At 40.2% G+C, this 60,948-nt stretch overlaps 2 protein-coding genes and 1 non-coding gene across 3 annotated transcripts; 1 reads left to right on the top strand and 2 right to left on the bottom strand.

Moving 5' to 3' along the window:
* Positions 1–12,963: 12,963 nt before the first annotated feature.
* LOC131239144 (E3 ubiquitin-protein ligase EL5-like) lies at positions 12,964–13,551 on the bottom strand. Its single transcript, XM_058236701.1, has one exon. It carries the CDS (start codon positions 13,549–13,551, stop codon positions 12,964–12,966), a length of 588 nt encoding a protein of 195 aa, XP_058092684.1.
* A 9,649-nt stretch (positions 13,552–23,200) lies between these two features.
* LOC131238745 (E3 ubiquitin-protein ligase ATL41-like) lies at positions 23,201–24,107 on the bottom strand. The gene has a single exon (XM_058236352.1). It carries the CDS (start codon positions 24,032–24,034, stop codon positions 23,312–23,314), a length of 723 nt encoding a protein of 240 aa, XP_058092335.1. The 5' UTR covers positions 24,035–24,107; the 3' UTR covers positions 23,201–23,311.
* Positions 24,108–33,379: 9,272 nt separating this feature from the next.
* On the top strand, positions 33,380–33,453 carry TRNAI-UAU (transfer RNA isoleucine (anticodon UAU)). The gene has a single exon. It is a non-coding gene; the product is annotated as a tRNA-Ile (tRNA).
* Positions 33,454–60,948: the final 27,495 nt, after the last annotated feature.

Below are 60,948 nucleotides of genomic sequence, written 5' to 3'. Positions count from 1 at the left end.
TTTATGGTAAGGCATGACGCTTGATACTATTGATCATAGAAATTGTACAAGTGGCATCCATTAAGTCAATTTAAATGGACGAAATTTCGTACCCATTGTATGTGAGTCGCAGTACCTAAATCAGCTTGATTGAAAAATCCTCACCTTTGAACCGCGGATACTCATTTGCTGAAATAGGACCATTGGATATTTTCATTTTTAACCATCCAATAAATCTCTACCTATGCAATGGTCAGATAAGTAAATGAGAGTAATTTTTGGTCCATGATACATATAAACTTGGACCTAAAATTCGAATAGTTTAGTACCAACTTTTAAGGCACATGTGCACTTTTTAAGTGCCTGCGTACCATCCACCACGCTCTGCCAGACTATCAATATTTTCCCGAGGGGTTTATGAGACATGTGCTGAACCGCTGGCGTATACACAGATATGTAGGTGTGGGCCCACCATCTGCCAAAGAACATGCCTTGTTTGTTGTCATCCCTAGATTAATCACTACATACGTTTCCATTTCAAGAACGGATCACCTGCCTCATGAGGCACCGCATCTTTGTGCCTACGAATTGTTTACCACACATGTGGAACATTGCACGAATGTGTATGATGATCTAAGCCATACATCTTGTGACTTAGTTATTAAGCAAGCCTTGATAAGTCAAATTATGAAAGCGTAAATTAGATTTATTTATTTATTTTTTGTACTAATAGAATTAAGAAATAATTAGTCATCTTTTATAAAAGGGCTAATTAGTACTTTGACAACAACTATGTAAAATTCCTTCCTTTCTTCTCTTACTTTTTCAGTAAAGTAATTTGTATTTTAGAAGTTCTCTTTCTGTCCTTTCTCTCTGCACTTATTTTTTGGTCTTTCTCCATTAATACCAAGATCATGATCTTTGTAGCCTTGTGTATTTGATTTTTTACATAATATCAGAGCTTAAATTAAACATATTATAGTTTTTCCATTTCTAGTGTGTTGGATCTCTTCATTTGCCAGTTTTTTAGTATGCTCAGTATATTGATATGAGCACTATTGTTCCTAAAATTCTTATGACGAAGGACTATGAAAATTAAAAAGCATGGCCGCAAAGCTATTTGATGGGCTAAAGTCATTAGGATATTGTTGACGTTAGCAATTTCAAACAGGTAGGTACAGAGCTGGACTTGCAAATTGGAGAAAAAACAACAAGATCGATGAGAATGCTCTTTAGATTTCCGGTGGAGCAAATATTGTTTCCTATGTTAGGCATTTGGATCTAGTGAAAGAACTCTACCACTATGGAAGATAAAACAAGCAATGCCATGAAGACATTTCTCATGCTAGAATTAAGGGCGATTAAGGAACTGACTCCACATTGGAATTTTCTCAAAAAGTAAAGGATTTACCAATAAAAAATTTATAGATTAAGTTTGATGCCACCAGAGTATTAATTTGATAAAATAAGTCTCATATGAAGGATGCGGTTAGTATATTAGTACAGGAAGGAAGATGTATTCTAGAAAGACAATTAGAGGCCCAAAATGGTTTTTAAAAAATGAGAAAAACCAATTATGCTTCGTTTTTACAAATACCTGGTTAACATCCATAATAAGGAGTGTTAAAAATGGTTGCGATCAAGCAAAGTTTAGTTGGGTCGAATTAGAAAAAAATGATTAGTTTAGAATTATCCTCTTAAAGTTGTGGTGTTAACATGATTAAAAAAAATAAAGAGCCCTCCCTTATATAGAAACTAGGTAGTATGTACACAACAAGTACGTAAAAACTCTGATTCTCTTCCCATATAACTAATTTTCAAATAAAGTAGTTTTAGTTTTTTAAATTTTATATCTTCTTTCTCCTCACATTCTTTTCATTTATTATTTTTGGTTTTGGATCTTCCAAATCACTTCCGGTCATGGAATGGACGAAATAAATCCAAAAATGAATTTTTGTTCAAGAATGAAATTTTATTGGAACTGCCCATATCCGATTCATCCTTCGAAACCATATCACATCCTAGATCAATGAAATAGGATGAATTGAGACGGTATTTTTGTAAATACTTAATTATCTTGAAATATATCAATCATTTCTTTATTTTAATTAGATTTTTGGTGAAGTCAAAATCTGCAATATTTGTAAGTCCTATGTTGATGCATGTGTTTTATCCATGCATGTTGTCTATACACATGTGCCATTTACCTATGACCAGCATTAGTTGTGAAATCTGGTCCCTTGGTTACAATTTCATGGTCCATTAAATGCTAGTTTCACTTAATATAATGGTTTTTGTTTTTTTTTTTTTTTTTCAAAACAAGAATTTGATCCCAAATGTGGGATTGGATGGTCAAAATTTCATAGTATTTTCAGACAAATATTCATCTTGTATTAATGTTTTAAATGGGCCTAATGAAATTCAATACCATCTAAGCTCCGAATAAGCCCTTAGTGGGGAGACGTGATCTTACGTTCAACTCAACAATAGTCTACGTTCAACTAAAAAAATGTCTTCCCATTAGCGAGACATGAGCTTCCAATCTGGTACTTTTATAACATGGGTTCCATCCATCCACAGTGGGGGTATATGTCCGTCTTACAGGATAAAGGCCCTCGGTTGTCAAAACTGAAAACCCAGGATATGCCGACTATCATGGAAATACGGTGGAGCTTGAAGAACAATAATACGGTAGAGCGATCTCTCTCAAAGACACATAGGGGTAATGAGTGGATCATGTCCACCCATATACTGATACTTTAATAGACACAAATCAGACTGATAAACTGAAAATGATACTAATATTAGTGGCTGGGATCTTCCAACCGGTGCATTTTTTGAGGCATGATCATCCACGGTATGAGTCAACAGACCTCTGATTGGATTACTGAAATGTGGGCCCCACTTCCAAGAATTGAGAACGAGAGTGTAGTCTGCAAAGATAAAGCCACGTTTCATGTAATTTATCACTAATGAATTATCAGATTGTATCTGCAAAGACCAAGAGCTCACACCACGCTATAGCTTTGGAGGTGTGGATTCTCCGTGGGGTCGACCGTGATGTATCTGTTTTATCTACCGCCCATCTGTTTCTTCAGCTGATTTTAGGGCATGAGCCCAAAATTGAAGCATATCTAAAGCTGGAGTGATCCACACTACAGGAAACAGTGGGAGTTGAACGCCCACTGATCAATGAAAACATCCCGAAGCCACAGAAGTTTTGAAACTAGCTGGTGTTACACATCTCTGCTCATCCATCAACTCAAATATATATCTCCTCATCCATCAGATCCTCCAACTTAATTTTCACGTTATGCAAAATAAGTTATTTTATTTTTTAGTATTTGTGATACATTTTTCCAACAGCTATTATTTGTGTTTTCTTTCGTCCAAGTCTTTGTTATCTCATGCACAAGTTGGATGACAAATAAACATCACTGTGGGCTCATGAGTCGTGACCAATAACCTTGATTGAATGGACCGTGCATCGGATAAGGCATGACCCAAAAATCTCAGTGAATAGGGAGAGTTAGCACCGTCCATGCGTTGACCGTTCTCCGCGACCGTTATTTCACTTTTCCTTGCCGGACGCGGATTCCCAGCCAAATTCTTTCTGCACGAACTTCCTGTGACAAGAAAACGCTAGTGGGTAAATGACTACCCTTGAAACCTCCCTGGAGTCCACCGTGATGTTTATACGCCATCTATACCGTTCATAAGGCCATTCCTATGGACGAACTGAAACTATAAAAAATTAGCCTGATCCAAAACTTTTGTGGCCTCACGAATGTTTCAGCAGTGGAAATTCAATCCTCTGTCGTGAGGCCCACTTGAGTTTCGGGAATTGCGTAATTGTTGGGCATATGTCCTAACATGATCTGTAAAAACGGATGGACTGAGTGGATTTTTCACAAACATCATGGTGGGCCCCACCTAGCTTCTTGCCTTGGCATGCAATCCGCCTCCTTCCTTACCCAACAGCTTTTAGGCCATCAATCACAGGGGGATGATTTCCAGCGTATAATATTTTTGGGGCATCCCTAGTCCAACGTGGGACCCATCAGATGGACCGTCTGGATCACTGGAACATGTCCCTGCTTGCCTGGATCAACTCATTATTGTACTGTTGAGGTAGAAACTAGAAACAAAAAACCCAATGAGAGTTAATAAAACACTAGATGAGTTTAAATGCTCCTCATTTAATCCCATTTATGGAATGAAGCCACTCCACTGCAAATAGATACGGTTCCATTGATGGTCAGCTTTGAAAATGGGAAGCTAAAAGAACCCTTTCTCAACATGGAGGGACCAGGGACCCTTGATTCAAATCCCATTTCTTGCTATTTTCTCACTGCAAGGTTGGTTCCCATGGGCATCATTTCTATACTTGGAATCCCAAGTGGAGTGGTATATTTCTAGAAATTTCAATCAATCCTTGTTTTTCTAATGTGAGTGGTGTGACATGGCCACTCAATGCACATGCACCCAAGCTAAGTAAGGCATTCATGAGCCTAGCCATTTCATCAGCAGCTAAAACAAGATGGTGGCCTATCACCCAAATGTCATGATCCCACCTAGGACAGGGAACCTTCACATGCAATACTTGTGGGTCTATGTTGTAAAGATAGTAAGGATTGAATCCAATCTTTCAAAACTGTACAGAGTGGAACCCATCATCATCATCATCATCACCTAAACCTCATCCAACCAATTAAGGACACCAGCAACATGAATCCTCTTGCATCATTCAATTCTATCAAGGACAGATCTTACATATATAGGATAAGTTTAAGATAACTACTTGTATGGCTAAGATCAAAAGAAATTGGGCTGGAAAGTTCAATTTAAGAGTTTATCGAGTGCTATGGCTTTCTAAAAACTATAATTTTGTGACTACATATAATATATATGTTGTTCGAAAGCTATGGATGAGCTCTACATACTAGCCAGTCCTAAAGGCCATGGCCCCTATGTGGTTTTTCAAAAATATGTTATTGTAGGGTTAATTTAACATTTTAAATAAAATTTATTACTTTTAAAAAGTTCTATTTTTTTCTTCTTCTTATTTTTGGGTTAATTGAGGATTTGAAAAGTTATGAAATAATTTAAAGTCCTTATTTAAGTTGTGCTAAAAAGTTTAAGTTTATTTAAAAGTAGTTTATTAATTTACTAAATTTATTAATTGAAAAAGTTGCAAATTTAAAATTTAAAACTCATACAATTCATATGAAAAAACTTTGGAAATAGACTTTCATTTGATTATGCTAATTTCCTTTATTATTTTTAGAGATTTTCTTTCTTAATGGATTTTAAAAAAAAATAATAAAAAAATTTGATATAGGGATGAACGTGATGAGGATAACTACTCCGAATCCACGGAGCTTCTCTGGACTCCTCACAGAGACTTCTCGATTCCACGAGGAAAGAAAGCAGAAAAATAGAAATAAATTCTAAGAAATTCGAAATTGATTAATTGATGACTAAAAACGATTTCACAACCCTTTAAATAGGGGTACCAAGCAATGGAAAAGAAATCTGAATCAAACTACAACTAAAACTTTTAGAATCCGCGACTTACTAGAAATAGTAAACTTACTATTTATAGACGGTCGTGATGTCTACTAGTGCGCAAGGTTTTCGGCCAAAAATAGTAAGTGTCCTATTTGGCTTCACCAAACCGTTCCCCTAATTATTCTAAGCTCTTTTCACGTTGGACGCAACTCCTAAAGCCCGACAGATGAAGAGTTAGAATCAAACCAAAACTTACTATTTATAGTACAAATGAAATTAAAACAGGAAAATGACCGTCGATGTAGGGGTTTTTCACAATTCCAGGCTACGTAACCCAGTGCAGCGGGGTTGGTTGGCTAAAGTAGCTCGTTTTACCCCAAAATCATATATTTTACGTCAGATAACTCATCCTGGATTGCAAGATATGCCCGATCTAAGGTCCGACGGTCCGAATCACTTCTGTCGTCGACTGGGCCTTTTCTGATCCATCTTGGCCATGAAACTATCTGCGACCCGCTCTACATCAAAATTTAAAGAATAAGATTGTAATCTCCTCTTTTATCCATATTGTAAGACATGTGAAAAAAGAAAAATGATTTTGAGATAGAGAATTCATATCTCATCTATATCTCTTATTCAAACATAATTCTTATCTCCTATATTATCTTCATCTTATTTATATTTTATCTCATAGCTTATCTCTTATCTTATCTTTATTCCTTTTATATATCTTTAATTCTTTACGTATTTCTCAATCTCTCAAATGAGATTGACTTTTTTGTAAGGAAGGTGTCGGAAGAGGAGTTATAATCCAACTCAGATATTAACAAAAATGCACAATATGCCAAGACCTTAAGAATTTGGATGATCTAATCATCTGCTGGGCCACCCTAATCAATCATTTGTCATTCAATTTTAGAATCTAAATATAAATAAACATATAAATGATTCAGATTAGTAAATCAATGGGTCTTCTCTAATGTTTGACCAAAGAGTGGGTAATGTTAGGTGTAGATCTGTTTAAATTGGTTTAATTCCGTCTAAATATTTGTGTACTATGAAATGCATTTTCTTAATTTGATGGTTGTCTAATAGAGTTTTTAAAAAATATAAATTTTGATAATTGAATTTAATGAACATATTATTTTAATTATTTGGTCATTTAGAGTTTGACCACGTAGGATAAAAATCAAAGGTGGGCCCCATCACATAATATAACTAGACGAATAAAAATATTGTTAATATAATTGATATAATTTCTGAATTCAAATCAATCTGATCATCTTGTGGACTCTTCACTAGTAGATTCTGGTGAGTAATCCTATCGTGTCACATGGTTCATTGGAATTAAAATAAATTATTTATGATGGTTTGATTGATTAATGTAATGGTTGGAGTGTTTTATTACGATGTTGTTGATTTAACTATTGTGAATGTATGCTACGATAAATCACATAATAATTTGTCCTAAATTGTATAAATTATGATGATTGTATGTTAAATTCACATATGAATGTTCTGATTATGAAAAGTAACTATGTCAGTTATGAAAATGATGCATTAATACATCGTCCATCATACAAACACATTACATTGTCGATCATGAGGGCATTCCCTGGAAAGAATGTCGATCCCGGTAGATCATTATCTGATGCGGAATATTCCCAAGTCTACCGAAATTTGGAAGCTTAAACAATGGGTTCATGTGGGTTGACGATCTCCAACCAAAGCAAATGGATGATCATCTCATCTGATGCATTCATATCATTGTGCATACTTTGTTTCTAGTATATTTAAATTTCAATAAGCATGAATCATGTTGGGTTTTCTCACTAAGCTTGACTAACTTACATTTTTATTAATGAAAAAAATCATAAAAATGAGCAATTAGTTGATGAATTGATGCATGAATAAGAAGTTGTGGCTGAACTGGTGCACGACGCACGTGGGACATGATCGTATCTATTAGAAGAGGAAACAACCGCATTTAGACCGTTCCTAATTATTTAATTAGAATTTTACTTGCTATGATAATATGATTCACATATAATAAATGATGGTATTAGTTGTAGGATTTTAAGTATTTGATTGGTTTTATTTAATTGAATTGTTCTAGGTCTGTAGCAAGTACTCATTGGTAAATTGCATTAACTAATGAATGGTGCCTAATTTATGTTGATTGGATGTTTATGGATGTTGAGAATGGACGGATGTTGATGCTTAAATCATTTTATGTGAATGAACCTAATTGAAATGTAAAATGAATATTACTTTTGCATACATCTGAATAATCATATAATAGAATGAGTGAATACAATGTACGAGTTATGACTTGAAAGTCAAGTATGAGGGTGCACACTCTGTACTCGAATTTCGAGGCGTGACACATACACTTGATATATTAGCACCATTAGTTAAGTCACGGGTCATAAAATCATTTTTGACTACTTCCACTTATCTCCTTTGAAGACATCTACTTATTATTATAGAGTTTTAACAAGAGTTTTAACACAAGATCATGGGTTTGAGTACCCATCTTACTGTGGTGTAAGTGTATGAGTGTATGTGGGGTGTGAGTAGAGTTGGGCATGGGACAACTCGACTTGACAAACTCGACTTCTCCAACTCAATCCGAACTGAGTGGGTGAGTCGATCTAGACCGAGTAGACTTCGTCCAATCTGAACTCAAACCGAGTCAAGTTCGAGTCACTCGATAACTTGACTCGACTCGACCTAACCCAAAATCTAACTCAGTACTGACTCAACTGGATCCGAAACTCAACTCGTACACACACACACACACACACACACACACACACACACATATAACTCAGATTTGATGTTTCAGACATGAGATGTCGTGAAACTGATAGAGAGGTTGCAATTCTGGCAAGTGCACGTAGATTTTGAGTCGTGATTTCAACTTGTGAATACCCCACTACACCTGACTTGACTCAGTGTCAACTCGAACCAACTCGATACTTGTGATCATGTTGGACTTGGTCCAGATTACCCACTGCTGTGTAACTGATGGAGAGGTTACAATTTTGGTAAGTGGACCTAGGTTTTGAGTCGTGATTTCAGCCCATGAATATCCATTGCACTCGACCAAACTCAGTGTTGACTCGAACCAACTCGACACTTGTAATTAGGTTGGATTTGGTCCGGATTAGTCCAACCAGGCATGCTGGACTCGGTATCGAGTCAAGTCAAGTTCAGGTTAGGTATATTTCAAAACTGAATCAAGTTGGGTCGCCCCTAACTGGTCCAACTCGACTCGATGCCCAACCCTACGTGTAAGTGCATGTGGGTAAATAATTAAAAAAAAAAAAAAAAAACCCCTTCAAGTCAAACTAAGTCAATCCAACAGATGCTCAACAACATATTATTGATTAGATGACCCTAACCCTTGTTCAATGGACAATCCTTGAATTCAGGTTGTTTATAAATTTCCTTTAATTGAGATTTTTGTTAAATGAGAATCTTAAAGAGGGGTACACTATTTGGACCCTTTTAATTTGAGGTACACGTATGCCACATGGAGAGTAAAATTGGTAGGTGCGTGCATGCACATGGATCATCATTCTCAGTCCCACTATGATAGATTAGATTATTTTTTTTTTACTAATCTTAGGCATCCAAAATTCAGATCTCCGGTGGCATGGACATTGAGTCGTTCATCATGAGCATTGGTCTTTTTTATTGCATCATGACCTTGTCAATGACTATGTTCTTCCAAAACCGTGAAAGCATTTCTTTATTCCTCACTAAATGGAAAAGCAAAGATATGTGGGGACCCGCTTCTTATCTTAGGTACCTCTGCGATGCAATCGATGATGAAGAATCCTAAGTTTAAGTGTCCATAGCCAAACGCCAGACACAAGAGATCCGTGTCTGGCATTGTTGTGCAAGATCCAGGGTGTCCATCACCAAACGCCACACACAGGCGATCGGCGCGTGGCATAAGTATGCCAGATGGACGCGGATTAGGTGGTGTTTCCGACACCACTCCCAGCGGTGATGGGACGTGGATTTACTGCAAAAGGCTTCGGCAAGAGGTTACCGTACAAGGCCCCACCTAGATGTTTGTGAGAAATACACCCCGTCCGTCCGTTTTTTCTGAGTTCATTTTAGGACGTTCGACCGAGAGGTGTATCCAACACTCAAGTGGGTCATACAAGAGAAAGCACCGTTGAAGCATTCTCATGATCAAGAACTTTTTGTATAAGGCAATATTCACGGTGTTTCCACTACATCCCATTGGGAATGAACTTATCAACGGGTTGGCTACCATATAAACATCAAAGCCCAGGAAGGTTTTCAACTGTATGAATTTCTTTTCCTAATTTTTCCTCTCGTGTGACCTACTTGAGTTTTGTATCTACTCCATTTTTGGTCCCACAACCTAAAGGGAGCTCACAAAACGGATGGACGGAATGGATTTCTCACATACATTTTAGTGGGCCTCACCTAGCAACCTTGCGCAGGAACTTCCTGCGAAAGCCTTTAGCAGGAAATCCCCATCCGTGGTGATGCGTTGGCTGCAATGGGCCCTCTTTTGATGTATGTGATTTATATCCACGCCGTCCATCCGTTTTTTCGATATCATTTCAGGGCACGAAATAGAAAATGAAGCAGCTCCGAAGCTCAAGTGAGGTACATGCACCACAGGAAACAGAGGGGAAAATGACTCCCACCCGTTGAAACCTTCCCAGGGCCCACCAAGATGTTTATACGCCATCCAACCTATTCATATGGTCACACAGACTTGGATGAAGGGAAAACACAAATATCAGCTTGATCCAAAACTTTTGTGGTCCCAAAAACTTTTTAACGGCGGGCATTCAATCACCACTGTTTCTTACGGTGCGGTCCACTCGAGCTTCAGATATGCTTCATTTTTAGATTCGTGCAGTAAAATGATATTGGAAAACGGATCTATGGGATGGATATAAAACAAATATATCAAGGTGGCCCCCCCACAGCGCCCAACACATCAGACACCAACACGTGTGGTAGCGTGCGAATTAGCAGCTTTGTGGGCCATCTGGCCTGACATGGCCTGCCCACTTAAAAATCCATCAAGTCCAACCCAGTCCCGACCCATTTAATTATAATCAGATCAGACTCGGCCGACACAACCCAAGCCAAATAGTGGATGTATACACTAAATAAGCATGCCAAATCTACGTGTGTATGCTTATCTTATATTAATTTCATTTGGGTTTTGGACCAGGCCTGGAAGGGCCAGGCCCATTGATGACCTATATTTCAAGGTGGGGTGGGGTAGGGCTCAACCAAGCTTGACCCTCTACTCATTTTGCCCTCTACTCATTTTGCTTGGCCCGGACCAGCCTTAGAAGTGGGTCAGGATAGTTGACCCATAGGACAACTCGATCCATTGCCACCCACCACCACAACAGGATCACATTGGGCCAGAGCTTTAGCTGGGCCCACTGCAGGTGCTTCAGTCAAACCATCTGATCAATGGGCCTCATAAGTCCTTGTAGAACTGCCAGGGCGATCCATGAGAAGCTAGAAATTCAAGGCGATTCACCACACACTTACAAACCTGGATTGCATCCGTAAGATCTGGACACTAATCAGACAACGGCCATCATGAACAAGAGCCGCACGTGGGCCAAAGAACTTACCGTTGAGGAAAAAGTCGACAAACAGTTTCATTGTACAATTGTGTAACCCCGTGATGAGTGGATCTTCTTAGTTTTGGGATGAGGCAAGTTTAGGATGGCCCCCACCTGATGAATGGTTTTGATGCCTTACACGTGTGTGAGATTGGCACATGTGCTTTGTATATTCTCATTAACCACTTCTCACACGAATCCCCTCAGCACGACCTGCCTGGCCCGATGAGCCCAACCCAACTTTAGACCGGTCTTTTATCTATATTAGTCGCCTGTGGGTTGAGCTTGGGCTTGGTATGCATGGGCCAGCCATTTTTTGGGCCAGGCTTGGACACAACTTATTTTATCCTCGACCGGCCCGACAGACCTGACTTTATATGTACGTGTCTTAGGGTGTGTTGGGTAGCACCACCTGACAACTTCTCTTTATTAATAGTAGAGAATATGAAGTGTTCTATTTTAAAATAGAAGCTCAAACCAAACAAACCTTATCCTAAAAATATTTCATTCTAATCTTCGATTAGGCAACCCATGCATTTTTAATGCAGACCGTTGTTTTCTTCCCCAAAGTGTCTTTTTCTTGTGTATGTGTGGTCCACATGATCAATGAATGGATTAGGAACATTCCTAAAAGTGGCTTCTCCCAGCTACGAATGGTCCAAATCCATGGCCATTTGCAAAGGTTAGCGGAGCAGTTATTTGGTGAATCATGATGGCATGTTCGCAGTCTGCACTACTTAATTAGTGGCACAGATCGATCACACCCTTGTCATCCAACGGTTGGAAGAGGCTCCACGTGCTGGCTACCATAAGCGTCCACTTCCTATATATATATATATATAAAGAGTTATTTACTAAAACCCCTATCTCTTTTTGAAATTATGAAAACTCATCTACTTTTAAATTATTTAAAGTAATCCGTGTGGCCAACGGTAGTGCGTGCATGGCTGCCAAACTATCCAGTAGGGTTTTCCTGTACCCCACTATGAAAGTTGGACGGCTTAAATTAGGCGGGTTGTCTAACGTTTTCTGTGATGTGGCCCACTTAATAATCGGATAAGGCTAGTTATCAGGGAATCCAATCATCATGATGGGGATCACTTAATGCACGGTTTGGATGGTTTGTATATAATACACAACCCTCTACGCTGTGGGCTCACACAAGCAAGAGTGCATAGGAGAAGGTGAAGAAGAATGTGTATAGGTATGTGAATAAATTGTTACAAGGAGGTGAATAAGCTGTAGAATAAGCTTAATTCTTCAAACACTCGGCAGACCAACCAACGGTAAATTTTGATTAGGTAAATGGGCCTTTGCTAAGCGCACACGTGTGCATGGCAGCTCCTGTACACGCCAAACATGTGCCGTCATGGCACAGACGTGTGAGAGATCCAATCCATCCATCAGAGGGGAACCGCCACGTAAATACCCTTGCTCAAGAATCAGGTCTCAGTCTAGCTGTCAAGTGTCAGGTGGGTCCAAATTTTATGAAATAAATGTACAACTAAATAAATAAATAAAAACTTAGCCAAAGTTATCCATAAGTGTCCACTTGTATCTAATATTGTGGGCCAGTGGACCACCTTCATTTTTGGGCAGAAATTTTACATGGTCAGACCCACCTGATGAATGAATTGGATATTTCACTGGTCTGCCACACTGGCACGCGTAGTGGCGTGTACACGAGCTGCCATGTACAAGCGACTGCGCTTGACAAAGCTCAAGGAACGTGTTTACCAAAATTCACTGCCTCTTTCATCTCTTCTCCACCATCAGCTTAAGATTGCATTCTTCTCACCCATTTCTCTGATCGGCCCATCTTCGAAGACTAGCCCATGACGTCCGTCCTGCCATCAGATGCTATCGACGCCCTCCGGTCGGACAAATCCAGAGGTGGAGCTGGTTCACGTCCGACGGCCCCCGGTTCGGTGACCACATCTAGTAGGGGTTGAGGATCGGCCGCAGTCCGACAAATCGGGCAGTTTGAGTGCAAATGCAACCACACATCGATGCATTGCGCATGGAATGTGTGGTTACAGTTAGGAAGGAGGCGAGCCATCTCCCCTTCCTCTAATGCACTAAGGCAAACAGCGCATTCAACAGCCGCATCATCAAGGCGGTCGGCTTGTTTGTAGACGGATATTGGGAGTGCAGCGATGACTGATGGTTCGATACCGTTCGTGGGTGGTGGCTGCTGGTGGGCTTGGGTTTGTGTGGCTGGGATGGTCCTGCGGTGAAAGATCATGGCCCTACGCCTTTCCTGGTGACGGACGCAAGCGCAGAGGTAGAGAATAGGAGTGAGGACTAACGCGAAGAAGAATAAGCCAATGGCGCTCATCACGATCCAGCGCTTCGCGATTAAGCCTCGTTGTTCGTGATGGTCGTTCATAGAGAACCGTTCTTCATCGCTGGACATTGTGGCTTCTACGGGAGAGAGGCGCCGGGTTGAGAAGGTCTTTTGGATGCTTGGGCTATTTGCCGAAGAAATTGATTTTTATTTTTTATTTTTATTTTTATTTTTAAGTGAACTGATAACGATCTTTCTATTTTATAAGACCGTATGGAGCTGCTAATATGTTTGGTAGCTCAGGAATCACCATCGTACGCACGGCACGGGACCAATTGTTTGTTTTACCATCCAACAGACAATGCTTGGGTGGATCGCTGTGGGGTCTATGTGTTTTTATAATATCCATGCCGTCCATCCGTTTCGCCATCGTATTTTAGTGTATAAACCCAAAAATTCTGTAGATACAAATCTTAGGGGGACCACACCACAATAAACAGTGGTGATTAACCATTAATCACTTCTTGTGGGCCACAAAAGTCTCGGATCAAGCTGATATTTGTGTGGTACCTTCATACAGGTCTTTGTGACCTTGTCAAAAGTTTTGATTTCGATTAAAATTTTCGGTAGCCCCTGAGAAGTTTTTAATGGTGGGCATTCAATCACCACTGTTTCCTGTGGTGTGGTCTCGATCTACAGAATTTTTGGAATATTCACTAAAATGAGATGGAGAAATGGATGAACTGTATGGATATAAGAAAAATAAATCTCAATCGGCCCCACAGTCAGGGATCCACCCAAGCGGGGCTGTCTACAACAACCGAGCTATCTCGGGCCCACCATGTTGTATGCGTGATATCCACTTCATTGGGTAATAAACCTCAAGGTCGTTTGTCACCCTGGATTCATATTTTAACTTGATCATTCAAATTTTAGGGTTTGCAATTCGTGATATTTTATCTCTGTCAATTGTCATATAGATTTTCTATCCTGTGAATTCAGAAATCGTGCTGGGCATCTTAGATTTTTAAAAAAGCCACTTCACTGAGAGGAGGGGAGAGCTAGAGCACTAATGGAGTTCAAATGGGGTTTTCTGGAGAATTTTGGCAAACATGATATTTTGATAGGAAATTATGAATTTTAAATCCAAATGTATCACTCTCCCAATGGTAAAGATCCTGATTATCGATGACAGTGTAGATATGATTGTAACAATTTGTTGTAATCTTTCGCATGTGTAAGTTATCCTACCGTTGTACAAACAACGATTATAAATACAGCATTTCTCATGGCCTTGTTGTAGGTGAGAGAAGTTTTCTCAAATCAGCCATCCACACTGCCCAAAATCCAAGCTACCCTTATGTTCACTATACACATCAGCTGTTAAAGAATTTAGAAAGAAAGAAAGAAAGAGAAAAAAAAAACTCACATGGGCCACGTCAAATTGCACTTAGGAACTTCTAACTTCGCACTTATTGACCTGCCCGTGTGAGTATTGAATCAGGCTGATTTTAAATCTCCCCTCCAGCCTGTCGAGTCACGCCCGATGAACTGGTTCGATGAAAGACATAAAAACAGGGAGTCCCACGCAAAAGGGGTCACATTATTATTTTATGAATTAAAAAGAGCTAATGATTATCATTAATTAGTAATTAATGATTAAAATTAATTGGAGAACTGGCATATATTAAAATAGGGAATTTAAAAAACTATTTGGAGCGATAGGATTTATTATAGGGGGTTTTACCCAAAACTACCTAATTAATCTAGAATTTTTATTCTCATATTTTTTTCTTGAAATGTTTTCAGTAAGATACCTCATTAATTTAATCTGAGCAATTATCAGGAGTTACTTTGACTTCTTAACCGCTGTTCAGGATACCCCTGCCAACAAAGGTGTTGATAGCTTGGGTGAGCTCCACCATAATGTTTACGTGGATCCTGTAAAAATCGAGGGATATATGGCTCCTAATTATTTCCTTTTGCGTGGCTCACCTAAATCAAAGGTCAACATGATTTTTCCTCTCTCTTTCCTTTTTTTTTTTTTTCCATCTTGAATCTAGCATATGGGATTACACATCTAATGGTCAGAGTATATTTTACATATACATAATAGTGAGCCCCATAAAAATTAAAGCGGCTCCCAACTATTTGGGAAAAACAAAATTTTAGGCTAATAATATTAAATCTCGAATCATACAAAATAAATAAATAAATAAAATAATAAAAAATATTCATTTTGCATTATAGTACTTTTTTCTAGAAAAAATTTCAATAAACTACCTCATTAATTTAAGTAATTATCATTACAGTACTTTCCTTTATATTTATGAATAGCAATCACTTATGCCAACACGGGGTTGGTAGATCAAGGCCTTATATTTATTAAGAGTGGTTTATGCCAACAAGGGGTTGGTAGATTAGGTAGCCCTAGGGTGATGTTTATGTGAAATCCACCTCAATTACTAGTGATGGACCCCACATTAGTACTAGAGCTCAAAGGTCAACTCTATCTATGATTCAAGTTGATCGACACTAATGAAAAAGGTGTACAAAGCAATGCCTGTTGTTCAAAATTCTTCCTTTAGTGTGGCCCAGTTGAATCACAAATGGTCTAAAAACATCATATTCCGTATACTAATTGCAGTAAATCCTGTAAAATTAAGGTGTAGACTTCCCTCTCCAACTTTTGTTTTCTCTTGCCCACCTGATTCGTACAGTTTGACCTTTTATCCCTGGACGTGACTCAGGATTACACGTCTACCAGTTAAAATGGATCTCATATACACGTGAAGGTGGGCCCAATTAAAAATCAAAGTAGGTGCCTCCTAAAATCTCCTTTTTTTTGGGAGAAATTAGCAGAGGGTGCCAAGCTTCGATTTTTTGGCAATATCAGTGATGTGTATGTAAAATCCACTTCCCTGTTAGATGTGTTATCCTCCGTGGGTCTAAGGCTAAAAAGTCTGACATGTGAGTGAGACGGGCACACAAGGAAAGCAGATCCACCCTTATTTTTTTTACCATGCCCACCGTCAGTATTATGCAAATTCCACTTCACCATCATTAAATGTTAAACTAAAATTTAGATACGAGCCAAAAATTCATGCTAATCTGCAATTTCGCTTGCCCAAAAAGGGAGGGTGATATACGTACAAAATTCTTTTTTCTCTGTTCTGACTGATGAGAGCGGACGGGGATTAGTTACAGCGTCGGTAGCGAAATTGCTATTTAATTGAGGTCACCAAATTCTGTGGGCCCCACCATGATGTATGTGTTGTATCTATACTGTCCATTCATTTGAAGACATCATTTTAAGGCATGACCCAAAGAAAGAGGCTGATCCAAAGCTCAAGTGGACCCACCACAGAAAACAGTAGGGACTACCATTAAAAACTTCTCATGAGCCATATAAGTTGTCGATGATGTTGATATTTGCGTTTTACCTACGTCCATGTCTGTGTTAACTTATGAACAGGTTGGTATCAAATAAACATTATGGTGGGCCCCAGGAGGGTTTCAACGGTGAACGTCACTGTTTTCTATGGTGGGGATCACTTGAGATTCCCATCTGCCTTATTCTTTGCTCGTATGCTGAAATGATCTCTCCAAATGGATGGACGGTGCGGATACAATACATACATCCTGGTGGGGCCCACAGAACTTGGTGACGTCACTTCAGTAGGGAATTTGGATACTGACGCTGTGAGTAGTTAATCGGCGTCCGACGAGAACGGAAACCGATTGGCTACTCCCCCTGACAGCAGCCCGGCGGCTGATGGTCGGTGCTCTGTGGGCCCCACAATGATGTGTGTTTCATCCATTCCGTCCATCCATTTTTACAAATTATTTTTGAAAAAGTGAAAGGGATATAAATCTCAGGTGGACCACACTACAGGAAAACAATAGTGATTGGATATCCACCATTAAAATCCTTCTAAGGCCAACTGTACTGTTTATTTGAAATCCAATCTGTTGATTAGGTCATACAGGCCCAGATGAAGGTAAAAAACAAAAATCAGCTTGATCCAAAACTTTCATGGCCTGCAGAAGGTTTTTAATGGTCCACGCTCATTCAACACTGTTTCCTGTAATGTGGTTCAAATAAGATTGGGATATATCTCATTTTTGGTATCATACTATAAAATGATCTGGAAAAATAGATTGACCGTATGGATTAAACACATACATCATGGTGGGGCCCACAGAGCACCGATCATCAGCCATTGGCTGGTGGCAGGGGGAATAGCCAATCCGTTTCCGACGAGAACTTCCTGTATCATGAACTAAAGACAGATAGGACGGAACCTGCCGACTAGTTTGGCGGCTCACGAATCACCACCGTACGTGATCATCTGAACGGTTCATCCGGTGGGACAACTTTTCTCACTATCCTAAGTTGAAGATTAGCTAATCTCACGCGTATACTGCGAGGTTATAGTCCACCTGCTACCACCGATCCCATTGGTACATCCGTAATTGACTTGGACTTTCGAAACCCTGAAATGACAACTTGGTGGTGACCGGTGGCAACCGGTTAAGGGGTCGTTTGGCACCTTGGATTGGAGGGGATTGGAGAGGATCAGAGGGGGTTTCAAATCCCCATGGTTGTTCAATATAAGATGGGATCCATCCAGTTCCAATCCTCTTTAGGTTTGTAATCCAAGTGAGAGCTTGGATTACACCTAAAATCATTTGAAATAGATTGACGTTAATGTGTCATTAACACTATACATTCTACTGGTGCACAGGCCCACTAAGATGATCGACCGATCATCAAACATTGTCATGGTGGCAGATCAACTAGCCAAATCACGTTGTCCGACGACGAACATTTCCTGTATCATGAACTAAAGATCAGTGGTTACGTCACCTCCAACATAATCTTGTGCTGGCTATCAGACTTGGAATTTCACTCACTTTACGGCAAACATCTGATTTTACGGGTTATCAACCATAGTGTCAAAAATTTATATCTCACTAATTAAGGATATTAAAGTTGATTTAGTAATTATTCAAACCCCTCTAACCATGTATTGGTATTTTTGAATTCAAATGAGATCAACTCGTGGGTACCAAACACACCGAGAGGATTGCCAATCCAGGGGGTTTCCAATCTTGGGGGTTGCGAATCCAGGGGGTTCCAAATCCACGCTCCCAAACAGGCCCTAAGTCTCTAGTTTACGTTACCCTTGTTGCAGAAAGTTCCTGTTACCCAAATCTCTGCGGAGCTCACCGTTATGTCCGTGTGATATCCACTCCGTCCATCAGTTTAGCCAGCTCATGTTAGTCTGTGAGATCAAGAATGAAGTAGATCCAAAACTTAAGTGAGCCACACCACAGGAAAAAAAAAAATGATGGAAACATAAACCATTGAAACCTTCTTATGGCCCGCTGTGATGTTTGTATGCAACTTAACCCGTTCATAAGCTGATTCTTACCACGGCCAAGTAAAAATACAAATATCAGGTTGATCCATAACTCCTATGGGGCCCAGGAATGTTTCAATAGTGGGCATTCAATCCCCCTTGTTTCCTGTGGTGTGGTCCACTTGAATTTTGTATCAGTGATGGAGGAGACTCCCATTTCAATCTCCACCTCGCCTTGGGACAACCTGGCCCAGCCCAGGCTCGAGCTCAACTCAAGCCCAGGTAGGCCTACAACAGCAAGCCCAAGCACAAATCCTGCATGTGCCTACGTGGTGCACTATATAGGGTCCAAACCTCCGCTACTAGCACTGTTGATGATCCAATCCACCATTGATTTGGGCTTATCTGTTGTAGCCATCTTTTTCCAGGCCATGGATGGGATTCTTACGGTTGCCTAAAAAAAGCGATTCCATTGAATCATAAACGGTCCATGTACAACACATACATCAAGGTGGGTGAGCCCACAGTCAGGGATCCAACGAAGTGGGGTCCACTTTTAGGACCCTTAGCTGGACAGCACAACTCCCAAGTTGAGTTGGTGGTTTCATATGTGAGGACAAGGAAAGGGGCTTCATTAACCTGGACTCGATCGCCCCATAGATGGCATACTTGTAGGTGTGCCCCATCATCTTTATGCCCTGACCCAGAAAGCAGAACATTCTGCACCTCAAGTGGGCCCAACAGATTTGGACGGTCACCCAACTGTCCACATTCATCATATGTGTGGCCTACCTAATAAGAATGCGCATATGTGTTGCGTTGTGATGAACGGCCAAGAGCCGTGCATGCACTGAGCCATTGCGCACGTGCTATAAATGTTCCTAAACCCAGACCGTCCAAATAGCAGCACATGCTGTAGATGGGACATCGCCCCAACATCAGATTGAAGAAATGGTCCAGATCTCTGATCAGTGGACGTTTGCTGAATTCCGGTTGTTTGCTATCTTCTATCTTTAGTGAGATTTTTTTTTTTTTTTTAAACACGAAACATCTGAAGTGGTGCGCAGTATTTGGGCGGGTGATGTGGTGTTTGGTTCGGCCATGACTTTCTCAGTAACGTCCTTCAAAGCAGTTCTTTATCTCATTGAATGGAGGGATAAAGAAAGAGGAATATTAGGTTGGAAGTACCCATTCCCAAACGTCATACACAAGCAACCCGCGGGGGGCGGACGCTGTTAGGCTAGTGACCCCAACACCAGCCAACTAGCTGGTGTCAAAACTTTGTGGGGCCACCCTGATGTATATGTTTTATCCATGCAGTCTATCCATTTTTCTGCCTCATTTTAAGGCGTGAACAAAAAAAAAAATGAGGCTGATTCAAATCTCAAGTGGACCACACCACAGAAAACAGTGTTGATTGAACGTCCACAATTAAAAACTCAATAGGGCCCACTGTAACGTTGATTTACCATCTAACGTGTTAATACTATTGCACAGACCTGGATTAAGGGAAAATACAAATATTGGCTTGATCCAAAACTTCTACTGCCCCCAAAAAAGTTTTCATCTGTAAGCTTACAATCCTTGTTGTTTCCTGTGGTGTGGTTTACTTGAGATTTTTTTTATGCCTCATTTTTGGTGTCATCCCCAATAATGAACTAGAAAATTGGATGGACAAAATGGATAAAACTCATACATCATGTTGAGGTCCACAAAGTTTTGATAACAGCTAGCTGACTGGTGTTGGGATTACTAGTTAAACCCGTCCGCGGGTGGCATGGCAACCTTGAACACCACTCAGATGCCTTGCGTGTGGAAGTGCATTAGGGTCTTTGAACCGTGGGATTAAATGGTATGGAATTGCATTAGATAAAATTAACACCATCATTGCATAATGATTATGTGTCCGAAAATACCATGGTATTTTGATGGTCTAATCCCACGTTTGGATCAAAATCTTCTCTTGGAAATATACTGTATTAAGCAAAGCTCACATTTGGTGGACCATCGAATTATGATCAACGCATATGGCACATATGGGTGGATAGCTTGGATAAAACACATGCATCAACATAAGGCTGATAGATGGAGTGGATTTGGAAATCCACCAGAAATCACGTAGTATTTCCCACCGGATACCATGCACCAAAAAGGCCATTAATGTTAATGATTTATTTTTTTTCATCAATACTCACCAGCCAACTGATACCTCATCTCATGGATGTACTACTTAATAAAGAAAAAGAAATCAGCCATCGCTATTCCTAACCTTGGGTTTTATTTTGGATCCTGGGGAAATTTCACTTAAAAAATGAGTTTTCATTTTCAGTAATTAAATCCTGGGGATGGATGTCAATTTGTTGTGTTTGGGCACAAGGATAAGACTGTCTATGAAAATTGCTATTCCGCATTTGCATGACCTCCGAACAACCTTTTCCTTAAGGGCGTGTTTGGATTCACGTTTTGGTTGTATTGTATTGTATTCGGTACTGTTCACGTATACGTTGGGCGATATTCAGAATACATCCAGCGGAGACATGCCACTAACCGATGTTTGGATAAGACGTATTATTCTAGCATATATATAATTTCATGTCAGATCAATGTTTGGAAACGATTGGATATGGGCCACACGATGTATATACGTGCGTGTAGTGGGGCTCACTCACTGTTCCATTGAATGATCTGAGTCGTTCATTCACTTCAGAGGGTAGGCATCACCCTTGCCTAGGTGTCCTTTCATTTCTTTGCAAACTATTGTAGAATCTCAACCGTTAAATATGAAATGGACAGTAGAGTAAACACCCTTATGGGCCATATTGATTTCACTCTAAAAGCACTCCCTTCTGGATGGTTTTTCGTCTTAAATCCAATAGACGGAGTGGATTTTCCAAGAAGCTTAAATAAGTGGGCCACCAAACTTCACAGAGTCGACGTATGTCGACTCTGTTGCGAAACAGAGGTTTCGTCTTTTCGTTGTGGGCCACCATTATGCAGTGGAAGGTGAATCTGAACCGTTCATCAGGTAGAGGGAGAAAAATCCATCAAAAATATGTTGACCTTTCATGACCATGTACTTCCTCATGATCGCTATAATGATCAAAAGAAGATCGTTCGACTGTTGTTTCAGCTTGATTGTCTCAGTGGGCCACATCATCAGATGATCAAAGCTCACCATTCATGGTTTAAATCTCGAGAGGAAGATGATGGACGGTGTAGATTTGTCAAAAGACGGTTATACTGGGCATTACTAGCAACACAGTGAAAGAAAAAAAATGCTTTATTCCTATTTACATCTGACTGAATGTCCGGCCGATTGCGCAGTACAATCTCATTGATGATGCAAAGTAGTTCTCGAGCGTATTAGCGCGCGTTGAATGTGTCGCCCGCCATTTGTTTCCAAACGAGGGACATGTCCTATCAACCCCACTAATACGATACTATACACTCGAAACCGTGAATCCAAACACGCCCTAAAAGCATATTGTAGTGGCATGTGTACATGATTATCATCCTATGATAAATGGGTTCTAAAACATGTACATGTTCTCTTCTTGCAAACAACTGAGTTGCTTTGATTTTTTCAAAACACGGCTTATCTTCCTATTCTAATTAATTGAGATTATAAAGCTTGGATGACCATGGAGATGATGGAAGTTACTTCCAAGAAAGGTGCATTTCACCTCACTTCATTTACCTTTTTAAAGAATGATAATGCCATGGTAAACGGTTGTAGTCGTGGTAAATGGATGCACATGGGTAAAAAAAGATTATTTGGTTGATAATAAATAGTGGTTATTGAAATCAATGTGAAACGAAATGCAACAAAATCATGTGCATACGAATCCTCTCAGCAGGCTAGAATCATATACAAATACTAAAAAGTTCAGATTTTCGAAAGTGAGTACACTTTTATGTTCCACCCTAGGCTTATTAGAATTTTCTTATTTTTGTCACAGTATATATTTAAGTGGGCTTATTACAATTATTATATCAGATGTCACATTGGTATTAAAATTGATTTAGGCATTGCAATCCAATTACAAGCATCCAAACAATTCCAGTATATTTTAATTACTGGTATCCAAACGCAACTTGAGGATTTCAATTCACATTGATTTCATTTACCATGGGATTTGGATTCCACTTCGGAGATCTAAATTAAATGAGCCTTATATTCTATAGAAATTTCTTGGGCTCGTTGCCTTAACCTCCTTTGATCATTCAAAAATGGATGATGAATCAAATTGTTACCGACTTCCAATCCGCCTGATTTTTAGACCACGTCTCATCCAGATTTCATCCACCACGGTCGGGATCAATGACCAAAATGAACAAATGAAAAATCTGTAGTTTACTAACCATTACCACTCACTAAAATCTAATAAAGATATAAACAAACCCGAATATACACCCAAAGAGGAATGTATTAAAAAAAAAAGAGGCTTTATCACAGATAAATCCATAAACCCAAGTGAATAAAAGGAAATGAGAAGTAGTATAAGGAACTAGTAAACCAAATTTCACTGCCTCTCCGGATCTTCAACAGCATCAGATTGCCCACATGATTGCATCCTCCTCTCCGATCTCTCCCAACTAAGCATCCTCCTAAAAGAGCTCAATCGCGAACCCGATCCGCCCATTTTCGAGGACTGGGCTGCCGCATTCGATGTACCCTCAGATGCCATTGATGCCGTCCGGTTCAACAAATCCAAAGGTGGAGCCGATGCACCTGCGAAGGCTGCTGGTTCTCTGTTCACATGTTGGGGTCGAGGCTCAGCCCCAGTTCTGCAAATTGGGCATGTCGAGTGAGAGTGCAACCACATGTCTATGCACTGCACATGGAACATGTGCTTACAGTTAGGCAGAATTCTAGCGATCTCCCCTTCCTCTAATGCACTAAGGCAAACTGTGCATTCGACACCAACGTCGTCGATCCGGTCGGCTTGTTTGTAGGTGAATATAGGGAGTGTAGTGATGACCGACGGTTCGAGCCCGGTCTTGGGTGGTTCTTGGGACTGCCTATGTGCATCTGCAATGGCCATGTTCAGTTGACGGATCATGGCCCGGCGTCTTGCCTGACGACGGATGATACATCTAGCATAGATATGGAGGATGATGACAATGACTACGACAAAGAACAATGAGATGACGGCAATGAGCATGATCCGACCGTTCACTCCGTAGCTTCTTCTCTCTTGATAATCATCATTGAAGGAGAAGGTCCAGTGATTATCGCCGGACATTGTTCTTACTAAGGGAGAGTCTGCAGCAGGTTGAGAAGGCCTTTTCTTTATCCTTTATGTGAATGCTTGGGCTTTCTATCAATGACTTATTCATATTCTTTTTTTCTTCTTCAATTGAATGAGACCGTGAACTCGGTTGTGTATGAACTCGTGGAACTTGCCAAAAGGTTTGGTGACCCACCTCATCACCACCGTAAACGTGGTTGGTGTATCGTGATTTTAACCGTTCATCCGGTTGAACCTACGGTTCACACCATCCAATTACTAGCTTGGAATTGGACACGGGTTTGCTAATTCCACACGCGTGTTCAGTGGTAATATCCACACGTGTGTAAGATCTGAGCTTTCTGTAAGGTTGGAAATAATGCTGTCATCTTCCTTAAAAATAAGACCATTTCACTCTTTAGGTGGGCCACAGCATACAACGGTTAAAATATGTTCTAGCCATTCATTTGTTTTGGTGTGCTCTGGCCCACCTGAATTGTGAAATGGCCTGATCATGGTTTAAAGACTCAGTAACTCGGTCGGACTTGTTCGGCCCTAAGTTGAGTCGCGATTCATCCGAGTCAGGGTTGAATTGGTCGGACTGGACCAAGTCAATGGTGACTGGGGATAACTAATGATATGGAACCAAATCGGGGCAGACCTGGGACCACATCCTTGTTGACTCGACGAGTCATATCAGACTCGTCCGACTCTTAAAACCACGACCCTGATGGAAACCTCTCATCTCATCATGCCATGTGTGCGCGAATGTCTATTGCTCCCACACGCGCGCGTGGAATTAGAAAACCTCAATTAGAATTTTTTAAGGCGGGAATATAAGAAACAAGTCAATAGTTCACATTGTATTGTCAAAAGTCTGTTTATATTCTGATTTACTCCACATTGGTGTTATTTCCTTGCTACACACGCAAATCGCATTACTAGCGAAATGCCTCCAGATGGGGCCCACTATACTTGGATGAAGACGACTGGGGGATGGTCAATGGCCCTAAAGTCACGATGAATGATGATCCTGAAAGGTGTTGTTGAAATGAACGGCTGAACTACGTGACGGTACTCCAATTACAAGAATATATGTAATGAAATGACCAATCAACATGAACCTTTTTTATAGAAACCTAATTAAATTGGTGCAAAAATGAGATGAACGGTTTAGATTGTCAAAATGTGCTAGAAGATGGGCTGGAACCACGACTCATGCAGGGGGGCCTCTATGGACCACGGAATACACACCAAGAAAAAAAAAAAAAAAAAAATTGTAGGCTAGTAAGTCAAGATCTTTGAAAATTGAGGAAGGTAGAGAAAGTCGAACTGCCCTAACACACTTGGTGGGCCCAGGCGTTAAAGAATCGTGGGTTGGACACGTCTCTCTATGTGGGGTTTGATCTGTTTTGCAACATTTAAACAGGGTTGACTCATTCTCCTCCCATGTGGCAATGAAGTATTGTTAACCCAGACCATCCAAATTGTGGGTCCTGTTGTAGATGGAGCTGATCTCCAAACTCGCACCGATCAACCAATCCTAACCATCCAGCTAATACGTTTCAGATAGACGGTCAAAAGTAAAATAATGGGTGGTCCACATTCCAAAGGAAACACCGAATGGTTGATATCATCTTCTCAGTACAACTATTCGTATATAAAAAAATCAGAGTCTGATCATGATTAAGATGGTATTGATTGCCGTATAACTACGCCATTCTTGCATTTTAAAAGTCACCATCACTCTTTAAGTGGTGCATCAATAACACGGGATTGTTGCCGTGACGCGCAAGAAACCCGGTATCCAACTCTACTCGAGCGAAGGACCGCTTCTTCTGACCGAAAATGTTCCGAAGTTTCGTGAAAGAATGTCCTCTTTGCCAAAAGAAAACTTTGATACATCAACATTCCAGTGGGACGCGGATTCCCTGCTAAAGCCTTTCACAGCAACTTCATGCGACGTGAAGTTAGGTGGCGCCCACCGTGTTGTTAACGGAAATCCACCGCGTCCGGAAATCCACCGCGTCCGTCAGTTTTGCAGGATCATGTTACGAGATTAGACCAGAACTGACGGAAATCTAAAAACTCAAGTGATCCGTACGTCAGGGAAACGTGTGTAGGTAAATTTCTACCGTTGAAACCTTACTGAGTCCACCGTGATTTTTATATACCATACATATGCTTCTTAAGGTCATTCCTAGTAGAACTGAAAACATAAAAATTAGCCTGATTCAAAACTTATGGCCCACACATGTTTCAACAGTAGTGGATGTCCAATCCTTTGTCATGTGGCTCATATGAGTTTTGGATTTCAGTCCGTCTTGGGCAATGTCCTGACATAATCTTGTAAAACTGATGGCTCGTAGTGGATTTCCCAAATTTGGCAGTTAGGTGGGGCCATTGTAATGTTTATGAGAAATTTATTATCTATATGTTTCAAGAGATTGTGTTAGGACATGTACCTAAAAATGAGGTGAATTCAAAATTCAAGTTATCCACACAAAAGGAAACAACGATGGTTAAATGCCTACTGATAAAACATTTGTGGGATCACATAAATTTGAGTAAAGCTAATATTTTTATGGTTTCAATTCATCCACAGTATAGACAGCATATGAACATCATGGTGAACTTCAAGGAGATTTCTACGGTAGCCTTTTTCCTACCCACTTTTTCTTGTCATGTGGTGCACATGAGCTTTGAACCTGCTTCATTTTTGAGCTTATGTCGTTAACATGATCCGGCCAAATTGATAAGTTGGATGAATTTCTCACAAGCATAATGGTGTATTAATAAGATGGTATTTGTTGATGCAAAAATCTGGTTCATCCTCACCAACCTCTGAGTACCTGCATAGGAGAAGAACAAAGGAGACCCTGGCTAGAGTAGAGGACCCTCCGATGCCAAAGTCAGGCCTAAAATCTAGGTCTAATAGTGTAGAATGGTTCAAGGTGAGAGAATCTGTGTACCTCTTCCTGTAAGTGGGTCTCTTATTTATAATGTTTATAGGACGGGGTGGCCCATCATCTTAGGCATGATCTCAACTATTAAGCGAGACGTGCGTGGACGATGATGTCGCTAGTTTTCCTAGAATCATGGGTCAAGCGGTTATTTTTTTCGTGCGTTATTAGAGGAGATTGTGCACCTAACTTATCTGGTCGAACTCTCCTAGCCGAGCAAAGATGATCCAAGCCGAGCTCTGTCGAACGGCCAAGGACAACTCAGATTGGGCTCATCAAAACTTGACCTTGTTGTTCTCGGTGGTTATTTGATCATACAAAGTCATCTAGTTCTCGGTAAGTGTGAACGGCCGTACACTCGAGGTTTCATCCCGCTAAGGACTATGTTTGCCAGTTTCGTGCATGTTCCCACAAGTAAAGTGTCTCAGTAACAAACAGTCGTCGAGCCGAGCTCACCTTGAAGTTGATCAGGCCGAGCCATCCCTAAACGTGGCCTAGCCGAGCCGTCCTTCAAGGTGGTTGGATCATATCCTCCCATAACAGTTTTGATGACCCATATCAAGGTGTGGCCCCACATAATGGAACATCCACATCAAGTGGGCCCCATTTGATGAATGGGCCACATCAAAGGTGGGACTAACATGATGGATGATAGACATTGAAGGTGGGCCCACATGATGGATGGTTGGCACCAAAGCTAGGCCCACAAGATGGATGAGGACATCAAAGGTAGGCCCATATGATGAACAACCCATATGATAAACAACCCATATTAAAGGAGGAGCCCAACGTAATGAATAGTTCACATCAAGGTGGGTCCACGTAATGGATTGAGTAGGCTTCACATGATGGACTGCCCGCGTTAAAGTGTTGCCCCTTTGATGGATAGTCACATCAAATGGGCACCATATAATGGATAGCCCACATCTAAGGTCTGGCATGATAAATGACTCATATCCAAAGTGGTGTAACATAATAGATGATCCACATAGAAGGTGAGCCCTACACAATGGATGGTGGAGGACATTAAAAGTGAGCCCCGCATGATGGACAACCCACTTCAAAGGTGGTGCCCAAATGATGTACATATCAAATGCGGACCCCACGTTATGTGTAATAGAAATTAAGTTGCCCCACATAAAGGATAACTATCATTGATGGTGGGCCCCATATGACAGATGACTCATATCAAGTTGAGCCCCACATAATGGATGCATGGTTTCATATTATGAATGGCTCACTTCGAAGATTTAGCTCATGTAATGAATAATCTAAATCAAAGGTGAGCTTAATATGATGGACAATCCACATCCAATGTTTGACATAATGGATAATCCAAATGTCTTAAAATATGAAGATTGTAACCATCTATTCTTTTGCCATTTGGGGTGGCATCATCCATCATCCACCAAAATAACCATAGATATTGTTTTTGCAATGAAGTTGTTGTAATCTTTAAAAACGACATCAGCTACTTCTTAAAAAAATGCTGTTATTTAGGTATTTTGCCAAACATGCTTATTATAAAAAAAGAGCTTTTTCAATTTTAAAAATAATAGTTTTACTGGACAAGCTTGTTTAAAACAAGCACTAGATCAAAAAGAGCTTGTTATAGGAGCTCTTATTGGATTAGAGTAGAGATACCAAAGGAACCCTCAAAAATAGGTTTATATGCCAATGGGTTTAATTTGTCTGCCTGGTACTAGTTCCCTAATCCCTAGCCCCAGTTTAGCCTTAATCATCATTTGGGTAAAAAGGTCTACCCTAGCCCTACATCTAAAAGAGTGAAATGATTTTAGAATTTTAATTTTGTCAGAGTTATTTGGCTCATTTGCAACAAAGTCTCATTATATAAATGGTTTGGATGATGAAAACATAATGTTCAACCCAAGAATACCTTTAAAATATATGTGCATGTTGAATTAAAAGCAATTGCAAGTGTCTTTAAATCATCTATTTCTTTTTTTCAAGGAGGGCTATTTTTAATGATGGGTGTGGGTCATAATTTACTCAGGCACAACCCGGCCTAGATACCAGGCTGCATTTAAAGCCCAGGATTGGCTCTGAGACCAATTACTTCAACTGCCCAAGCCAAATAAGTCTCTCAGGAACTTTTAACATACAATGCTTTCTTTCCTCATATGTGTCACATATTTCCAACACTAAGTCATGAAATGGCGGGATGCATCATAAAGATTGTTGATGCAAAAAACTGGTGAACCCTCCCTCGACCTATTACCTGCACAGGAATGAAACAAAGGAGACCCTGGCTAGAGCCGGGGATCCTCTGATGCTTAAGTCAGTGATAAGATCGTACAAAGGGTTTTTGAGAAGAGTTTTCTGTGTACCTTTCATCGTAGAGATTTCCTGTTTTTATAGGAATGGGAGGGTCCTCTCGTGCAGGGATTCTCTTCCGAGTATCTCGGAGATTTGATTTAATTGTAGTTTGTTTATGGATTCTGCCCGATCCCGAAGATCTTCGGGGTCGGGAATCCTTTTCACAAGATTTTCGGGATGATATTCATGATTACACCGTCTCTTCCTTGCTCGACTCAGCCTTAACCGACTCTGGTAATAAATAAGTCTCGGCTGGCTGCAAGGATGAGGTTTTTGCCTTCTGTCGGATGAAATAGAGTCGGTTTATAACCGATATCCTTTCTTAATCCGATAACCGACACTGTAACCAACCTAATATGGGGCAGTTTTATGGTTGGTCGGGAGACTTCTAGCGTTTGGGTCTTAATCGGTCCCTTTAGACGTTGTTGCCTCGTTATCTGAGTCAACTTTATGCGTCTTATATATTTTGCCTATAGCTCATGTCTTTATAAGTCTCGGTCAAGCTTCATTCTTCATTGTCCGAGCTAAGTCTCTCCTTGAGGCATTTGATTCTTTTGCCTCGGTCAGGCTTATTGTCTCGGAATCTCGGGCAGTGTCAATAAAGTTGGTCCATTCCATATCCGGGCTTCCAGACTTGTTATATTTTTTTCCAAACAGTAAGCCCCCTTACTCCTTGTGTCAACCGTGTTGATGCTAATGAGTAAAGAGTTTTTGAGTCGGCTTGAACTGGAGACTGATGTTATGAGGGAGCATTTAATGCTCCTTACATCGTCCATAACATGCATCAATTCATTACCCGAGGCGATGTTATGAGGGAGCATTTAATGCTCCTTACATCGTCCATAACATGCGTCAATTCATTACCCGAGGCCATGCGTGCGGAGAGCTGTCGGAGCATTCCTTCGGCTTATCAGAATTAGACGCGTGGCGAAGGCAGCGTCTTTGTTAGTTGGCTTAACCGATATCCTTTCTTAATCCGATAACCGACCTAATATGGGGCGGTTTTATGGTAAGTCAGGAGACTTCTAGCGTTTGGGCCTTAATCGGTCCCTTTAGACGTTGCTGTCTCGTTATCCAAGTCAACTTTATGCGTCTTATATATTTTGCCTATGGCTCATGACTTTGTAAGTCTCGGTCGAGGTTTATTCCTTATTGTCCGAGCTAAGTCTCTCCTTGAGGCATTTGATTGTTTTGCCTCGGTCGGGCTTATTGCCTCGGAATCCCGGGCAGTGTCAATAGAGTTAGTCCATTCCATATCCGGGCTTCTGGCCATATTTTTCCCCAACAAAGATGATGGTAGAGAAAATCAGGATTAGGTGGGCTACAACATCAACAACTTAGTGTGTGTGTGTGTGTGGCTGGTGTCTTTGCTTGATTGTTCCAATTTTTCCTGTGGATCATCTCCCTGGCATAGTCCACCAACTTCAACGCTCTCAACTTCTATTGAAGAGACACATTGGAAGAAAACAAAAACGTTGCATGTCAATGTTCTGATACAACATAGTATGTGAACAGTTTCAGGAGGAAAATACCAGTAGCAAGACACAAGTAGTAAGAGATCCTCTTTTTTTTTTTTTTGTTTCTTGTTTTTTCAGATCGGCCTAAGTAAAGCACTCCTAAAACCTGCCTAAGCTCGAATTGGGCTTGGGTCCAGCTGGGCCAACACCACAATCCCCAGACATAAATGTTAGGTAAATTGCAGTAGCCAGGCCCCACTTACGGTTCCTAAGCAAGGTGGAATCCTGCTCTCTCTCTCTCTCTCTCTCTCTCTCTCTCTCTCTCTCTCTCTCTCTCTCTCTCTCTCTCTCTCTCTCTCTCAAATAGAACAACGGGTTGTAGATTACTAGAGGTGGATCTGTGAATTTTTGGGCTGTAGTCCTTCCCATGGGCCCACCTACATGAATGGTCTGGATCTTACTCATATGTCCAACATGTAAGATTTTATAATGAAGCACACCAATTTTAGTATCTTTGAAGGGTATCTTAAATTCTCTCATGTTTAATAAGTGGTTTTATGAATCCTAAGGAAGAGTTTACCAAAAAAAAAAAAGTACAAAGGGCTACGTGTTCAAATAGTACTGTAAGTTCCAGCCGTGTGAGGCCCACACATGATGTCTACGTAGAATCATAACCTTGCATCTGATGAGCTCCTCATGGGACAGCGTGTACTAGGTCTTTCTTTTGGGCCTTTAGGCAGGCTAGGGACAGGCCCAGATTGCATAGTTATGGGAGGAAAACTCATGGTGTGAGCCAAAACTTAGCTTGTCTACGTCAGCCCAAGCCCAACCCGTTGGAACCCAAACCCATAAGGATAGCTTCGACCGTTTACATCCCTAATTGTACACTCTTTTTGGAGGCAAGATAAGGGTCTTCATCCATCTAAACCTGTCCCATACATATACTGGTTGGGTTGGGTCCAGGCCAATAATGAATGGCCCAGCCCAGCCCGTTGGAACGGTCCACTTATCAAGCATGCACAATCATACAAAAGAAAGTACAATTTAAGGACACTCATGACCTGTTCCCATCATGGTGTGCCCTAAAGGCTGTTACCTAAAGGTAAGGGTGGCAACTACACGTTATAGGGTTGTAACGTCTGTTATGAAAAAAAAAAAAGATTCATAATTGCCGTCATCGGTACTTTACATTTCCAATAAAGGCCATAATAGTCTCGTAATGGTTTATTATGGGACAGGAAGATGCAAGTTTTTTAAGATTTTTTCAATAAATAAAAAAATAAAAAAAGAGAGACCGTAACAGCTGTTATGCCGGCACCGTAAAGATAACAAACAGTGGTAGCCGTTACAGCCACCGTCACCGGTACCGAACACCTTGGTTCCCACACGATAAATGGGTAGTTTAAAAGTCACTCTTGGTTTTCAGGGCTGTTCTTGGATCGGACTGGTTCAAACCGTTACTGATTTCACACTTTTCCGTATGGGGCCTGCCTTGGCTCATCCCAGCCCACCCATGCAGTGCTAACTGCCAAGGCCTTTTTGGGCCGTCCTGGCTCGATTAGTCTACGGCCAGCCTTCCCGGCCCTATTCCAGCCCATTGCTACCCTTACCCATACATGCCAACCTGGCATACAGTGCAGGTATGCCCACCGTCCATTTGTCCGGGACCAAAAATCATACCAGTCTTCTATCAGGTGAGCCTCACGTGTAGGATGATGAACAAATTGGCCAAGTGGCCCCATTCAATATATACATTGATCTGACGGACTTTACTTTGGGCAGTAGGTTCCGCAAAAAATCATCTTTAACTTTTAAACCATTTGATTGCAGTAGTTTCCTTTGTTGCATCTGAACCGTTAATGCATTTGTCCTTAACCTGACAACTAAAACCCATTAATGGATGGGTTTTAATTTACCAATATGGAAGATCTTTGCAACATCCCCATTTATATTAGGGAATATCAAATCAACGGTTTAGATCATCAATCTAGGGCCCCACGCGTACGGAATCTTGCAGGTCAGCAAACTAACTGTATGTCTGCTAGTGAGCAGGACCTTGTAGTTCCATGTCCACGAATATGTACCACAGAAGTGGGTGGACTATTAAGTGCGTTTTTCACCATTTCAGACCGTCCAAATTTTCTGCACCATAGTGGCTGGAGAATAGTCTGCATATCACACTGATCGGACTGTGCTAGCCATTAGATCATCATCATCTATATCAAACTGACGGTCAGAAAGAAAATTGTCTACCATCCAAATTCGACAGCCAAGGGCTAAGATCATCCGATCAGTGTGATTTCCGGGTATCTTCCGTTAACAAAGAGGCCGTGGGCCGGCCATGCCTCCGTGACGTATGGTTGATGCTACGAGTTACATGATAAATGGAAGAAGCAGTAGGTGAGGCGAGGCCCACAGTGCAGTGATCTGGTGGGCTCGACGGGAGGATGCTCCAAATATCTCCCAGATGATAGATAATAGCTCTTTGATCAGTGACCAGCAAATTGAAGGTTAAAAAGAAGATACAGACAAAAACCAAAAAAATCTTTGTGGGTCCATGATTAACCACATTAAATAAGAATAAAATAAATCAGAATATGCCTGGTCCCGTAGCTCAGTTGGTTAGAGCGTTGGTCTTATGAGCCGAAGGTCGCGGGTTCGAGCCCCGCCGGGACCATTGGTTTCTTTATAGGATCCGAATTATTTATTGTTGTTTTTTTTTTTTTTTTGGGTTGACAAGTGGAGTTAATTTTTATAATTTTAATTTCTACATTTTTAAAAAAAATTTCACAATTTTTTGGTTGACAAGTGGAGTTAATTTTTATAATTTTAATTTCTACATTTTTTTTAAATTTTTACAATTTTAATTTCTACATTTTTTTTTTAAATGAATGAGTGAGAAATCCACTAATCTTATTTTGTCTCTCATTTTCCAAACTCTCCCTTGTATCTTTTAGTCTTCCAATGAACCCTCTCTCTTAAGGAGGGAGCATGTGAGAGCGAGAGTCCTGCTAAGACTAAAAAACTAAAGAAAATTGTATTATAATAATAATAATAATAATAATAATAATAATAATAATAATAATAGAGAGAGTGAGAGAGACTTTTGAAATTCACCTATTCAGTTTAATACAATAATGTCCTCTTTATTCTCTTTCTACACTAATTTAATTCATGGTTGATCTACACATTTTTGACAGATTGGATCAATCGGTCATTTATTTTGTACGTCTAACTCATCCGTGTGGAAATGTATAGTGATGTACATGGCTTTAGGGTTGATGTGTAGAAGGTGAGATTTTTTTATGATGGACAACGATCAATATGATTTGTATAGGTCACGGGTTTTTTAAGACTCAATCATGTAATTATTTTAAGAATTTAGCCTATTTGACACTTCAATGAATCATATTGATCATATATCTACCAAGGTTCTTCTTTAATTTAATGAAATTGAATTAATATCGGAAGAGTAATTCTCTATACAAGCTACAACTTGACGTAGAGAATTGTATGGCCTAATATAAGATGTGTAAGTAAACATCGTCGTTCATTAAATTCATAAAAACAACAATAATTAAAACTCCAAAATTCCATAACGATCGGACCATTGGATGGGCCGTATCGATCTGAAGTAATGATAGACAATGAATTATGTATTGATTTATTGTGTGAAACCTTCGAATGCTTGAGATGCAACTCAATCTGTACCGACTACAAAAATTCAACATCAGATAATGATGACATCCAAATTTGATGATCGATATGACCATCTAGTGGACACATTGACCAATCAATGTAATCATTAAGAATTGTAATAAATTAATTTATGGATGGTCGGATCAATATGATCATTGGTTGTCCCTTGAAATTGATTAAATGATTATCAATGGTTGGCATTGATCCATTTGTCAAATGTGATTTGAATATTAAATTTATCAAAGTAGATAAATTTTCAAATTTCGTGTAAATTATCACAAATTATATAAAAAAATAAAAAATTTATGGCTAAAATAAAATTTCTAACGATGTCAAGGGTTTTAGCATAAAATTCTAAAATGTTACAAAATACTATCCGACTCTTCACAAAAATCCAAATTACAGATTGTTACTGAAAATAACTCGAATCTGCAAAAATTGCAGGAGCAAAATTTTAACATCACTTTAATTTATGTAATATTGTTTTATAATTAATAAATTCATTTTAATGAAATATCTTGTTATAAGATTATTTAAATGGATTTAGATCGATCAAAGATAGATCCCACCTGTGAACTAGTGAGATCATAAAATAATTTAATTTACGTGATTTTAGATAATTCTAATTCAAACCAAATCATTTGTTATACAGAATCATCTCTACTACACTAAGGTAAGTGATCCAAATGTATTTATCTCCATTAAGTTAAAATAGATTGTTTATCATTATAATTGTATGCTCGTTTGTTTTGTTTGAACTTTGATTTAATTACTATATTGATAACTATGCTTGTTTCATCATTTACTATAATGTATTGATGTACTTCATGGTTTAAATTTATGTATGAATGTATCTTGTGATCTGATTAATATGTTGAAATAATATATATTTTTTTATTTTAATACAAATGATATGAATGTCTTGTTGATATCATTAGGTGATATGGAACTGTGTTGATTCAAATTTGAGAACGGAAATGATCATTTGATAACACCCAGATCCATAGCTCAACTGGCAAACTGAGTGGAGATACCTCGTTTCAACACTTGAGGTCTTGGTATTGATCCCTAGCAGGGGTGGCTAACATGGAGTGTATGTACTGACATGTTTGTGTACTAACAAACTAACCCCAAAAAAAAAAGAAAAAAGATCATTTGATATATCATTCACAACTACTTGATATACTTGTGTATCCATTGTTTGCATGCACAATACGTGCTGAATTTTTTGGGGGCGCCTAACAGGATGGTATGCCTGGTAGAATCATTATCAGAAGCCCACTATACTAGTGGAAGCCTACTCGAGGAGTAGATGTGGGCCTTGCCTATGCCTACAAAGTGGTAGAAGTATGCCAATGGGGCATATGCAGGTTGACGGGTTTCCAATTCAAGTAAGTGGACAAATTCTCAATTGATGCATTCACACATTACATAACATTTGTATTTCATTCTAAACTTATATTGTACATGATTGTTATTACTCTATTCTATTTTGATGCGAAGAACCATGTTCGAATTTCTCATTAGACTTGACCAGCTTACCCTGTATTAATGTAAAACCGTACAGATATGATTGAGGGAGCTAGTGGCTTAAGAACACGAGGATGTGGTCGAGCTAAAAAAGTACTTAAGGAACACGTGACCCTACTTGATAGAGGAAGAAGTTAATACCTAAATTAGTCATGATTATCATTTTAATTCTGTTTGATTGATATTCTTGAATTATTAATTATTTTTTTAAGTTTGTTGGACAAGATTTATTTTATATCATAAGACCCCGACTGAGAGGATCCTTAGCTATGTTAATAGCTGATCATGAAATGAATGGTTGATTTCTTATTCATGAGATGTGACTGAATATGAATGGAACCTAGATTCTATCGTAGTACTATTATCTAGATGAATTTTGTATAAGCATATTGAATAATTTAAGTACACTTAGTATACAAGTGATAACGTGGATCTTGGGTCTGAAACACACAGCAAATACCTAAAATTTGAGTAGTGACACTTTTTCATGAAAGTGGATTTTTTTCAGGCATTTTACAAGTCGAGAAAATTTCAAAAGAAAAGTAATTTTTTTAGAGTAGAAAATTGCTAATTTTTATAATTTTCTAAAAAAATTAATTACCTTTTTGCAACATATCATTTCCTTTTTCCAACATTTTATAATTTATAATTCTTTAGTGAAGAAAAAATCGATTTTCTAATAGCTCCCTATATTTGATAATTTAATGAAATTTTCGATGAAGAAAATTGCTTTTGTTTATGATAGTTGTTTAGTTTCCTGTAAACCATATGCACTATGCAGTTTTATTTTTATTTTTAATTCTTTAGTGAAGAAAACTCAATTTACTAATATTTTCCCTATATGCTACAATTCAATAAAATTTTCAATCGTGAAAGTTCTTTTACTTAGAGTAAACTTCGATGCACTTCAATCTATTATTTCTTTTCCTATTGTCTACTATTTCTTTTTTACAATTGTTTAGAGAAGAAAATTCAATTTTCTAATTTTTTTTTTGTATGTTATGCAATTCAATAAAAAATTTTAATGAATTGTTTTGTTAGTGTAGAAAAATGTTAATTCATATAATTTTTAAAAAAGTTATATTTTGTTTTTGCAATCTACCATATATTTTACTGTCTTCTACAAAAATTTTAAATTCATTGAGTATAGATCTCAAGGGCTACATTGTGAAATTTTTTATCACATATCTCACTAATTTGAGATAATATTTTAAGAACCATGATGATAAGTAGAATTGTATGTCCAAATGTACCTATTGTATTTTTATTTTTATTTTTTTACATATTCCCTCCCACACATGGGCATGCAAACTCATGACCATTGTTGAAACTCACCAATTTCCCTTTAAATTTGGGTCCCCCCCTTCACTGTTAGCATTCCATTTTCTAACAAAAGCTATAACCCCAAATAAAATAGAAACACATACTTTATGTGTAAGGGCTCATTTGGCACCTCCTAGTTCTAATGTATTGGAAGGCAAATCACAATTACAATGGATTAAAAGTAATATGGAATCTTCAACTGTGTTCGATGGCCCATATTCAGAATCCGATTGAATCCAAAATTGTGTTCGGTAGCATAAATTTAGAATGCATTGGAATTTTGTTGTATATTTATAGGAACCTGTAGACACCCCACCCAGGATAACAACTTGATAAGGCATAGATGACCCTAAACCTCAACCACGGTCATTCCCCAAACTTGATCCAGACCCTAACTAAACTTGAACCATTACATTACTATAAACCCTAATTCAAGCTAGCATCCAAACCAGAGCATGCTCAAAAGTCTATCCATTTTTCAACCATTTTAAGCTAAACATCCGAAAAAAGGCTTTAGGCCGATCTCATGGCTCGAAATATGCCCACCAGCCCAAACCTCAGAAGCAACCACATCCGAGCAGTAGTCTGATTACCACGAGCGGTAGTCTGACTACCACCGGTGGTAATCGGATTACCGCCCTCTCTCGACAGGTGTCTCCTCTGAGCATACAGTTGTCTCCCCTCCAAAAGTCAACTCTCCTACAAAATTATCCCCAAGTTTTTACCCTATTTACCATCCTACCAAAGCCCAAGAGCCTATAAAAGTATGTCATGTGACATTACCCTTTCCTCAACTAATCACAAGTTGCCACATCAGCATTTACCCTCTAAAAACCCTGTAATTATCAAAATGTCATCCTAAAAGGCTATAAATAGCCTTCACCTCTCTTCATTTCACACACCAAGAAAAATCCAAAGCATATCAATACCAAGAGAGAGTGAGAGTAAGAGAAAGTAAGTGAGTGAGAGTGAGAGTGAGTGCTTGAGTCCTTGAGTCTCATCTTTTAGCCTTTCTCTAACCTCCTTCAAGTTATCCTCAATTCTTGCAATCTCATTTGGGTCAATCATTCCCAACCATGGTGCATCCAAACATCCAAGCCATTTTAAGTGCAAGCTAAAGATCATGCAATGATCATTAGCATTCTTATTTCATATTGCATCATTACTTCCCTTCTTAACCCCCTGCTCTTCTAGATTACCATTGAATGTATACTCTATGACTTACCAGAACTCTACATCCTGTCATATCAGAAACACGTGGTAGCCTAGTCTGTTTTTAATAACATTCATCATTATCATATCTGTTCGAAGCTCTTCTAGACATCCCCCGGACATATGCTCTACGATTTACCGAAATTCCGGATCTTGCCATATTAGAAATTTGGGTCTGCCTAGTCCTATTTCAATATTATCATCATATCCCTTAAAACTATTCTATCACACGAAGTAGAGACCGTATATCTGTATGGGCAGAGAGTGCCTAACACATTCCCTCTCTATAACCGAAGTCCCTTACTCAGAATCCTAAACCGCAGATCAGGAGTCTACTTAAGGCAAGAGAATCCCCGGATCCTCTGGCCTTGCATATTCTATAAGTTCTAACTGACTCCGGGATTTTGAATCAAGTTGCTAGTGGCGACTTTAGGACTATCACATCACAATCCAAATCAACCCGATTCCTCCCTCATCCACCAAACCACTGAAATAAGCGTGGGTGTTCACTCCTCAAGTATAGGGTTGTGATGTAGTAATAAACTCGGTAAGATCGAGGTCGAATTCCAAGGGACTGAAAACTTGTACATAATCTGAAACTAACCTAAACTAGAACTAGGCAAAGATGTAATCTAAATTAGGTAGAATTAAGAGAATAATAGTGAATTTAGTTAACTAAAATTTATAGAATCAAAGGTGGGAAACTAGGGTGCCAAGGATCCACTCGTAGCAATTTGGGAAGCTATCTTGCATGATTCAAGGACACAACTGGAATCAGAGTCTTATCTTATCCAATTGGTAAGAAGAGATTTGTCAGATCTCTGAACTTTTCATGGTTCTAATCATCAATAGATAAGGGTGGTGAAGATTTGGAAGTGATCCCGTCACCTAATCATGCCCAGGAGACTATGGCAAATAACAATAATTTACCAATCTCACAGCCAATCATAAGAGAATTGTGAAAGTTTAGGAAGGATTCCATCACCTAACCATGCCCATGACACAATGGTGAACAACAGGGTCTCCTAAGTTCACAATCTCATAATGAAAATAACATATTCAAAGCTATTGTAGATTTACTGTAATTTGAGTCACAATAAACCATTAAAAAACTAAAAGTATTCCTTAATAATTGAACTAGAATCCATAAGAGTTCAATAACCATAAATCAAAGTAAACCCACCTTCCTAAACACACTGCAAGCTTCACCTCTCGGCCCGAGCTAACATGCTAGCTAACAACACAGGCATGATTAACTGAGTCTCAAAAGAAAAGAAAAAAACCTATATAAAAAAAAAATACTAGAAAACAAAACGTCTAATCTCTGTCTTACAAAACGCTCCGGATGGATGGCCTCGCCTCTATCTCACGTCTTCTTTATATAGGTGTAGTCAGCTCGAGAGGTCGATTGCAAGGAACCGACATTGCTTACGCACGCCAATTCGCAGAAAAACAAACCGTGCACCTTTGTTTTGCGCAGCAAAAACACAACCTGCTGAGTTTGATCTGATTTTGAGAGGACTGATCAACCCATTCAAGCAATTTGACTTCTTGGAACCCTCTTATCTGGCTTTTGGACGGTCTGGATCATTGATCCGATCACGTCCTTGATCACAAAATGACCCACCGGGGCCGGTTTTCACGGACGCGCGTTCCTGCGTAAACAGGGTACGCTGTGACTATTGGTGGGCTTCACAGTATTGTTTTCAGAGAAGTCCACCCCGTTCATTAGATTCCTAGCTAGAAATCAGTCTGTAAGGGGTGGTTTGGTAAGTTCTGGCGTGGCCCATTGAATCAACTCAAGCTGCCGTTCATCCTGTGTTTGACGGTGTAAATCATGTGATCACGGCATAGGCCCAAAAAAGACACCTAGGTGAGAGGCAAGCATACCTCAGAGATGCAATGGATGGATTGGATCATCCAAATGTGTGATGATTGGGGTCCACAATCAAAACCCAAGCAGAAGCACGTCCGTCCCTGGACATTTTAGAATTTTTTTAGAGATTCAGTCAGGAGAAATTTATGACTGTATGACCCATTTATGGCCCATTTACCCGACGAAGCCCACCTCATTTTACCTTACCAGAATAAGCCCCAGCTGTACGGACGACTTGCCAAAGATCGAAAATGCCCCTGCTTTTTACTTCAAGCGGATTGGCTGGTGCTCGAAGACGAGCGTTGACGCTCCTCGAACTCCGAGTTATACGAACGGTTCAAAAGAAATCAAAGTTACATGGCCCCACAGTTATGTATTTGTTATATCCACAATGTTCATCCATATTTCGAGATCATTTCGGAGCATTACCAAAAAAAAAAAAATCATATCCAAAGATCAACTGAACCACACCACATAGAGCAGCAGAAAATTGATTTTCACCGTTAAAACTTTTGTAGGGCCCACCGTAACATTTATTTTCCATCCAATCTATTCATAAGATCACAAAGACCTGGATGAAGAGTAAAAACAAATTTCATAATGATACAAAACTTCCGTGACCCCTAAAAGGGTTTCAACGATAGACATTCAAAGCAGAATGGTAAATTCATTTGCTACGGAAAGGCCTATAGCTACGGATTATAACCATTGCCATAGATACCCTAATCCGTAGCTATAGAAGTCTATCTAAGGTGGGCTCGCCGAACTAGCGACCCCCACGCCGGTTGCTGGCCTGTCCGGCGGGGCCACACCCATCTGGCGGCCCTATAGCTATGGATTATAACCGTATCCACAAACGGACTACTGTCACGAAAGTATGTGCATTGTTTAATTTATTTTATTTTATTTTATTTTATATGGAGAACTTTATTCTACCTACAATTTTCTCTAACATATATTTATATAAATATGTATATCTAAGTATATTAAAAAAAAATTCTCTCTTTTTTTTAATTTCTTTCTTTATTCATTTAACAAGAATATCTTCTAAACTAAAATTAGTTACTTGTTGTACCCTATATGATTTTGGGGTAGGAGAAGCTACTTTAACCAACGTAGTTATTTTCCAAGATTCCGTCAGGTCGATGGTCGAAAATCCATTTCATTCACTTAGCGGTCAATTTCATTCATTTCATTTACTTCGTGATCAATTCCATGCATTTCACGGTCAATCTCGGCGATTCCGTTTTGATTCACTGTCATTTCGATGCATTTCACGGTCAATTCCCTTCACTTCACAGTCATTTTTATGCATTTCATGGTCATTTTCATGCATTTTACGGTCAATCCCGGCAATTCCGTTTTGATTCATGGTCAATTCACTTCACTTCAAGATCATTTCCATGCATATCACGGTCATTCGCGGCAATTCCGTGTTGATTCACGGTCATTTTAATGCATTTCACGGTCAATTCCTTTCACTTCACGGTCATTTCCACGCATTTCACGGTCAATTTGCTTCACTTCACGGTCATTTCCATGCATTTCACAGTCATTCCCGACAATTCCGTGCTGATTCACGGTCATTTTCACGCATTTCACGGTCAATTCCCTTCACTTTACGGTCATTTCCACACATTTCATGGTCATACCCCGCGTGGAACTGACCGTGAATCAAATGGAATCGTCGGGAAATGACCGTGAAATGCGTGGAAATGACTGTGAATCAACACGGAATCGCCAGGACTGACCGTGAAATGCATGGAAATGACCGTGAAATGCGTGGAAATGATTGTGAAGTGAAGCGAATTAACCGTGAAATGCATGGAAATGATTGTGAATCAACACGGAATTGCCAGGAATGATCGTGAAATGCATGAAAATGACCATGAAGTAAAGCAAATTGGCTGTGAAATGCGTGCAAATGACCATCAAGTGAAGGGAATTGACCGTGAAATGCATGGAAATGACCGTGAAGTGAAGCGAATTGATCGTGAAATGCGTGGAAATGATCGTGAAGTGAAGGGAATTGACCGTGAAATGTATGGAAATGACCGTGAATCAACACGGAATTGCCAGGAATAACCGTGAAATGCATGGAAATGGCCGTGAAATGAAGCGAATTGACAGTGAAATGCGTGGAAATGACCATGAAGTGAAGGGAATTGACCGTGAAATGCATGAAAATGACCGTGAAGTGAAGCGAATTGACAGTGAAATGCATAGAAATGACCGTGAAGTGAAGGGAATTGACCGTGAAATGCATGGAAATGACCGTGAATCAACACAGAATCGCCGGGATTGACCGTGAAATGCATGGAAATGACCGTGGAGTGAAGCGAATTGAACGTGAAATGTATGGAAATGACCGTGAATCTAAACAGAATCGCCGGAATTGACCGTGACATGCATGAAAATGACCATGAAGTGAAGCGAATTAACCGTGAAATGCATGGAAATGACCGTGAAGTGAAGGGAATTGACCGTGAAATGCATGGAAGTGACCGTGAAGTGAAGCGAATTGAGCGTGAAATGCATAGAAATGACCATGAAGTGCAAGGAATTAACCGTGAAGTGCATCGAAATGACCGTGAATCTAAACAGAATCGCTGGAAATGACCATGAAATGCATGGAAGTGACCGTGAAGTGAAATGAATTGACCATAAAATGTGAAGAAATAACCGTGAAGTGAAGGGAATTGACCGTGAAGTGCATCGAAATGACCGTGAATCTAAACGGAATCGCTGGAAATGACTATGAAATGCATGGAAACGACCGTGATGTGAAGTGAAATGACCGTGAAATGCATGGAAATGGCCATGAAGTGAAGGGAATTGACCATGAAGTGCATGGAAATGACCGTGAATCTAAACAGAATAGCTGAAAATGACCATGAAATGCATGAAAATGACCGTGAAGTGAAGCGAATTGACCGCGAAATGCATGGAAATGACCATGAGGTGAAGGGAATTGACCGTGAAGTGCATGGAAATGACCGTGAATCTAAACGGAATCACCGGAAATGACCGTGAAATACATGGAAATGACCGTGAAGTGAAGCGAATTGACTGCGAAATGCGTCGAAATGACAGTGAAGTGAAGAGAATTGACCGTGAAGTGCATCGAAATGACCGTGAATCTAAATGAAATTGCTGGAAATCACTATGAATTGCATGGAAATGGTCGTGATGTGAAGCGATTTGACCGTGAAATGCATGGAAATGGCCGTGAAGTGAAGGGAATTGACCGTAAAGTGCATGGAAATGACTGTAAATCTAAACAGAATGCGTGGAAATGACCGTGAAATGCATGGAAATGACCATGAATCTAAACAAAATGCGTGAAAATGACCATGAAATGCATGGAAATGACCATGAAGTCAAGCGAATTGACCATGAAATGCATGGAAATGACCGTGAAGTCAAGCAAATTGACCATGAAATGCATGGAAATGACCGTGAAGTGAAGGGATTTGACCGTGAAGTCAATCATTTCCTTGCATTTCACGATCAATTCGCTTCACTTCACCGTCATTTTCATGTATTTCATGGTTATTTTCGGGGATTCTGTTTAGATTCACGGTCATTTCCTTGCACTTCACGGCCATTTCTGTGCATTTCACGGTCATTTTGCTTCACATCACAGTCATTTCCATGCATTTCACGGTCATTTTCAACGATTTCGTTTAGATTCACGGTCATTTCGATGCACTTCACGGTCAATTCCACACATTTTGTGGTCAATTAGCTTCACTTAAAGGTCATTTCCATGCATTTCACGGTCATTTCAATGCACTTCACGATCAATTCCCTGCACTTCATGGTCATTTCCACGCATTTCATGGTCAATTTGCTTCACTTCACGGCCATTTTCACGCATTTCATGTTCAATTCACTTCACTTCACGATCATTTCCATGCATTTCATGGTCATTTTCGGTGATTCTGTTTTGATTCACAGTCATTTCGATGCACTTCACGGTCAGTTCCCTTCACTTCACGGCCATTTCCATGCATTTCACAGTCAATTCGCTTCACTTCACGGTCATTTCCATGCATTTCACTATCAATTTCGACGATTTCATTTAGATTCACTGTCATTTCCATGCATTTCACGTTCAATTCGCTTCACTCACGGTCATTTCTATGCATTTCACGCTTATTCCCAGCGATTCCGTGTTGATTCACGGTCATTTTCATGCATTTCACGGTCAATTCCCTTCACTTCATGGTCATTTCCACACATTTCACGGTCAATTCACTTCAGTTCATGGTCATTTCCATGCATTTGACGGTCATTTTCGGCGATTCTGTGTTGATTCACAGTCATTTCCATGCATTTCACGGTCAATTCCCTTCACTTCTTGTTCATTTTCATACATTTCATGGTCAATTCGCTTCACTTCACGGTCATTTCCATGCATTTCATGGTCATTTCCGACGATTCCGTTTTGATTCACAGTCATTTCCATGCATTTCACGGTCAATTCCCTTCACTTCACAATCATTTCCACGCATTTCACGGTCAATTCGCTTCACTTCATGGTCATTTCCATGCATTTCACGGTCATTCCCGGCGATTCCATGTTGATTCATGGTCATTTTCACACATTTCACTGTCAATTCCCTTCACATCACGGTCATTTCCACGCATTTCACGGTCATTTCTAGCAATTCCGTGTTGATTCACAGCCATTTCCATGCATTTCACGGTGAATTCCCTTCACTACATGGTCATTTCCTCGCATTTCACGGTTAATTCGCTTCACTTCACGGTCATTTCCTTGCATTTCACGGTCATTCCCGGCGATTCCGTGTTGATTCACGATCATTTCCACGCATTTCACTGTCATTCCCAGCGATTCTTTTTTTATTCACAGTCATTTCCACGCTGGGAATGACCGTGAAATGTGTGGAAATGATCGTGGAGTGAAGGGAATTGACCGTGAAATGCAAGGAAATGACCGTGAATCAACACGGAATCGCCAGGAATGACTATGAAATGCATGGAAATGACCGTGAAGTGAAGCCAATTGACCATGAAATGCGTGGAAATGGCCATGAAGCGAAGGGAATTGTAATGCCCCAGTTTTCGAGACCCGAGTATGCCACTCTGGCCTTAAAAACTCGGGTGTTAACTGATAAACAGAAGGATATTCAAACCCAATCAAAGTGCGATTTATCAGAACCAAGCGTAGTATAAAAACTCAAGCAATAACAATATCCTGGGCCACTCAGCTGGGGCCCATATACAAAACCTTAAATCCCAGAATGTACTAAAATGATAATAAGCAGATAGTCTACTGATTTAATCCAAAATAAGTAGCCGCCTCCAGGTACGGCTCCTCATCGTAAGTCTCTTCCTCAACCTCGGCCACCTCCTGATCCGCTGTGAGTCCATCTATCCCTGTATCCTCTTTATGGTTGAATATTGATGAATAAGTGGCTAGCTTAGTGTGATCTCCCCTCAAGATTACACACTGCCGCCCTAAATAAGGAATAACATAAAAGCACACAAGTAATCCAAAACATAGTATATGCAGTCTTATTAAGTGCATAGATGCATGAATGCAACATTGGCCTGGGAAAAACATTCAGACGGCCTATGTCCCGAGAAAAGCATCCAGATGGACATTAGGGTCGTCACCCATGGATGTGACTGGTCGTCAGCGCAACACTCGGTGTAATCGCATGGGCATGAGGATTCGAGTCAACATCATGAATCGATCGGTTGATCATTAGCGCAACACGCGGCATAATCGTTTGGGCATAATGATCCAAGCCATCGTAGTATGCTATGCATGCATGATTTGCCAGCCCATTATTAGTCCAATTGCAATCAGCCGTTCTTGAGTAAGCTCACGGTCACTACGGGGAGCGAAGGACCCATCGTAGGCCGACGGCTCGGGCATAGTGTCCCATTACCACCATCCCCGGCCCATGAGACTACCGTCTTAGGGTGTGTGTAGTACCCACTAACATGTGGTTAATCAATTCAACATAAAGGGGCCACCACTAATGTCGATTGGGAATGGAATGTTGAAATTACCAAATGTGACGATTAAACATGATGGAATTAATGGTGCAAAGATAAGTAAACAGCGGTATTTAGAAAGGTTGTGAAGTTCATCTCAAGTCAAATAGGTGAAGCCCCACATGGATGGTAAACCGCAGGGTCAAACACCACAACCACAAACCTCCATGTCAGGGGCCTACTCAGATCACAACTAGTATAGTTACACCCCAAGCACGGACTCTCCTTTGATAGGAATTTCCGTGAAGAGATTTTAGCAATATGTGTGTCATAGCATCATGTATCACAATTTGAAGGGAAATAAGGAACAACACCTATATTCCTATCGACATACAACAACTGAAATCGCATAAGATACATGACATAAATGACTGGAATATTATTCACTTAGGCAGTTTAAAGAAATATTCTAAATAATAATAAGCATGAGAATTATCATGTTAAGCAGATAAATCAAATGAATATAGTTTATTTCCATACACAGTTTATCATCAGTCTGGTTAACCATTTACACTATTAAAACTGTTATTTCTAGTCTGGTTAGGGATGAAAAGCTTAAGAGGAGAAAATCATCACCAGATGAGGCGTAGAATGCTCCTAGAGGCAAGTTCCTTTGAGAAGATAGTATATTTACACCACTCACGTCACTCCCTGGGCAAATTTATTCACATTAGTTAGTGTGCCGTGAGTTTTAACACATAAGGGTTGAAAGGCCCCAATCAAAGTCATTTTGGGGCTGTAACCAAGGGCAATTAAGCTCATTAAGCATGAGCCCTTATTTTAATTAAATTGTGCCCAGTTAGGGCCCACTAGATGAATGGTGTGGGTAAATTCCATATACAGAGTTGCCAGCTATAATGGGCCCAAATAAAATATATGTTTGCATCACATACATGCATCTGGTGGATCCTACGTAGAGGTGACCTCTTATATAATGTTTTATTGCATATTACATGCACAGAAGAGTTTTCCATCCCGCTGCAATAGGTGGGGCCCACTGAGATTGAAACATCAGGTGCGGCCCACTATTTTGAATGGTGGGGTCCACCAATGTATATGCACGTGTATACATACATTACACTGCTTATACACTTAACATGGTTTGAGGATTCAAACGTCCAGGTCTGGACGTCGGTTGGTGGACGGCTTGGATTCAAAACACCGCCCACAGTGCTACAGCTAAATAGTTGGTGCATACGTACACCAGCCCTCCATTCCACAAGTGGGTCCCACGTGGGGCCCACCACATGCCCTTGTAATGTATATGCATGCCTATCTTACATATACACTATATGTATTTATACATACATATATATATATATAGCAAAAGAAAGGAAGGGAAAGAAAAACGTCCAGGTCTGGATGTTACTGAGGGATCGTCTAAACCAGGATCTGTTAGCAACGTCCCTGATAGACGGTTAGGAGAGCTCCCAACCTCATGGTGGGTCTTGATGTGGGGTCTGCTGCTAGGGCAGGGTGCGGCCCACTTGCTGATGCAAGGTGCAGCCCACCAGCAGCTTTGGGGGGGGGGGGGGGGGGGGTCCACCGTCAGTCAGCTCACCTGCATTTTTGTGTAGGGCCAATGCCAGACAGAACAGCCCACCTGCGTTTTTGGCGAGGCCCATAACCTACACAGCCCATTTGTTGCATATGTAGGGGAAAGAAAGAAACGGCCTAACTGAGGTACATTTCCAATCGTTTATTGCTAGGTTCTAAGTCATCTCCCCAGCCATGGATTGGCGTGGTTCTGACCCAAGCTTCTGGCATTGCTCCTAAACCAGGTCACCTTCCTGTAGGGCCGTCGTTTAGCCACTGTTTTAGCTCAGAACAGAGCTTGACGGAAACTTGATTTTTGGCTCTAATCACGGCCATTGAAAAAAGCTGTTCCTAGGCCTGGCTTTAGCTTAGAACCATGGCCATTGTTTGGCCCATGTCCAGCTCTAAACAGAGCTCGACGAAGACTCAAAACAGAGCTCCATCTATACTTGGTTTTAGCCCGGCCTGAAACGGGTACTACGATAGGGTCGGATTTCTCACTAAAACAGCGTCATGGATTGGCTCAGATCAGGTCCAAAACGGGGACCCTCTGCAAGCAAATTTCTCAGTCCATCCCACGGTCATTGTCTGGCTTGGGATTGGACTGAACAATGTCAGTCCCTGGCTTTGTTTTGGGCTTGGCTGGATTTCGGCCCTAACCGCGGCCTGATATTGGCATGAATTCTTGGCCATTGCTTAACTGGTTTCTCAAATGGAAAGACAGCCATGGATTAGCACGTTTCCTGATTTCAACTACAAGAAAGGAGAAAGATAAAGGAACAAGGGAGGAGTGTTTTGACAGGGGCAGTTGCATTACTTACGTTGAAACAGAGGGTCGGTCTCCCTGTTTCTCCTTTCCTCTCTTTCCTCACTCACTCTCTCTTGCTTGTGGTGTTACTATGGGTCCACACTGACCTGTCTTAGCCTAGTTTCCTACGGCTGAGGTGGTGCAGGGTGCACTGAGTCCACCTAATTGGTCCTCTGCTCATGGTCACTCTCTTTTTCTCTCCTATCTCTCTTTCTCACCAGCCTGTGAAGCTACAATCCCAACTGATCCGACTCGGTCCAAACCTCACACGGACTGAGTTGGAGCAGTGGAAACCGAGACCACACAGTCGACCCACTCTCTTTCCTTCCTCTACTCTCTCTCTCTCTCTCTCTCTCTCTCTCTCTCTCTCTTTCTTGTTGGTGCGAATCCCCAGGCTACAGGGCTCTTTATATAGAGGGAGAGGGAGGACACCAACGACTAGGAATGCCTAGATTGTGCACGGCTGAGATTTGAGATTGGTTGTGCAAGGGGTCCATCCATCCGTTTAGATGAAAAGCTGACCTCAAGGCCCACCAGAAAGCACTCTTTCTGATCTAGTGGGGCCCATCTCGTGGTGGGTGTTCGACCTTGTCAACGGAGAAGATGAGAGGGCCAACAATGGCAACTCTCAATCTAGGACGCATGCCTGAGATCTGATCCGTTTGGACGGTTGAAGATTTTGATGAGTGTGGGGCCTATTTCTCAGGCTCCAAACGTTGGTTTGGGAGAATCCCGTGAGATTTCCAAACTCTTATCGTCCCCACTCGTGAGATGGATATTTCTCCTCAAAACTTCTCATGGTTTAACAGGGGGTGGTCGGGACCTCTCCACGTGGCTAGGGGATGGCCCAGATTCCTCCAGCATCGCCTTTCCTAGAAGGGAAAGTCTCCCCTCCGCCTTTGCTCATGCAAACCATGCCTGGCTATTCTTGGCAAAGGGAGAGCACGCTTCCAACAGAGAGATGGACCGTTGGGTTTGCACGATTGGACTGATCGTGAACCGTCCAGGTGATCCTATCATGGCCCCACCTATCGGATGCCTGCCACGTGCAACTTTTTGGATGGTTGCATACTATCTTTCACGACAGTTTACAACGGACCAAAAGCCTATACAGTTTTAATTATATGGGCCCCATGGAGAAATTTAATGGTTCGGATGACTTGGAAAGTGGCCGTGGTGGGCCACTTAGAGGCCCAAAGATCCACCGTTCAAATATGGAAATGGCGGGAAAAACCACCATTTTGCAATTTTTCTAGTGAAGGTCGGTCAAAGGCCATTTGACCGGCCTCATGGATCCAGCGCATGTCGTGTACATGCACTCTCAGTGTACACGCACCGTGTAGGGGCCCGCTGCGATGTTATTACCCTAATCCACTCCGTCCATTTGCACTGGGGACCCTACACAGGGATCCCTGACCACTTTGAGCTGATGGTGAGGCCCAGGGGGACTGTTACACCCTCTTATGGGCTATTTTTGGGCCATATGACATGATCTATCGAGTGGATGGGCCTGATAGTTGTTTTCAACGGTTAATATGAGGTGCTGGTTGTGATGAAGGCTTGGTTTGTCACTAACTAATTGTTGAGTGTGGGTGGCAGGTGCGTTGTACCAGTATTGATTGACAAAATGGCTTTAATTTAGAGTGCTCGAGTAGCCTCACCTTCCTGCTTGTCGTAGGTCGTGTTTTGGCTCCCGGAGGACCTAGATGGGTGGCCTTAATTTCGATCAAGATCTCCATCCTGCAGATGTCGTGTTTAAGCCAGTTGGTTAATCCAATCTGATGTGGAATAAAAAGGTAACACCCGAGTACCAGAGGTATGGGATGTTACAGGAATTGACTGTGAAATGCATTGAAATGACCGTGAATCAACACAGAATCGCCGGGAATGACTGTGAAATGCATGGAAATGACCGTGACGTGAAGTGAATTGACCAAGAAATGGATGGAAATGACCGTGAATCAAAACGGAATTACCAAGATTGATCGTGAAATGCATGGCGAAGACCGTGAAGTGAAGGGAATTGACCGTGAAATGCATGGAAACGACCATGAATCAAAACGGAATCGCCGGGATTGACCGTGAAATGCATGGAAATGACTGTGAAGTGAAGCGAATTGACCATGAAATGCATGAAAATGACCGTGAAGTGAAGGGAATTGACCGTGAAATGCATGGAAATGACCGTGAATCAAAACGAAATTACCGGGATTGACCGTGAAATGCATAAAAATGATCGTGAAATGAAGGGAATTGACCGTGAAATGCATGGAATTGATCACGAAGTAAATGAAATGAATGAAATTGACCGCTAAGTGAATGAAATGGATTTTCGACCATCGACCTGATGGAATCTTGGAAAATAACTAGGTTAGTTGGTTAAAGTAGCTTCTCCTACCCCAAAATCATATAGGGTACATCAAGTAACTAATTTTAGTTTAGAAGATATTTTTGTTAAATGAATAAAGAAAGAAATGAAAAAAAGAGAGAGAAAATTTTTATATGCACATATATACATATTTATATAAATATGTGTTAGAGAAAATTATAAGTAGAATAAAGTTCTCCATGTAAAAAAATAAAAAATAAATAAAAAATAAAATAAAAGAAAATAAAAGTAAAGTAAAAGCAGTCCATCTATGGTTATAGCCGTAGCCATAGGGGCTGCCAGGTGGGCGTGGCCCAGCCGGACAGGCCAGCAACTGGCCGGGGGGGGCGGCGCTAGTTCGGCGAGTCCACCCCGGACCGATCTTTATGGCTATGGACAGAGGATCTATAGCTACGGTTATGATCCGTAGCTATAAGTATGTTTGTATCATATGACCTTACCATTCTACTTTGAACGCCTACCGTCCAAATCCTTTTATGGGTTACAGAAGTTTCGGATCATTATGAAATTTGTTTGTCCTCTTCATCCAGGTCTTTGTGACCTTATTAATAGACTGGATGAAAAATATAAATGCTATGGTGGGCCCTACAAAAGTTTCAACGGTGAAAATCAATTTTCTGCTACTCTCTGTGGTGTGGTCCAGTTGATCTTTGGATATGATTTTTTTTTTATAACGCTCCGAAATGATCTCGAAATATGGATGAACGTTGTGGATATAATAAATACATAACTGTAGGGCTCACGTAACGTTGACCTATTTTGAACCGTTCGTACAACTCGGAGTTCGAGGAGCATCAGCGCTCCTCTTCAAGCACCAGGCGATCCACTTGAAGGAAAAAGCAGGGGGCATTTTCGACCTTTGGGAATGCGTCCGTACAGCTGGGGCTAATTCTGGTAAGGTAAAATGAGGTGGTTCAACGTGTAAATGGGCCATAAATAGATCGTACAGTGGTAAATTTCTCGCTAGTAAGTCAGCATGCAGTGTAATGGTACACGGCCGGGCCTCGTGTACATTGCATACACACACTACACTGTGGGTCCGCTGTGATGTTTTGAGAGATCTGTTCCGACCATCCATTTTTTCACATCATTTAAGGGGTTAAAAATGAATTTGAAGTACATCCAGATATCAGGTGGGCCCCAAATCAGAATTTTAGGGGCTGATTTTACAAAGATTTAATGGTTGAAATTTGACGTGTACGGTTAATTTATGGTCCTCAGGCCATATATGAAGTTTCGAGCCGAACGGATAGTGGAAACCCTGTGATCTTGCATTTTGGATGATTTTCGAGTCCGTTTAACGTGAGTTGCGTGATTTTCTCGGATCCCTGTCGTGTAAATTCTTCGATCTTGGTCCTTGGGATCCGTCCCTTGCCTTAATGACTTCAAAGTGTTAAATTCATGCTTCTAGCACCCTTTTGCAGTCCAAGTTTCTAAATTCACCTTGCAGCATAAACACGATTAACATAAGGCGTTTAACCAATATCATGTTCGTAAATCTAGGTAATAACTGGGGTTTAATATGCAATATTTGACCCTCAATAGTGGACACCGATTTACCAGCGTTCACTGAGCCTAAATGTGATTAAGCTTGTTTGCACAATTCAATTAAACACTTGGGCACACGTGTGGACCAGGGCCATCGATTCCCTAGTGGGGATGGCTAACAGTGAAGTGTGATCTAACAGTGGGTGTACTAACAAGCTAACAAAAAAAAAGTGTGGACCAGGGGCTAGTATTCGGTTTTCATGTGCGATTAAAAAGTGTGGGTATATTAAAGTGTGGATCCTTACTCTTGCTCGGGTGGTAGACTCTCAGGAGTTTCAACACCCGATCAAGGGTTCGAGTATCCATAGGTGGTGAAATTCCACTAGCGTGAGTGTGTGGGGGTGTGTGTGCGTGTGAAAAATAAATAAAAAATACTCAACTTAATGTTTGATTGAGCATTGGTGCCCCTGTGTTGAGATGGACTGATTAAGACCGAATTCTAAGATCCAAAACAACGATTAAGCAATTTGCATAAAGGTACAGGTTAGTCCTTTCTGATAGATTTTTTTTCTTTATTTTTAGCACTTTTCTTTCACCAATAATTGCAATCAATGTACTTATCAAAGAAACAAAAATTGACAAATAAAATAAAAGAAGGCTTAAACCATGCTGATTTGTTTAATTTGTAAATGATTTTCATTACAATCGACCAAAAAGAGAGAGAGAGAGAGAGAGAGAGAGAGAGATAAATACATGATATGTTTGTATGAACAGACGATCTAGACAAACGGTGAGCAGAATGTGATCAGAATGTTTGATCTCCCAAGAACTCAATTGATTGAAATCCAATAACAAAATATTATAGATAATTATGATATTCCTATGGTACTGTAATAGTGTCATTGGATAGTAGCAATCTATACCAAGACTAAGGCTAGATTAAGATGCACTAAGATAAACATAAAGGTAAATGTAAAGAAGATGAATTGCATTTGGTGTAGTTGTTTATTGTTCTTCATCACGTTCTCCTTTTATATGCTCTGGTAGGCAATAAAACCCTCGTTGAATTTTCTTGATGTTCCAGGATCCTTCATAGATACGACTTGCATGCAATCTTCCCATAGGGACTATCCGTAAATCTAAAATCGTTAGTCAAATCTCCACTTTTACGTAAATGCTCCCCTGTAGGTCAGATCTTCAAGACACTATTGCATCTAAATCTAACTTGATCAAAGCTACCTCCACCATTTTAATTTGTATAGCCTTGAATATTTATGGATTCGATGAGATTGGATACACCAATTCTAATCAGGCCCAATCTCAAATATTGCTCCAATCTTTGGATTTTCATAATCTTCTTAGTTGATGAGATAACTTCAAACATTTTTTAAAAAATCTCTCGTTTCGGAAGAATAATGAGGATATGTGATAAGATCCTTGCCTCAGTGGGTCCTTCATAGGTGTGTCGCATGCATTGCCTCGATCACACACAAGAAAAGCACGTGACATTTATCATTTCATTCCTCGGAAGACATGCGCATAGTTCTGTACCACGGCATTATGGATGGAATGCATATCCGCATTACGGATGGAAGGCATATTGCTGAAGAAAATAACAATAAAAAAATATCTTATCTTCAAGTGCGTATGCAGTTTTATAAAGCCGTACGTAGTCTTGAAACGTGACGAACTCTTATTAGCCCACCTCGGTGTGCTGAAAATGGGTGTAAACAAAGGAAATCATCTTAAATGTTCCAAATGGCCTGCAATTGTAATATTTTAGATATTCATTGTAATAAGCAAATTGAATACATGCTTTAGCTAAAAATGAGACAATTCTGAGGGGAGAGAGAGAGAGGGAGAGAGAGAGAGAGAGAGAGGCAACAACCAGGATGTGAGGCTGAGGCGTTGTTGAGTGGCTGAACAACCGGAACAACCGATATTGATGGTGGTAATTGCTAGAGGTGGCAAGTAGGAAGCAACAAGTGGTGGTGAATATGCGGCTGAGTCCCAACGGTCGATTTTATTATTATTATTATTTTATTTTAAAACCATTGAAGAGAAATCCCCTCGAATCCAACCTCCTTGCCGTGATTCCGAAACTCCCTCTTTTTGAAGATTCGAATGTATCCGAATCCATTTATACTAAAACTTCCAATCCCAAACGCCCTCAAAACTGCCCAAGTATACTGAAATCTTCTCAAATTGTCTTAAGCTGTCGGTGCCGAATGACCACTTAACGTATAAGCTCCTGGGTAGGGTAGGTCACGCCCAAGGAATACATGCGTGAGCCACCCTACCGCAGACCTTTCGGCGCTCCACTGCACTACCGTAATTTTGATACTTTTGCGTGTATCCAGAAATGTAGACCGTATAACGCGGTCCTGCTTGTACTATACAAACAAATGTTCTTTACTGTAAGCTTCGTATACTGGCATATTCCACCTCATGACGTACAGCGTTTACAGCACACGAAGAGAGTACCATCTACCAAATGGAGAGGAAATCTTTTATGCTCTACTCCATATACATGCACCCATAAATTTTACAAGTTGCCTATACGTATCTCTAACTAAACTCTATAGGTCGTGGGTCCAACTACAGATGGACCACAACCCAAAAATCTATAATTAGCATACAATCATAAGTAGATGATTGGTAGATACAGTAATAGAATGTTTTAATTCAAAATGATCAGAGAAATGGATCGACTGATCAATCTGATTTTTAGCCTATATGAAATTTACCGTGGTTTGAACTATTTGAACGGTTTGATTTAAGATACATGCATCCCACATGTAATATTTATTTGCGCATGCGTATGGAATATCAAACATTGCCAGAGTATCAATAACACTAAAGAAGGAACTGATTACCTGCTGGCAACGGTACCCCAGCATGTGGTACCGTTTCCACCAAAATGGCATATTTTTACGAAATCAGTAGCATGAAAACGATATGCCCCACCATAAAAATCACCATTGGATAAAATCAGACTGATCCACCTGCTAGGATGGTCATACCTGTATGTTGATTCAAATCGTAGATTGTCTATTGATTCTAGTTATTATAGCCCACCTGATGAACGGACAGGTCTGATTTTTATGGTGACATCTACCGCTTTAATGGTATTGGTGCACTAAAAAAGGTAGGGTTTTGGCAGAACATCTGTTATGGTACCATAACTGTAGGTACACAAGTCTGTATGGGCTCAGTTCTCTTAAATAAAAGGGAGAAGGTCTAAAGTCGAACTGGTTGTACCACAAGCTACCGTCCACCAAGGAGATAACTTCTTACTGGTTAGGTGCATGTGAAATACTACCTTTTCAAGAATTAGTGCAAAAGATCATACATACTTACTCACCAGTGGGCCACACAAAGGAAAATAATTCTAGTCCATTGATATATAACAAAATAAAAGTGTCGTCTACTTGGATGATTGGGTACTGACTTTTACAGAAGTTGATCGTTGCAATGGGGCCAACATATTGGACGGATTGGATGTCTCAAATATTGAGAGATTGGAAGTTATCAACTGGATGGACCGTAACTTCCAGTCCAAGCGATTGAGTACTTGATACCTTCTCAATAAAAGTGCATGGACCATGAAGACAGTAACTTTGATGAATTCCTCAGTTTTAGAGCAAGTTTTAAATGTAAAATAATTCAATTCTATGCGAATTATTATGAGCACTGTGATTTGTACTATATTGTAACCAAAAATGGGGTGAAGTGGTTGTACTTGTCACTTTGGATGGATGTGAGCAGTAGCTGTCTATAATTTTTAGGGACTTTTTCATATGGCCGCCTGCCTTTTACTCTATGAACCAAAAATCTCTTGTTTTAAATTATTTCTCAAACCCGCTTTACTAATTCATATATATAGTAAAGCTGCCTCTGTTAACGGATTGTTAAATAGTCTGTTTTACCTCTACTTGTCCACACGCAACGAGCTGTAAATGAAAAAACAAGCAACTAGCTGCAAGTGGGGCCCACCATGGTGTGTGTATGAATCCACTCCACCCAACAAGGTTGCCCTGTCATGAAAGTAGAATGGCCAAAAAATCATGCAGACAAAATCATTACGTGGGTCACGTGACAGCCACCCAAAATCTTGAAATCCTTGTGGTAGCCCACTTGATGGTTGGATTAGCATGATTTGTGGTTTTTTTCCATTGACACTAGGAGGCGATCATGTTAGACCGGTTGATGCCATGCATAGAGTACGGTGGGCTCCACACCTGCAACTAGTTTAGGTGAGACCTTCCCTTGAGAAGAGGCATCGAAATGCTGCACACGTGCTAGCTAGTACACACGTGTAGAACACATAGCACACGTGCTAATCTTCCAACTTTGTGGAACATCAATAGGTGCAAAAAATGGCCCCACCATAATGAGTATATATATATATATAAAAGGCGGGTATAGTAATTAGAGAGGCCACAAGGGCATGTGGAAGATAGACAGCGCCTAAAACACCCAAGCTCTGTGGGCCCACAATTGTTGTTTGCCTTACATCCGCTCCGTCATCATCATCAATGTTAGGCACTGAGGTCAAAAAATTATCCTGGTAGACAACTTACGTGGGCCACATCACAGGGAATAATGGTGATCAGGATGCCAAACATAGGTTTGTGTGTGGGCCACCATATTGTGTATATTTCATCAAACCCATTTATTAGGTGTGTTACACAAGCTTAGAGATTTTAGGCACAATTTTACATTATTCTCATTGGTGTGGTCCACCTGAGACTTTTATTATTATTATTATTATTGAGATGAAATTTATAGATATAGTAAAAATAAGGGTTCTCATCTGATGCATGGAGTGGATTTCACATATAGTACATGGTGGGCCACACGGAGCTGGGGTATTTTACGTGGTGCGTAAAATAGTTGTGGTGGACGAATCCATAGTGTGGAAGACGAGTACGAGATGTGAGCCGTTCATCTGTTGGGTCTCAGTCCGGATGGACCATACACTCATAAATCACAATAATTTGATGATCCGTCTATCGATAGGATGAGTTTTGCACAATGATGATCAAACGCTGGTTAAATTCCTCTCCAACCATCATTTTTTGTCTCATGTCCTGAATGAGCTGAAAAAACGGACGGACGATTTGGATTTCTCACAAACATCATGGTGGGCCTCAGCACGTCAGATGGTGATGAGTGGGCAGACGAACGCGGATTACATCACGTCGCTTAGAAGTCGAGCATGTATAACACGAATTAGCTGAATTTGATTGGTCCAATTACCATTACCAAAGATGGGCCCACACAAATTATATTTGAAACTTGCTTGTCGACTACTGCTGGATCATGCCAGACGCGGATGAGGTGGTGTGTTGACATGCTCCGCACGATCGGGCTCAACGTGATGCATATGTTTTATACTCATGTTGTCCATCCGTTTTTCCAGTTCATTTTATAGTAGATCCGAAGCTCAAGTGGACCATGTTACAAGAAAAGTGGGAATAATAGCTCCCACCGTTGAAACCTTTTTAGAGCACCCTGTAATGTTTGCTAGTCATTCAGCCTGTTCATGAGGTCACTTGAACCTAGACAAAGGAAAACACAAATATCAGTCCGATCCTCACGATGGAATTTAAAGTTTGTATATTTGTAATTTTAGAATTTCAAAAATAATAAATTATAAAATTAAAGGAAAGTATATATAAGCAAGAAATTGAAGTAAAAAAAAAAAAAAAAAAAACTTATTGAAATTGATGTATGATTAAATCACTTGATTTGAAGTTAATTTGTCATTCTTTAGACATTGTCTATAGTGCTATAGAAACACTAGACAATCAACATTCAAGCTACCCTAGATTGTTGTTATGTTGCACCCTTGCAGCCGATCTATGAAGACTCAAACTACTGTCGTTTGTTTAACTCAAAAGACAAAACTAAACCGAAACTGAAAATAGTTCACAATTGTAGAAAATCAAAGTGCAAGAGATTTCGAATGCGTACAAAAAATGAACCCAAGAAGTTTCTTTTATATACTTCAATGGTCCCATGAAAGGGTGTAGAAGTACCCTCTACTAATAGTCATGCCTGTTGGGTTTTCGAAAAAGACAACCGTTTGAAAATATGATTGTTCTAGCCAACTGTTGCGAAAATTGAAATTTCAAAAGTCAACAAAATGATTTAGTCCTTGGCAAGTATACTCATGCCTGCACACACACACACCACACCACATAACGTCCATGGCTCGGCACACACGTGTGGTTCATGGCAAAGTTTGGAGCTAATGGCATAACTTGAAGATTGAACAAAAACAAACCCGAAAACAGTTCGAAACCATAGAGAAATTTTGAATGCATAGAAAAAATGAACCAAAGAGTCGTCCCTTTTATGGACTTCAGCGGTTGTCATGAAATAGTGTAGAAGCGCCCTCTTCAAACAGTCATGATTGTTGGATTTTCAAGGAGAACTGATTGAAAATACAACTATTCTAGCCAAACGTTCTAAAAGTTAGAATTTCAAAAAGCAACAAAATGATAGTCTTTCACAAGTATATTCATATGCGCACGCACACCACACCACATTCACATAGAGCTGGATACAAACCAAGCAAACTCGAAAGCTCGACACAGATTGGTTTGAAAAAGCTTGGATTGTATTGGTTCAAATAGAAGTTCAAACCTAACCAAGCCTTGAAGTTAAGCTCGTTTAAAAAAGCAAACCAAGCTCTAACCAGGGCAGTACTGGCTCAGCTTGAATCAGCTCGGTTTGATTCGACTTGATTCGGCTCATAGATTGTATGCACACTATTTCCTCTGGTGTGATCTACTTGAGCTTTGGATATGGTTCAATTTTGGGATCACGCCCAAAAATTATATGTAAAAACGGATGGATGGTGTGGATAATACATAATACATATACATGAATGCACATTGTTTCTTGTGGTTTGTCCACTTGAGCCTTGGATATGATTCAATTTTGGATCATGTCGTAAAATGGTATGTAAAAATGGATGAATGGTGTGGATATCTTGTAATGTTATTTTCTAGTATTACCTATGTATTTTTTTTATTTTTTTAAAAAAAATCATATTATGTATATTTTTTACTTAACAAAAAAAAAAAAAATGAGTTGACCCATGTTTGAATTGCACTCAATTTGGCTCAGCTCGGCTCGACTCAGATATTTGGATTGGACTAAACCAAGCCCAAGCTCATATAACTTGGATCAAACCAAGCTTAAACAATAGGGATAGGCTTGAAGCTGCACATGTAAAGCTCAAACATGGGATATCATATAAACAAGCTAAACCGAACTTGGGTCAAGCTCGGTTCAGCTTGCCTCATGTACAACTCTATGTCCACAACCTATTCTACGCATATATGTGTGGCTCATGACATAGTATGGACTCAATGGCATAAATCTCCCACTAGACAAAGCAAATGAAATAGTGAATAACAAAGATATAAAATTGATACATCATGTTGGGTCACCATGCCTGATAATGTTGAGAAATTATATAGAAATGATATTTTCTGTAAAATATACCAAAATAATCTGAAATTAGGACAAATTGAAGCACCTATAGAATGTTGCCCTTAAAGCGTTATTTGCCCTTACTCAAGTAATTTGAATATGCTAAAAAGTTACAGGCAAATTACTTCTAGGATATGACGAGCCTGGTGTGGATCCACGTTCAGCAAACACGAAAACCCACTAATGGAACTCTGTTACACAATTTCTAGCAGAAATAAAAAGAAAAATCCCAGATAGAAAATGAGAAGAAACGTGAATTAAACCACTGCACTGGTCAGTTCTTCAACTAATGGTTCAGATGAACCGTTCTAGACCACACTACTGGTTTGTTCTTCAGGTAATGGTTCAGATGAACCTATTGTCTTCCTGGAACTTCTGGTTCTCTAGGAGAAGATGTGGTTTGAATAGGTCTGCTTGAGTGTGTTGTTGTGTTTTGGAAACCCATCCAGGCCCTATTTATATAGGTAATGGTGGCTGTGAGTTATGGTCCACGAAAATTAATCCAATTGACCGTTTCTGCCTGTTGGGAGAAACTAGCCGTTATTAGCAGTTTTTAACCGTTCTGCATGTGCTGTAACAACTGCTGCATGCTAACCGTTGGAAGACACTGGCTAGCCGTTTGTAGCTGTTGAGTTGGCCACATGCAGCAGTTTCTGCCCTGTCAGCTATCAATTGCATGAGGAGTTACAACTCCCTGCAACAACTATATTTCCAGACTCTATATAAGCCAAAGAATCTCATTCAGTCTTCTGGCCTTCCAACCAGCCAT

Source organism: Magnolia sinica, chromosome 3, assembly GCF_029962835.1.
Source record: "Magnolia sinica isolate HGM2019 chromosome 3, MsV1, whole genome shotgun sequence".
Lineage (NCBI taxonomy): Eukaryota > Viridiplantae > Streptophyta > Magnoliopsida > Magnoliales > Magnoliaceae > Magnolia > Magnolia sinica.
This window is presented reverse-complemented; position numbering and strand designations above follow the sequence as displayed.

Coding starts and splice junctions, on each gene's coding strand:
- LOC131239144 (XM_058236701.1), bottom strand. CDS start 13,551: ATGTCCAGCGATGAAGAACGGTTCTCTATGAACGACCATCACGAACAA.
- LOC131238745 (XM_058236352.1), bottom strand. CDS start 24,034: ATGTCCGGCGATAATCACTGGACCTTCTCCTTCAATGATGATTATCAA.